The sequence below is a fragment of the Natator depressus genome, chromosome 9 (assembly GCF_965152275.1).
Source record: "Natator depressus isolate rNatDep1 chromosome 9, rNatDep2.hap1, whole genome shotgun sequence".
In the NCBI taxonomy this organism is placed as follows: domain Eukaryota; kingdom Metazoa; phylum Chordata; order Testudines; family Cheloniidae; genus Natator; species Natator depressus.
Genome location: NC_134242.1, coordinates 88,189,140 through 88,250,519, shown reverse-complemented (window position 1 = coordinate 88,250,519; position 61,380 = coordinate 88,189,140). Strand labels below are relative to the sequence as shown.

The window sequence follows — 61,380 nt, the reverse complement described above, 5'->3', positions numbered from 1 at the left end:
CACGTGTTAGATGGTATTTTACTTGAATAGGGTCCACCTCTGCTGGGATTTGCAGAAGAATTTTACACTGCACTCTGCAATTATTTGCCTGACATTAGTAACAGAGTCACACAGACAGAGTCAAACAACCATCACTTTTTTGCAATTCTATTTTTCTCCCGTGCGTTCCCCACACTGCAGTGACCCTTTGCATTGTTTATCATCTAGAGAAGAATAGGCAATTCTTACATAAATTCCTTCCTGATTAAAAGCCAGTTAATCAGATCCTCCAGTTCACATCAAATAACCTTCAGTGGTAGCAACTGAAAGTGGTACAGTCAGGCCTGCAACCAGTGGAGTAGTTTTGTCCGCAAAGTTTGGGGAGGAATAAAGATCTTCTCCCAGTACCATGGGGCCCCACCCCCATCAGACTCCCAGCAGTCCCTTCTCATCCAACACACACTTAGGACCTAATCTGAAACCTGCTGAGGCCCAGGGAAAGACTCCCACTGACTCCAGTGGGCTTTAAATCACACCCTTACTTTGACCTCCTCCAGGCTCCCTGGAAGTCTGTAGCCAGATCCCCTCCTGTGCACCTCTAGGCTTTGCTAGAAGTAGATTTGGCTGGTGCTTTTAGTCTCTCCTTCCCCACAAACCCCTCCATTATTCCCCTCATTCTGTCCTCTTCCTCAACTCAAAAATCTGCTCATGTTCCCTTTCTCCCCAAATCCTCTCACTGCCCTTCTTCCGCCCTACCCATCCTCCAGCTCTGGCACTCGCCCCTCTCCCTATTCATCCCCCAGCCTCTCCTCTATCATCCTCCCTTCCCACCCATACCCCTCTCTCCTGCCCCAGAAGTCCCTCCCTCTCCAAAGCCCCCTCTTTCTTTTCTCCCAGATCACTTCCTTCCCTCTCACTCTGATCTCACCACAATTCCTTCACTCTCCTCTTTCTCTCACAATCTCTCCTCCTTGTCTCCCAAACCTCCTCCTTCTCCTGTTTTTTTCTGCCCAATCCCTCCATCTCTCTTCCCTCCTGCCCCATACTGCTGTGCTGTTACTCACTTCTCACCACACCCTCGTCCCCTCTTTCTTTTTCCTTCCTCCAAATCTTCAGCTTCTTTCCTGCCTGAAATGCCTCCCTTCTCTCTTTCCTCCCTCCAAAGTCTCCTGCGTCTTTCCTCTCCCCAAACAACCCCTCCCAAATTCTCAGCCTCTCCTCCTCCTCCTTTGCCCTACATGCCCTGGGGTAAGGCAAACCCATAAACCCGCAGAAGAGTTTAAAGAGACGCGAAACTGGAATCCTAAAAGATGAAACATGAAGTTCGCCCCAAGTAACAACTGGCACAAAACCAAACGAGACAAGATTTCAAAATCATCCCAGGCCTGACATGATTTACCCAGCATGCTACATCTCACACTAGCAATCCTCATCACAGACTAGAATCACAGATCAAGAAAGAGGTTTTTATCGGTGCTGCAGCTCATGAGAAACATGGGGGGGAGAGGAAAGGAACTGAGTGGGGTTAGCAAATTTGTAAATTTCAATGAGACTGCTTGCCACATTGCCACAAGGGAGGCGGGAGGGTGATGTAAATCAGATTTTTTAGGCTTGGGGGTTAGAAAGGCACATGTTAGGAGTTTAGCCAGGATCTCAGCAGTGTGGCTAGGGGTGTTTTGGCAGGTTCCTCACATTCTGATTGCCTTTTGTTGAGATGTTTGTTTTTATTACTTTTATAAACAATCCCTGATGTACCCACAATGTCCAATCCTGGGAATTCTGCTGTTTAAGATGCAGTCTCCCAGCTCCCTCGCCAGCCAAGAAAACAGCCCTGTCTGTGCTTGCACAAAGCTCAACAGGCTTTAGAGGTGAACTTACAGTACAATTTGGCAAGGAAAACCATTTTAGAGCTTCACAAGTAAGATTGGATGCACAAAGCTTTGCTTGTCCTCTGCGTGTGAACTGGCAATGGGAGGTGAGCCATTCATCTTTAAGGCAAAGGCCCCAATCCTGCATGGAACACAGATCCCTGCCACCTGTATCTCCATGGAGTCTCATTGCAGCAAATGAGAATCCACTTAGGTTCAGAAGCATGCAGTTCTCAGTACAGTCAGGACCACAGTTAATGGTTTGAGCCCAGCCCAGGTCAATAATGTCTGAAAGCTGTTACCCTCTGAAAATTATTTTAAGAAACTCAGTTCAGGTGTTACTGGGCAGATGCCTGGATCAGAAACCATTCGCCCAATTACCCCTTTGTTGGCTGTCTCAGCAGAGTCGGCTGGGATGGACTTGGCATGCAGACTGAGCAGCCCTTACGCTCTAAAAGATGGCCCTTTCAGGACACTGATGCACTGGGTGCACAGATCCCATCCGTACATAGCTAACAGCTCCATGCACGTATGTGAAAACTGGTTAACGGTGTGCATCAGCACGTTCAAATCCCTAATTCATACATGCAGACGGGCAGGGGCAGAACTGGGGGAAAAGAGTAGTGGGTCTCTTCCAAGCCCCACCCACAAACCAAGCCCTACCCAACTGAGATGCCACTCATGGTAGATTGTGCAGATCTTCATATTATGAGCATCCATCTCCTTTCTTGCAGCTCTGAGTGTCACTAGCTGATCATCCTCGCTCTCCTTTCTTGCATGTTTTGGTCAGCAGTAAAATAGACATTGCCATTAAAATTACCATCAAGCGTCAGAGTCAACAACCCATTGATTTGAATGGGGCTGTTCACGCGTCCAAGAGCTATTGTTTCAGGCTGGTAGCAAACTCAGGCAGATATCCCTGCTTGGTTTGCTTCTTGCCAATTTTCTTCGCTATCATGAGGGTGAGGTACTTGATTTGCTCAGAATTCGGAGCACAGAATAGCAGCCACCAAAAAAACAGCTCGGGCTCATTCAGCTGAGCTTTTAGCTACATCCTAACAGCATGCCGTTTGTGCAGCCAAGACGTTAAACAGGTCTCCCATTTCGCAGGGGTTTGGAACTGTGGTTGGCCCATTACAAAACAATCACTGTTTCGCTATAGCTGACTGAAAAAGGATAAAACAAGAAATGATGCTTTGGAGGCTAAGTGCAGCCTTCTCCTGTGCTAAATCTCTGAGAGGATGGTCGAATGGCTAAGGCACAAGACTGGGAGTTGGAAGATCCATTCATATACGTTAAGGCCAGAAGGGATCAAGATGATGATCTAATCTGCCCTCCTGCATAACACTAGACACAGAACCGCACCCAGTAATTGCTGCATCAAGCCTGTACCTTCTGGTTGAGGTAGACTAGGGGTAAAGTTTTCAAAAGTCCTTAGGGTACACTGCAGAAAAAGACCCACGGCTGCGAGTCCAAGAGCCCAGGTCAACTAATTTGGGCTTACGTTACAAGGCTAAAAATAGCAGCGCAGACATTCCCACTCGGGCTGGAGCATGGGCTCTGAAACCTGGGGGTGGGTCTCAGAGCCTGTGCTCCAGACCAAGCCCGAATGGCTACACTGCTAGTCCAGAAGCGTGAGCCCCATGAGCCCTATTCAGTTGACCCAGGCTCTGAGACTTGCTGTCATGGGTCATTTTTTACCAAGCAGACATACCCTTCGTGACTTCAGCGCCTAAGGGCTAGTCTACATTACAGAGGCTTTGCAGGTACAGCTATACTGATAGAGCTATATTCCAGTTCAGGTATACTGGCAAAGACCCAAGTGGAGACGGAACTGATTCCGGCAAAAGGAGTATAGGTCAACTACAAGCCACGCCTACCAGGGAGGTGTTGCCGGCATAGCTGTGTCAGCTGGGGGTGATTTTTTCACACTCCGAACCGACATAGCTACACCAGCAAAATTTTGTAGTGTAAACCTGGCCAAGACCCATTTTCAAAAGTGACTTAAGCACTTAGGAGCCTAAGGCCCGGTTCACACTACAGACTTCTGCCAGCAGAGCTACGTTGGTCGGGGTCTGAAGAGGTGTGATCCCTGACCAACACATTCGCACCGGCAGAGACCCCTCATGTCGATGCAGTTCTATCGGCAAACCTGTACTTTGGCTCAGGGCGCCGGGAAGATGCTGGCAAAAGTAGGTTTGCCAGTATAAACGGCACCCACACGAGGAGCGCTTTGGCAGTACAGTATATGGTCTACCTACCCTGGGAAAGCACTCTTCGTGTAGACCTGACCAACGTCCCATTGACTTTCAATGAGACTTAGGCTCCTAGGCGACTTGCAAATATTATTTAGGCTCCTAAGTCACTTAGTCACTTTTGGGACTTTTATCCCCTAATTGCTAGAAAGAGATCCAGTCTTGATTTAAAAACTGCAAGTAATGAAGTATGCACCACATCCCTATCTGAGTTGTGCTGATGGCTAATTACACTCACTATTAAAAAGCTTATTTCTAATGGATCTTGTTCTATCTCTGCTAGATTATAAAGAACCCCATACTAGCAAAAATCTTCTCTCCGTTAGGAACTGTGAACAAGTCACCTCTTTCCCGTCTCCTGGATAAGCTAATTAGATAGAATTTAAGTCTCTCATTCTGAATTTTACCACTGACTCATTGTGCCATCAAGTCCTTTAACCTCTCTGTATCTCAGATGGCATCTGTGAAACAGGGATAATAACGCCTCCCCAAGAGGCTTGTAATTGCTTGTAAAACACTTTGACTTCTTGGAGGAAAGGCGGGTGTAAGTGCAAAGCATGTACTTATTTTGGAGACAAAGTGTATTTCAACCAGTGTAAAGAAATTAATCCCATTGCTGTTTCAGAAAACACATTAAGTGGATCTGTTCCTAATGCTCAGCTTCTCCTGAGTGAAGAGAGAAAGCTGGTGCTCGAAAAGTTACAAAATGCTGCTCTCAGATGCAAAGGTCAGAGTCTGCCAATGAACATTAACACACGCCAACCTTCTGGTGAGGGGAACTGTTCCACTCAGATGAACTGGATCAAAGTCTCAGCACAGTCACCCACCCGTAACCGCAGGGAGGATGGCTCGGCCCCACCCACACTGATACTAGCGAAGGGCCAGGCTGGATGTAACAGAATGGACACAGGGACAACAGGGAATGCAGGGTCAGAAATGGGTAAAACAAGGGCCCCTTGTGCCTCATACATGGTGAGTTTTTGTGCTTCTCCTAAACAGCCAATGTAAGAGCAGGGCTGGCCCCAGGGTTTGTGGGTCCCAGTGCAAAGTAACACATGGGAGGGAGGCCCCATCCTGCCCCTCATCACAGCCCCTGCCCCTGCTGACTTATCTGACACTGCCCCCTTGCTCCCCCCCACAGCCCAGCTCCATTACCCGCCCCCTCCCACACACACACATTTAGACTGGGAAAGCCAGGAGGGGGAGCCAAAGGGCAACTTTCCAAGCACAGAATGGAGGAGGCGGTTGGGAAATTCACTCTCTGTAGGGAAGCTGGGGCCAGAGATGGAGGATTGGGGATGGTGCTTTAGCAGGCAGACTGGATGTCCAGGGAAGTAGAAGGGACCTGTGTGTCTGCACAGGACATATAGGGCTACGGCCACCGCCAGGGGCCTGATTCAGCAATAATCTCTTGGGAAAATCCCTCCCTGAGGGCCATAGGAGTTCAGACTCTAGGCTCCTGGTGACTAGCAGAAGCCCTGCTTGGTTTGTGCACAGCAGCGGGGAACTCAGTATTTCAGAAGCATTGAGGATTTTGCAGGATCCTTCCCAAGGTTCACGGAATTCACTGAGAACGCACACTGAACCAGAAAGCCTTGTGCTTGACTTTTGGGACCCGTTTCCAGAGGTGCTGAGCACCCCCAGGTGCTATTAACTTCAGTGGGTGCTCACTGTGGCTGGAAACCAGCCCCCAGGAGTTTGAGCTGCAGGCTACTCAGCAATTGCCAGTGGTTATCTATAACTTTATTTCTCGCCGGAGAAGGATGCCCAGAAAGTATTTAAGGGAAGCCCGAGGCACTTGTTCAAGTGGAGGGCCTGGACCTGCCATTGCCATAGTGTTTTGGACCAGAAAGACCCTGCCTTCCTTTCTCAGAACAGCCACTCGTCTCCTGCAACCCCAAGAGGATGTTGCATTCCCTCCTAGCTGTCTGTCTGCACCCAGGAGATGTTTATTTAACCCTGAGCTGGGCTCTCTTCTCTCGGATGCATTGAAAATATGTAATGTTTCAGCTGCGAGTATTGGCTGGGTTTTGCTGAAACAGCAGCCTGAGAATGGAAAATGAACAGGAGCAATTGGCATGAAAGTCACCCAGCATCACCAGGGAGGGGCTGTATTTGTCTCTGTGCAGACATCAGACAAAATATTTTCTTCCTCTTCCTCCTTCTGTCCATCCCACATCAGAGCGAGATTATTTAATGCAGAATGATAAAGGAAAATAACCAGATCCACGCGCACATGTCATTGGCAAAACACCTCCCCAGAGACAATTACAAAAGCAGATCAGAACAAAAGGCTTTGTCACATCAGCTTCTCAGAACTTTGAAACAACACCCTGCTTCCCGGCCTCTGATAAGGGTCAGAACCTGAGACCGCAGAGTGTCCCTCCTCTCCTACATACCACACTGAGACATTTATGCAGGCCGGTTGGTGCCCCAAGAATGAGATCAAATTATTATTATTTATTGTTAGTTATACTGTAGTAGCAGCTAGAAACCCCAATCATGGACCATGACCCCACTATGCAAGGCGCCGTACAAACACAGAACAGACAGTCCCAGCCCCAGAATGCTTCCACTCTAAACAGTGACCCTTATCTGAGCTTGCACAGATACAGGCCAGAACAATAATTACATTTTTCAGACACAAGGTTTGCTTCTTCTCCCACTTACACCAGTGTAAGTCTGGATCAACTCTACTGATGGCAAAGGGCCAGATCCTCAACTGGTGTAAATCAAGGTGGCACCACCGAAGGCAGTGTAGCCACAGCCCTAGACACCAGCTGAAGGCCTGAGCCAAACCAGTGTAGAATGGACATAAGAGATTGTGAGCCAGGCCCTCAAACATGTTGAAAATTCACCCACAGCCAGAGCAGGCCATATTCAGCAGCATGTAAGCAAATGCAACTCTCTTGAAGTTGATGATTACACCAGGGCAGAACATGGCCCAGAGGCTTTCTGTGGTAGCGAGCTTCAGAGGCTATCAGCTGGGCAACATCATTTTCCCCTTCAGCAATTTTTATATGTACCACCTCCCTGTTCTCAGATCAAGGGATGGGCTGTTCAGAGCAGACTGATAGCTGTTTGCTGCGCCCGCCGGAAGGCTGAAAACCAAGCCATGCAAAGCCTGACTCTGAAGCACAGAGCAGCCCCATTGCTGCCTGTGAGGAGTCAGGCTGGGCTGGAGAGTGTTGGAGGTTCTAGCTGTAATGAAAAGCCAAAGAATATATCCAGAAGAGGGGAAAGTGTCTCATTAATAAGAGATGGAGATGAACTGGTTCCCCACATGCCCACACCCCTGAATTCCTTTGTGTTCAAAACCCCTGCCCTGGATCCGAATTCTGTAGATGGCCCTTCCTTATCTAAGGGACCGAACCAAAACCCCAGAGCCAAAGAGCTCCAACCTCTCAGTTCTAAAGCCAGGTCCCCTTCCAAACACTGCATTCTGAGCCCATGTACTCTGCTACCAGGTGGCACCTGGAATCCGTGTTCCTTCACCGCTGGATGCTCATTGCCAAGGCCTTGGGCAATACTTGTAGTTTCCTCATGCCCACAGAAAGTGCTAGAAATAAGTCAGAATGTTTTCCCCTTCCCCAGTGTCCTGGGATCCCATTGGCTTGAGTGGGATTGCATGGCCCATAGAGTCTCGACATAGATAACATTCTAGAGAGCAGTGACAGGCTGGATCGGTCAGTGGATTTGCCTCAAAGGCTTCACCTAAAGCCCTGGGTAAGAAATAGTTCCCCTGACATGAAACGAGTTGGGGCTTTCTCCCGCAGAGACATGCAGCCGGCACAGGAAGAAACGTGCCACTATTGCTAAGAGTCAACTGGATAGAGATCATCGAGAATTAGGGTGATCAGATAGCAAGTGTGAAAAATCGGGACAGGGAGTGGGGGGTCATAGGCACCTATATAAGACAAAGACCCAAATATTGGGACTGTCCCTATAAAATTGAGACATCTGGTCACCCTATCGAGAATTCACAGAGCCAGGTTGGGAGTGCCCCTGGCTCAGCTACTCTGGGGGCTGATCACTGTCCCAAACCCTGGGAAAGCAGGTGGCTAATTGGGGAAGGGTGGAGCCATGGCTCCTCTCATCTACACCAGCCTGCGGAGCAGGGCCAGCACACTGCAGGGAGCATTAGACACCAACTGGGTGCAAAATGGGCATCCTGGTGCATAGGAAGCCTTTTGGGGCAAAATCTCCTGAGAGCTGCCCCGTTAGGGCAAATTTTGATCTCTTATACCAGTGTAAACCTACCTGACAATGGAGTCACTCCACATTTACATCAGTGTGTACCCAAGAGCAGAATCCATCCCCAGGTGTGCCAGTTCACACACCCAGAACACCAAATAGTGCAAATTACAATCCTTTGCCACTGACACACACTCCCACCCCATTTTCCATCCCAGGTATCCCCAGGGGTAATATACAACACTGCTTAAACAACCAATGAATTTGGCCCAATGTGCACCATTCTTGGTTAGTGCTGATTCCCCTGGAAGTGATGATTTTCATGGCTGCAAACAGCCTCGTTCAGGTGGAGCAGCGTGCCATGCCCCGGGCCATCCCTAGTCATTTGGGTGCCCTACGCAGCCCCCCCATGGGGGGCTGCGTGGGGCCCCAAGCATCCCCCCCCACAGAGTCTGGAAGGCAGGAGCTGGGGGGGGGACTTTTGGGGGCCCAACAGGCCCAGAGTGGCCCGGGGGATTGGGAGGGGGCTGGGAGCAGCCCGATCCGCTTCCCTCGCCCCGGCCCCAGCCGTGTCGCTTGGGGGAGGGAGCTTGGGGGAAGGAATCTTCCTCCCCCCCCACCCCGGCAGCGGCGGAAGCGGAGCAGCCCGGCCCCAGCCCGCTCCACCCCGCCAGCTCCCAGCCGCGGCGCTCAGCTTCCCGCCGCCGGTGAGCGCGGGGGGCGTCCTTTCCCCAGCCTCCCCGCACTCACCGGCGGCGGGAAGCGGAGCGCCGCGGCTGGGAGCTGGCGGGGTGGAGCGGGCTGGGGCCGGGCTGCTCCGCTTCCCGCCGCTGCCAGTGAGTGTGGGGTCGCTGGGGGAAGAGCTGGAATGGGGGCAGGCCGGGGGCGAAGCAGGGGGGAAGGGTAAGAGGCCGGGCATCGGGAGTTGTCCGGAGCCCCACATCCCCCTACGGACGGCCCTGCCCCTTGCATTGGGCGCAGCCCCCGGGGGGGGGCCAGCCGAGGGATAGGGCTGGTCGCCGGGGCTGGTGCTGCCATGTATGCAGCACGCAGCTGCCTAGGGCACCATGACATTTGGGGCAATTTGATTCCCCAAATTCTGTGGTGCCCTAGGCAGCTGCACTTGCTGCGTATGCCTAAGGACAGCCCTGGTCATGCCCGTAATTCACGAAGCCGTGAAAGTAACATGCTCATCCATCGAGCCTGTGGGGGGGAAAACCTGAATTTGTGCTGGAAATGGGCCACCTTGATTATCATACACATTGTAAGGAGAGTGATCACTTTACATAAGCTATTAGGAGCAGGAGAGTGGGGTGGGGGAAAGAAAACCTTTTGTAGTGATAATCACCCATTTTTTCATGGTTTGTGTGTATAAAAACATCTTCTGTATTTTCCACAGTATGCATCCGATGAAGTGAGCTGTAGCTCACGAAAGCTTATGCTCAAATAAATTGGTTAGTCTCTAAGTTGCCACAAGTACTCCTTTTCTTTTTGCAAATACAGACTAACACGGCTGTTACTCTGAAACATGACATAATTAGAAACCCAGCGGGGCTGCCTGGCATTCTTGGCTGTTTCTTCCGATTTTCTGTAGCTGGTCAGGACTGACTCTTGAGTTATATATGTCTGGGAAACTGACACTGCAGAGTTCTAGCTGCAGCCCGTCTTGATTCAAAGTGATAAATATAGATTCCCCCAGCCCCTGAAGAGACTTTGCAAGCAGTCACCCAGGGTTCACCATGACTGACAAGCACACATTGACATATCTGTTCAGCCACTAAGTCACAGCCTTCCCATTTGTTCATCAAGCGATTCCTAGTCTCCAAAGACCCAGGGGACGGTGACTTGCTTCCTAAGTGGTTATCTTATTGGCGATTCCCGTGCAGTTGACTGTGTTGTAAGTGCAAATGGCTTTAGGTGGGAGAGAACCTTAAGTGTTGTCCAGGATCCTGTTGCATGCAAAAGAGAGTTATTTTTTGATCCCTTCTCTAACATCCAAGTCTTCTTTGCAAGGTCAAGAAAGCCACAGGTGCCAGCTGGCCCTGCTTGCGCCTGCTCACAAGAATAAGCGGAGGTCTCTCAATCGTTTACATTTAATTTAAGGGCTGAGCCAGCTTTCTGTGAGCCTTCCCCTTGTTGGTTAGTTGGAATAAGTGATGGGCGCGTGCTCACTGTACTGGGGTGGCACGTACTGTACGGATAGCTTGTACCGTTAACCCCAGACGTGGCTTTTTACGATACTAATTGTTCTATTTCTCTCCATTTTACACAAAGCCATGGAAATGAATGCCACCTCCGGAGGTGCAGAAGGCCAGCGTAAGATTTACCACCAGAAGCCGGTGAGTCTTTTGGGGACTGCAAACTGCCCTTTATAGAAATGAGGAAGTGGGGGTTGCAGAAGGGGGATCCCATTTCACGTCTGAGGGTGATAAATATAGTGACTTTGCCTTAGGGATTGCTCTTGCTCCTGTTCCCTAGTGCAGAGTGCGAGCACTCACCGTTGATCTATAATGACCTCCTGCAGGAAGGGGAGTGGGGGAGGCGAGCCACATGGGCAAATAGGACTGAAAAATGCAAACAAGCCAAGCTTTTCCTGCTGCAACTGGGATGGGGTTAGCCCTTTTCAGTGGAGAGCCAATGTGCCGGGATGGGGAGGAGAGAGAACAGACCAGGGAAACAAGTCAAGTGCTCCCAGAGTTTGGGGCACAAGAGATTCTCAGCCTGAGTGAACCAAAATGATTTCATTTAGGACAATGAGTGCTACCTCTGGCTTGGGTCCACTTCTGTTTGACCATCACTTCTTCCAACGCTGCTTCAAAAGTGGGGTTTTAAGGAGACACAGAAAGGCAGATTCTGAGCTGAGCTGCACCAGAGTCAATCTGGAGTAAGGGCCATTGAAATGAATGGGAAAACTCTTCTTAATGTCGATAGGACCAGGATATCACTCCAGCTCTACTAAGGTCCAGATGTACACTGGTGTCACTGAGTTGAGAATCTAGCCCTGAATGTCCCAGTTCTAATGCACCACAGATGTTTGTCTTATACAATTGCTCCCTGGCAGGAGCAATTAACAGGGAGTGGGGAGCCAGAATGCCCCAGCAGCTGGGAGTTGGATACATAAATGGGAATACCTGGACTGATCCACATAAGCCATATTCCATGCTGAATCTCTGTGGGTTCACACAGCAAAGTACTGGTCTTAACAGGATGGACTCATCTGAGATTCTCTTACATAAGGTAACCTAGACACACACGATATATCAAAATACAAACTGTCCTAAGAGAGACCAAAGGGGTTATGTAAGTGACTGGCAGCCTCTCTCAGGGCAACACGGTTTGGATGGATCAGTTGTCCTGATAGAGCTCCCTGGGCAAGTCTCTGTCTGCTGGGGTGTGTGGGGTGCTGTCAATTTAACCTAAGCATGTATCTAGTTCTCTGAGGGAATGCATTATGTCACTTCCGAGAAACAACAGGCCTGCAGCACTACGGTGAGATGGGAACCTGCATTCTGAGCTTCGGCCAAGCGGATTCTATCATAGCATGCTGGAAGAGAGCAGGATATCTTCTGGACACCATTGCACCGCCAGGGTCTGGGGATGCCATGGGGAAGTCTGGCCCCCAGCATACATGAAAGCAGCCCCAGGGGATGCCCTAATATATGCCCTGGTGAAACAATCCCTATAGGACCTGCTGGCCTTCCAGAATATTCAGAACACCCTCCTCCCTAGCCCAACACAGCCCTGGCATGCCCCTGCACCTATGCTATCCCAGGGGCATGCCCTATGCTACCCCACACCCTTGAGGTGTTTCCTGGTGGGAAAATCTGGCTGGTTTACAGCCCTTACATGCAAAAAGAAAAGGAGGACTTGTGGCACTTTAGAGACTAACAAATGTATTTGAGCATAAGCTTTCGTGAAGTGAGCTGTAGCTCACAAAAGCTTATGCTCAAATACATTTGTTAGTCTCTAAGGTGCCACAAGTCCTCCTTTTCTTTTTGTGGATACAGACTAACACGGCTGCTACTCTGAAACCAGCCCTTATATGCTGTCAGTGGTGAAAGGGGCCAGGACACAGCCCAGAATTAGGGCATCTGTGCTTAGACCATTAATACACTCTATTGTTCTAATTCTCTGCTGCAGTTCTGATCCCTTGGCTTTCTAGTTGGATCTGTATCAGCCTAGCTCTGGGGGAATTTAGATCAGCCTGGGGACTGTTCTAAACTCCACCAACAGGTAATCATCCCCAAGGGACCATCTGCCAGCTGGGGATTGGCAGCATGCAGTATGCTTTGGCCAGTTCCTCTCCCTGCCCTGATACACCACTGTACTGGGGCTGGCTGCCCAGTGACAGGCCTAGGAGCTGGTTATGCTGGGTCCATGTCCACTGGGGACTCCTCTAGATCTGGACAGCCCACAGTGGCAAGCTGTGACTGCTTTTCACGCCCTTTGCCTCACCTGCATATACAAATTGTGCAGATCGGGACAGAGAACCAGATACTGTAAAAATGGTGGCCATGGCTCCCCAGCAGAGGATGTTGATTTCATTCCCTGGGAGCTTGAGTCAACTGACCTGGGCTCTGAGACTTGGTGCCGTGGGGTTTTTATTGCAATGTAGATGTGCCCAAAGTGATAGACTCAAAGAGCTCAATTTAGCTTAACAAAGAGAAGATTATGGGGTGATTTGCAATCTGTAAATATCTACCTGAGGAACAAATGTTTAATAATGGGCTCTTCAATCTAGTGTAAGTGGGGGTATGGTCCCACTGTTGTGGGGAACATTCCTGGCTTATACACTACCCCAGTGGAATTGGCTAGCAAAAGAATCTGCGTTCTCACTCCCACTCCTTTCACCCAGAGACCTGCCTGACCTTCCCTTCCTCTCTCCTGTATAACCCCGACAAGGCTGGGCCCAGGATTTCAGGGGGGCTCGACCCCCACTCTGTTGTGGTCACTTAGGACAGGGGCTAGGGTGTCCCCACTCCGGGGTGCTATCTCCACTCTGGACGCTTCTCTGATCCACTGTTCATTGCATATAGTTCAAGGCAAATACAATTTATTAAAAGAGCAACCAATTAAAAAAAACAGGAAAAAATGGGACAGGTTAAAGGAAAACACATAACCCCGCTCTGTGGGCACGGGGAAACAGCTGTCTCCGGAATGCCAGAGCAGTTCACTGTCTGTTCCTCACACGGCCCAGGCCACCTTCCCAAGCCCTGGCTGTGCTGCAGGGATGCTGCGGGTCGGACACGTGCTCTAGCAGTGGCCACACACCTTCAGGCTCTAGGAGGCAGGACCCTTCTTCCCAGCATCAGCCCCCCTGTCAGGGTTATGATCCCCCCCCACCAAGTCTGACCTGCAGGGCCTCTTGCCTGGTTGCGTCTCCCTGCACTGGGCCTGCTGCCCAGGGTCTCCCTCGCTCTCCCCAGCTGCTCATGGCACCCGGCTCCGGACTGCTCCAGCCCCAGCTCCACCACTCTGCCTCAGCACTGCTGCTGCTGCTCTGCCTCCAGCTCCCTGGGCTGCTCCTCTGGCTCCTCTGGCCCTGGCCGGCGCAGCCCAGCTCCTCGGCTCGGCTCAGGCCCCTGCTCTCTCCTTGCTCGACCCCGCTCCGGCCCAGGCAGCTGCCACATGGAGGACTGGACCCCCTGGCCTCCTGACTCCCTCATTAACCTGCCTGCCCTGTCAATCAGGCTGAGCTGGCGCATTGGCCTCTCCCCATTCCCCCTGAGGACTGTCAATCTCAGGCTCCTGATTTCTCATTGGCCCTTTTCCTTTCTTTTGGTAGTGGGAGGTGGCCAACCAAAAAACCCCACTAAGTAAGGGGCCAACAGTCCCCTCTACTAGCATGCTAAGAAAAAGAAGTTGGAAGACTTTGTTTAACAGCATCACCTCATGATGCGTATCACAACCCAGGAAAGGATTTACTCACCTCCGAGGTGCATATGAGAGATGTAGGAATTGTGCGTCTTTTCATCGTGTTCACATGGGTTAGAAATGAAGACTCACTGTGAACAAAGGGGAGAATCAGGATGAGAGGCTAGTGTCCAGTGTGACCGCAGAGCCATATTTGCCCTGGGAAACTGAATACTGGGATCTAAATGATTATAAACCACTACAGCCAAAGAAATGCCTCTCCAAGACCCAGGCGTGATGATGGGGATAGGAAATGGAAATTTGAAACATCTCCAGATATTAAGTAGTCTTGCGTTTATTTTTGGCCAATGAGATACTCATTTTGTGGGGGGTGGGGTGGGGGGGGGATTGCGTTCTGTAACTATTCCAGAAAAACAAGGATGAAGAGAGAGCACAGCACTCTGAAGACGAGCGGGAAAAGTGCAAGGAAAAGATGGGGAAGAAAACTTTGGCAGATGTAATTCAAGAAATGAAAACTTTCTTGTGGAATTCAGAGAAGAAAGAATGTATGGGAAGAACAGCTCAGAGCTGGGGTAGGTTAAATGGCTGAATTTCTTTCTTTCTTTCTTTCTTTCTTTCTTTCTTTCTTTCTTTCTTTCTTTCTTTCTTTCTTTCTTTCTTTCTTTCTTTCTTTCTTCCTTGACTGTGAATTTCCCTGCTATGGCATAGCAGAGCACATGTAATCTAAATCCTGGACCCATACACATATATCTAACAGGTGGCTCAGTAAAGAACTGTAAAATGCTAGCCGTGAATGTGCCCGTAGAACATACAGCCATGGGGAAGCTACCCCTGTTTTTACTCCTGTGGTAGACATATTATGCTGACATTACGGCTGCACGTTTGCCATGGTGGTAAAAATGTCACAGATATTGTGATTTTCTGCTGGTCCGTGACTTTTCTGTGTGTCTGGGGTTTTAATAAAGCAGAATTTCCCAAATGGTGGGTCATGACCCACCCGCGGGTGGCAGGAAGGTTCTAAGTGAATTGCAGGCCCGGTGCAGAGGGGAGACCTCCAGTGGGAGGGGAGTTGGAGAGCAGGCCCACCCTGCTCCGATTCACCCCACAATGGCGGCTCCTATCCCATGGGACTGGGCCCAACTCTCCACTGGATGTTGTGGCCTGGTGCCCGGGGTTGCAGTGCCACTCAGGTTTGGCCTGGCTGCCCTTTGTCACCGTGGGTGCAGGGTGGCCAGGCAAAACGTGATTGAGAGACGCCGCAAGCCCTCCTCAGTGGGCTGGGATTTTTGCAGTGGCGGAGCAGAGGGTGCTGCTACAGATTGTCAGTGCCGCCCTGGCAGGGCAAGAAGGAGGAGGCAGCGGAAGAAGGATTTCTGTATATTATTGTTAAAGAGGCATAGCTGAATTTTCATACCCAGGACTTACAAACCAATTCCCCCTAGCTCAGCAGTTTTAGTAAATTTCCCATGACTGCTCCATGATTTTTGATTAAAAAATGCCGCGACAAATCTGCAGCCATAGTGACCGTACAGTGGGGTTAAGGTAAATCTAGGACTCATAACAGAGCGCACGTACTGCAGGAGATGTCTGAGGCTGAGTGATTTTATTTAGAGTGAACCAAAGATCTGCCCTGCAATACCCATGCATCCCCGGGGACGTCAATGCGTCTCCTTCTGAGCTTACACTGGTGTAAGTCAAGTGTAACGCTGTTGAAGTTAATAGAGTTACAGTGTTACACTGATCTAAAAGGCAGTGTAAATGAGATCCGAATCAGGTACGGATGAGTTACACTGGTGTAACTGAAGCAGGATTTGGCCCTGCACGTGCTCTGTGGCCTGAGCTTCTGTTTCAGCCCCATACTCCCTTCCTTTCATGTGGCAAATTGAGACCAACACAGTCAGTTTGGTGCAGCTTTAAGGCCAATCGCTGCTGTCAGTTAAACAGGTCCTGGGCAGCAGAGTTTGACCTTTGTATTTTAATAGCAATTTCCCATACTAGCATTAAAAACACAAAGAATTAGACAAGAAATAAATCTCCAGTGGCGTCGGTGAGTGGATAGGAAGGAATTTTTAATTCATTATTCACATCATGGATTCCCCTGGTAACTGGGAGAGCCATTGCACTGAATTAGGCAACCATGCATTTAGACCAGAGCTCCACTCTCTCTGGGGCTAGCCTCTCCAGATCAGCGCTGATGGGGGTGGGGATGTGTGTGTGTAACGTTTGTCGCACTTCCATGTAGCTTCATTCTGGCTTAAGAACACCGCCCCTTCTCCCCCCGGAGGGAGGCGGAGGGCTGCACACTTAGATGGCACGCACCCTGATCATGGTTGAACACCACTTGGGTTTGTAAGTGCACCACTGGCCAGTGACGGGTCTAACTGGCCATTTGCACATTCTGTTCACAGTGACAGAGCACGCAATTTAGGTGAAATAAGGGGACATGTAGGGCTTTTCTGATGAGCATGTCATTCTCATGAACGACTGGATCAGCTCCTTGTGCATCTTTGTGGCTTAGCGTGTAAAACGGTGTCCAGATGTCCCAGGGAAGGGTGACCCTGGATTAGAATAGATCAATATGCAGACTGTGGAGTCCTTCGGTAGGTGTATTAGTGCCATTGAGAGACCAGACAGGTATCTCTAGATTGGATGGACCTGATTCACCTCACATTTACAGGAGCATAAAAGAAGAGCAACTCCTTTGGCTTTGGTGGCATTATGCCGATGTTTAGCTGATGGAAGCCAGAGGAGACTCCCAAAGTCTCTACTCTCCCAAAGCCGCTTCCTGCCCTGGGCTCAAACCCAAGCAGAGTGAATCAGAATTACACACCAGGGCTCAGATTCTAGCAGCAAAGCCAGCCAGATGCAAAGTCAAGACCTGATCAACACTTTTCTGCCCATCCCTTTGGATGAGCGGAGGCTGTAGCTAAATAAATCAGTGACATCACTCACATGAGTGAGGGAAGCAGGGTCTGGCTCAAAAGCTAGGATTTTGTTTTGACAGCCTTTTCCATGGCCTTTAAAAATTATACTCTGGGCAAACCATGTGCAACTGGTTAAAAACAGGCAGTGGAAGGTGGTAGGCTGAGAACACCTGCCACTCATCCAGTCCCATAATTATTGCTGCTGCAGCTGCGTTCCCATGCTCAATCCTTAGAGCACTCAGATTGCGAGGGACGTTTGTGGTGCTGTTTTCCTATACTTAAACATGAGCATGAAAATGGTTGGGCCTGAATCTCAAGTTGTGAGCACTTTTGCACTGGAGTAAATCAGAGCAAGTAACTCTGACTTTACGCCAGCAGAATACGGCCAATCATGTTCTTCGTCAATTTCCAAAGTAGTAAAATGAACCCAGACAATGTGATGCCCGGCACTGCATTCAAGAAGCAAAGGACAGACATTTTGGCGGCACTGAGCATTTGGCAATGGTAATGAGCAGACAAGCCTTGCAACTTGTTTGCTCCTCCTGCCAAGTTTTCAGCATCTCCTGCAAAGTCCACAGTGAGTGGCTTCATCTAAGCCAAGAGACCTGTTGTGGGAAGTCAGCTGAAGCAAGAGAAAACAGAGAGTGATTTACAGAAGCTGCAAAAGCTACCCAGCCAGTGAGCGGAGTGCCAAAGAGTCTGTGGTTAGTCAATTATCGTTATTATAGTGTTGCTGTGGCCGTGTTGGTCCCAGGATATTAGAGAGACAAGGTGGGTGAGGTAATATCTTTTATGGGCCCACTTCTGTTGGTGAGAGAGACAAGCTTTCAAGTTTACAGAGAGCTCTGGGAAGTGTCACAGCTAAATACAATGTGGAACAGATTGTTTAGCATATGTAGTTAACACATCTTTTAAGGGACCAATCAAGGTGAAGGGGCCCGTTAATACCTCTCCAGTCATGGGGAGGGCAGGAGAGAAGCTGAGGGCGGGGGTTGGTGGGTTATAGATTGCTATAATAAGCTATAAATACAGTGTCTTTGTTCAGTTAATGATTTTTTGTCTAGCAAAGTTAGGAATTTAAACTCCCAGGCTCATCTTCTGAAGGTGTTGTGCAGGTTTCTTTGAGATCAGATAGAGTGATCGTGCTGAGAAAAGTGTTCAACCACAGGTGATAGGATGTTTTTGTCTTTTATCATTTTCCTGCATGAGTTCCTTCAAGAGTGGAGTGATTGTCCCACCTAGTTGCTATTGTGGCATTTAGTGCATTGGATGAGGTACACCACACGTTGTGGCTGAGAGGCATGTGTAGGACGCATGGCTCTTGAAAGGTGTATGTGTGTGTGTGGAGGGGGTGGTTGTTGATTATTGTAACAGTGGAGATATGTCTTCAGATTTTGCATCTGTTGTTCTGGCAGGGTCTGGTGTCGCTTTGCGTTGGTGTGTCCTGGTCTGTGGGGAGCTTGCTTCTGATGATGAACTTGGAGAGGCTGGGAGGGTTATTTGAAGGCCAGAAGAGGGGGTTCAGGAAAGATTTCTTTCAGGATGTGGTCCCCATCAAGTGTGGGTGGTAGTTGTTTAATGATACCTCATTTGGATTCTAGTGTGGGGTGGTAGGTGATCGCTAGGGGTGTGCGTTTGGAGGGGGTTTTATTTCCGTATTGAAGCAGGTTCTCTCAAGGTATTTGGGTGGCATTACAGTGTTGTCACATAATACATGTGTTGTTCTGGCCATGCATGGAACCTGGTTTTGTTGTTCCTGTGGCAGATATAAAATCAAGCAAAAATCTCTTCTGTGTTCCACATCCAGACTGTGGACTAACTGAAGCACAGGAGAAACGGTCTTCAAAGCATCTAGAGCTGATTTTACCCAGGTCCCATGTGTGCTGGGACAGGGCTTTATGGGTGGATTTAGCCAGTTCTGTGTAGATACCCAGCCGGGACAGATGCATTGACTGAAGCTGCAAGTTCTTACTGCGTCTCAGTGGGAATTAACTCAAAGCTCCAGTGAGTCTTGGAGCATCAAACACTCACTTTTTGAAAATTTTCAAAACAGTGATGCTGGCTTCTCCAGTCAAAACCTTTAATTAACAATGCTGGATTGCCTCCCCTTTCCGTCATGAATGCACTCGGGGGGTTGAATATATAATAAATGATCCAAATATCTTAAAAACAATGGTTCTAGAACCCAGCCATGCTTAAACTATTCTTGACATTTCCATATTTCTTTTCTCTACCAATACATTTATTTGGTCCTCAGCCTCCCGGTGCTGTACAACCTTTGGTAACACAAGTGTGCGCACCTACACCCACCCCATTCTCCTGCTCACATGAGCAGGCTGAATAGGTTTTCCCAGAGCTGGGCATTTGAGCGCCTAACAAGGCATCACACTTTTAAAATGAAGGTGCCTCATGATGAATGCTAAATGAGGAATCGGCCGAAGCTTTCATATCCTGCATGAACACCAGCTGAAAGGAAGGGAGTATTCCAGGGCCAGCACGGCTTCCCAGTGCGTACATGATGATGAAGGCGGATGAGCCGATCTTCAAAGAGTCTGTTTTTTTTAAATAAGCATTCGTCATTCCTGAACAGCAGGCAGCACTGGATGCTTTGCTGGCTGTTGTGCGTTATGGCGAGGATTTGCAAGAGCCCAGGCTAGTTCTGTGGTACTATTCTGCACAGTGTTTGCCAAAGTAAAACTGAATAATAATAAATAATAATAATAATAAAAACCTAGCAGCGCTATGATCCAAATGGGCCAAGTCGGCGTGGGAATTGCATGATGGCTGCATGATCAGACGCGCCAGGCAGGGTTAGGACAGCAAGATAAATTGGGAGCGTAGGCCTAAAACCATCCCCTCCTGTGGAAGAGCCTGTGGGGGGAGGGGAGGGAGAGGGCGGGCAGCTGCTTGGCTTCAGCTCTGACGCACTCCACTGATGTCAGTGCAGTCACCTGGGTCGTGCAGCCAGGTAACTGGGAGGAGAATCAGGCTCACAGGAGTACACCATTGACGGTGGTGGAGTGACTGGATACGCCCCGTGTAACCAAGAGCAGAATCTGGCCTGTGGTGTTCCTTGGCACTGCCCCCTTTGGAGAGGAGGTCATGAGAAGGTGCCATGGCTCCCTACCAGCATGGCTGTGCTGAGAGCTTGTGGGGGACATCTTGAGGTACCTGGTGACTCACTGGGCCCCCTCCTGCCTGATGATACAGCTCCCATCAGCCCCTCTCTCAGCAGCCATGAAGTAGGTACCACACAGACGTCTGTCCCTCGCTCCCACCCCCAGCCCCTGCAGCTTCCTGGCCCACCCACCCAGGATTTCTGTGATTTTACTCCTCTCCAGCGCAGAGGGACCTTGACCGGTGGCTGCTGAACAGCTGTGTCCTCTCCAGGGGGTTAGTTCTTTGTCTCTGCAGCACTCCCAGAAAGAAAACCAGGAATTCTGTTCAGGTCTCCCCATGGCTGGAGCCTGCTCTCTGTCCCAGAACCCAGAGCTAAAGCACAGCTTCCTCCACGAGGGCCCTGGATTCCACAGAAGTTCCCCCAACCTCAGCTCCCCTGTAGCCCCCCCCACCTCGGCTCCCCTGTAGGCCCCTCACTGAGCTCCCCACCTCAGCTCCCCTGTAGCCCCCCTACCGAGCTTCCCTGTAGCCCCCCGAGCTCCCCTGTAGCCCCCCTGCACTGTAGCCTCACTGCTGAGCTCCTGTTCAGTCCTCTGTTGAATTTGCCTTTTCACTTAGTTCCCATCACTAACAATTCCACCAAACATAAACACCTAGAGAATGCAGAGGTGAAAGTGCACATCTGTGTTCTCACGGCTTGTTCTGCAAGCAGAATCACGGCTCCCCTGGGAAATGGTTGTGTTATGGTTTCACTTTATTTTCTGAACCACTGGTTTTTATTCATGGGCTTTATTCTCCTGAGACAACCCCAACCGTCAGTCTGGTCCTGGAAAAAAAAACAAACCAACTGTTCTCTGGACACTGGGCTTGTGAAATAGCTAAGTGTAAAGTGTATTTCGGAGCAGTTGCATTTCAAGTCAATGTTATTTGCATTGTTCCCTGGCCATTCGGTTCCTGATGTCGAACAGCTGATGGTGGGATTTGTGGGGATGGGTAGGGAGGCAATTTTCCTATCTGTGGAGTTTTCCTAAGGAAATCAAAAATGTGTTAGAGGCTGGCTATTCATTGCCTCTTCTTGTCTATGACGTCAGCGTTGCTATTCAGAGAGGGTCTGAAGCTGCTGTGGGTGGGATCTGGGTTCAGTTTGATCCAGTTTAGGAATGTGGATACATAGATCCTGTTTAGACCCATCTCTGACTGTGATGGGCCAGGCCATGAATTAGATGGATATAGCTCAGAATCCGAACTTTCCCTGCACCCGGAAGCATTCAGATCCATGGTTTGTGTGGGCCAGTTGCAGATAGTGGCTGGCTGGGAAGTACAGTCTGATCCAAACTTTCCCAAAGTTTGAGGGTGTTTGGATTGGGGAAAGTCACTTCTCTAATTAAAGACCCCCGTCAGAGTTAGCAAATACCAGATGTGAAGAAGGGTGATTGGGCCTGCTCTTTGTGAGGGTGGAAATGCTAGCAACTGCGCTAACAGAGACATGTCCTCTGTGTCTTGCAGGCTTGATCTTATTCTTTTACCTCATTTTGTACACGTTTCTGGCTGGGATGTTCTCCTTTTGTATGTACGGGTTGCTGCTTGCTCTGAGCCCCTACACGCCTACGTACAGGGACAGAGTCTCGCCGCCAGGTAAGCCCTTCCCCTCAGCCATTCCCTGACTTCCCTCTGAGCCCCATGCTGGCCTACGACTGTAGGAACGGTCTCGGAAGTCACCTACACGGAAGTTCTGTCTTTGCGGCTCCTGGAAGTGCATTAGTTAGGTAGCTGCCGTTCCATTTCCTCAGCGGAGAAATCTAATGTGAGATTCCGCAGACCAGATTAAAACCACCCATTTCTTGTCATGCCTGGAGCAGCCTTTTCAAAGGTAAGGAGCACCGAGAAGAGCCTGCCGGAGTGATATGTGTTAACGTGGAAGGATGCAGCCAAAGAGACAGCGGTTGTTTCCCTGAGAACTTGCGGAATGTTAATTTTCCACAGTGGGCCAGATTCTTGGCTGGTGTAAAGCAAGGCAGTGGCGCTGCATGCATTTGCACCAGCTGAAGATCTGGCCCAGTGTGTTTCAATGGCCAGAGTCCTGGCCTCTCCTGGTAGAAGCTGAGGATTCACATCCATTTCTAGGAGCTCAATAAAATGATTAGTAATTTACATTGTAAGTTCTGGAGGCAGGAAGTGTACTTACACTTATTGTATGTTTGCACAATGTCAAGCCCACAGTCAGCAACCAGTAACTATGATTATTATAATCAATTATGATACAGAATATATATGCTGTTATAATGGAGTCATGCATTATACTAGAGGTCTTCAAGTCAAATGATCTCTCAAGAAGATGCAATCCTCTTAAATACCCTAACATGAAGTATCCATTCTAATTTACTCTCAAGACGTAAAAATAAACCTAACGTTCACATGACAAGCGATTAGAATGATCATTCAGTTTAACTGATGCCTCTTTAAACTGAAGTCTTAAAGGTGAAACCAAAGCAAAAAAAAATGTTTTGGCCTTTTTACATCTTTTTTTCTTTTTTGATGAAATGTAAGCACTGTTTAAATCATTTTTTAAAATATATTTTTCCTGCTTGTCTGTTTCCATCTGAAACACCAGGTGTCCTCACTTTCCCCTTGCCTTGCTAAGATCTAATGGTGACCACGAACAGGCATGTCCCAAAAGGCCTGATTCTCCTCTCACGTTTGCTGTGGTAAATCAGAAGGCACCCCCTTGAGTCAATGGAGTTACACTGGTGTAAAACTAATGAGAGGAAAATCAGCCCCTTCGTCTTAAACCCTCCCCATAAAATGAGGTGGAAGCTTAAATTCGTTTGCTAACTAACAAGGCAGCACCCTAATTGTTTATATACTTCTACCGCACCTAATACAATAGGACAGAACCTGGTTGTGGCCCTGCGATGGGATTCACTCATCACTGCAGCGCCTCCTGGTGGCTGTCCCGGGGATTAGCTCTTCTAGCCAGTGCGCCCTGTTCTGGTGGTATCTCACTGCCATCACTTCTGCTCCAGGGCCCACATCACTCCCAGGACCTCAGCATCCTCTTCATGATACAGCCCTCCAGCCATGTCACAATCTGTTCTCCCCCTTCTGGGGGAACTGCAGTCCACTGTCCAGCCACTTCCCTCAGTGGCAACTGGAGCCAATTGTCTGGCCACTTCCTCAGTGGCGAGGGGTGGGGGGGACCTGGGCTTGCCCACTACGCCAAGTCCCAGCCCAGGGACCCAGTAGACGGCCTCCACTTGCTGTGTCCCCTCCGACTCCTTAGTTAATTTCCCTGGACCTCTTCACCCTTGCCCAGGGCCTCAGCCTGCGAATCCCTGCAGCTGACCAGGAGCTGTCTTTAGCTCCCCCTGGACGCTGCTAGCAGCACTGCTCTGTCCAGTCTGCTAGTTTTCTTCTGCAAGGCAGCCAGTCTTCCCTCCTCAAGCGCCAGGGAGCAACTTCTTATATGGACCTGCCTGGCCCTGATTGGCTGCTCCTTGCAGCCTCTCTAGGGCCCTCTCTAATTGGCTGCCTCCTGCACAGCCTACATAGGGCTCTGTTAACCCCTTATGAGCCAGTGTTGGGCACATGCCCCATCACAGGCCCTTAGGTGCTACCACAATATAAATGCTAAATAAATAAGGCTCCATGTTTGTCACAGATTCTGTGACTTTCTGTGACCTCCGTGACTTCTGCAGCGGCCAGTGCAGCTGGCCAGGGGGCTGCTGAGCAGCTCAGGCAGCCCCTGGGCCAGGCACACCGCCTGCTGCTGGAGCAGTTTCGGGCCCCCCCCCCACCTAGCAGCAGGAGTTTGGGTGTGTGGGGGTCTCAGGACTGGAGCTTGGGGTGCAGGGCGGTGCTTACCTGGGGGGCGCTCCCCGGAAGGGCGACAGCAGCTCCCCTCCCTCAGCTCCTAGCTCCACCCACTGCCTCCACCCACAGACACCGCCCCCGCAGCTCCCAGCCAATGGGAGCTGGAGAACTGGGGCTTGGGGTGGAGCGGAGGCAGCACGTGGAGCTAGGAGCTGGGGTTGCTGCTTCCCAGGAGCCAGGTAGGGACAGGGAGCCTGCCCCAGCCCCCCCAACCTCTCCCCAAGCACCCATGGTGCCCCCTTGGGCCGCATCTCCCCTGCCCCCGAGCACCCGTGGTGACCCCCCAGGACCTGTGGTGCTGCCCCCCATTTAGTCAGGGGCATATAGTAAAAGTCATGGACCGGTCACGGACCATGAATTTTTGTTTACTGCCCGTGACCTGTCCGTGACTTTCACTAAAAATACCCATGACTAAAACGTAGTCTTATAAGTAAATAATAAAATAATGCAATGTTAAATAATAAATATTGATCTGAATTACCCAGATTAACCCCTTGGACATACATACTTGAGCCAACAGAATCTCCATGACTGGTTAATACAACAAGGGTCTTTTTTATTTACCAGGAGTAATGATTAGACCATACTTACATGGATTTAACATTGCCTTCAATGTCTCCGAACCCAGCACATGGATGCCTTATGTGAACAGCATGCATGACTTCCTACAAGGTAAACTGGTTGGAGCTTTAAAGAAAGCACAGTCTTTATATAACTTTGTTCTAGTAGCTTTTATGTTACCTTTTATAACAGTAAAAAGCCCTCCAGACACTGGGCAACATGAATGAGGTGGTGCCCAACCCACACATCACGTAACCTAAACTGGTGTCGATCGCTCAGTGACATTTGCAAAAGAGCTGATGTCATAAAGGCTCTAGGAGATGACAATGAGCATGTCCAAGTCAGGAAATGCCGGGGGGGGGGGGGGGGAGGGGAAATGCCCCTTTCTAATGATTTCTCCTGCAACATCCTGCAATGCACTTCGGCAGCTTCCTCGGAGTGAAATGAACCTGGCCGTTCACTCCTCTTACTCCCGGCTTTTTCTTTCACTTCCAAGTTTTCAGTGTTGCTTTTCACTCCTGCCATGGCATCCTGCTAACAATGCGCAGGCCTCGTCTCCCTGCAGATGGCCCCCCCATCAACAAAACAAACTGCAAGAAAACAAACTACGCGGGACCCCCAGAAGGATGGGAGAATAGGACAGGGAAAGGCTTGCCAGCATCACAAGCCTGCAGTTAGGAAGAGCTTGACTGCTCCTTAGTAGACTGCAGAGCAGTAAGTCCAGCCCCTTTGCTTTCAGTTGCCATTGCAATAAATATGAATGTAGTCTGAAGAAAAGGTGAAGCACAAACTAAGCCATAAAAACCCATGTTCCTACTTCTGTCTGTGAGGTTTCCATACTTGGAAATACACTGCTGAACTGAGTATTAAACCTTGTCTTTTGGGAAGGGATTTTCCAGCTCTCTCTGGTGCCTTTGACAATCGCAGCCTTGATATTTGGATAGATCGTGACAGTGCGAAAAGCATTAACCAGCAGCTCTTGGTTCACCTTAGCTTATGATGACAACATTCAAGAGGAAAAGAACATTGAGTGCCCAGCAGGCCAGTACTTTGTTCAAGACGGAGCGGAAAGCGAGGAGAAGAAAGCCTGCCAGTTCAAGCGATCGCAACTGCAGAACTGTTCTGGGATTGAGGATCCCACGTTTGGCTACTCTAAAGGCCAGCCATGCATCTTGCTGAAGATGAACCGGGTACCAAAAGATCCATTAATTTTAATTCCCTCTTTGGGCAGTACTATAAATTAATTATTACGCTGGGTTTGAAACTAGGCCAATTCTCTGAGCCAGTAAAATCAGCTCTAAAATCAGTTCCCCATATCAGGTGGAAAAACAGCAGCTCCATTCCCAGGCGGGTACATTCTGTCAAAGAAAATTTGCAAAGCCCCTTGTACCTTGATTTGGTCAAGAAATAGGCAACAGGAAAGTAATTCTTTGCCGGGATTTCTTTCTGGGTATTAAGTTATTTTCTGAGGTCATGACCCACACGATGCTCTCTTTATAATTGTGCATTTTTAAAGAACAGTGTATAATCGGAAATCTGCAAATACAATAGAATCAAAGGGTATGTTGCTGGCAAAATAAATGTCAAGATAATTCATCAGCTGCTTGGAAAAGCTTTTGAAGAACTAAGGGTTGGCCTTTTGATTGTGATCAGTGTAGTAATTGTCAATACGTATGCTTCTATTTGTCTATTAAGCAGGGGTCAAGCAGCCATTTGAGGAAACAGCAAAAATTGGTTGCCTAGTAGACCTGGCTCTTTTTTTAAAGGGTGAACATCATACTGGAAAACTTTCAGAAATTTTTAAAGTGATGTCTTTTGGGGGTGGAGGCCCTTCATGCAGATTTCATTGTATAGCCTCAACTTGAAGGGGCAGAGAGTCTATTGGTCTTCTCCATTCCTGAGTTCTGGGGGGCTCAGACCCATAAGGAGGACAAGTAGGCATGTGCACCCCCTTTGGGGTGAATGACATAATGTGCTGATGGCAGAAAATGCCTCCAAGATAACTTGCATTCATATGCAATATGATCAGATACATAAGCTTAAGATGGAGAGAGAGAAACCTCTGGAGTGGGCAGGTGATATTGGTTGGATATCACAGGCCAGGCTTCGCATCTCATAGAAGCATGAATGACTTTTCTTTTCGTAGATCATAGGATATCGACCTGGCTATGGGACACCGGTGAGCGTGAACTGTGCCATTCAGGTAATTCTTTCACGAATGTCCAGTGTTATTTGCAGAAAGGGCTTTACCCCCTCCCCCCCGCAGTCCCGCTTGGTGATGAATTGCAATGGAGTTACACCTGGGATGACTTTGGCCCAAAACATTTCACCAGCCCCAGCGTTAAGAACATTGTGAGGGCTGCAGGTTTGTAAAGTTCTGTGAAGGTGGACAGTGCTAAGTATTATCCTGCATCTCTCCATTTGGGGCCTGATCCTGTGTGAGCTGCCAAACATCTCGTGGGGAATGCTGAGCCCTTCCAGCTTCCAGTGATGCCACTAACAGAGGGTGCTCAGCTCCGCCCTGCCTAGGAGCAGGTCCGTAGACAGAGAGGGACTGAGACTGCCCCCTCTCTGTCCGTGACCCAGCACTCAGGGCCTGGGTAAGACTACCACTGGCTTCAGTGGGAGTTAGACCAGGCCCTTAGCTAGTAATGATGAGGCAGTGAAGCATGGAGACTGATTTATAGGAGGCAAACATGACCTTTGTCCTGCTCGTTATGGCGCACTCGTTCTCTGATCATTCCAGCAGCAGCTGGTTCTATTAGTAAACGTGCTCTGTATAAATAGGTGACAAAATACCTAGTCCTTTTGAGCTGGGGCTCTCCAGAGGTGCCCGCCAAAGCCCCATTGTGTTGTTGATCTGAGGGGAGCTGTACGGTACTGCCCTCATACTACACACCTGCCTATTTGTAATCACAGAAAGGCGATGAAAGTGCTCTTAAATCAGTGGACTTCTATCCAGGCAACGGAACATTTGATCTCATGTACTATCCCTACTATGGCAAGCTCACTCACGTAAGTAGAAACTTGGCGGCTAATGCTCTATTGGCTTCCCTTTAATCTCTCCTCCGAGAAAGAGTGGGGCGGGAGTGGTTGTTTGTAAAATGCGCCTATTTGGAAAGCACAACCCAGTAGGGAGGCACTGTGAACAAGTAGTCAGTGGGGTGGGGGCTGGCAATTAGGACTCCTGTGTTGTATTTCTGGCTCTGACACTGACTCGCTGTGTGATCACCGTGTGTGCCTCATTTTCCCCATCTGTAAAATGGGCATGATATTCAATGATATTCAGTCATATTCAATGTGCTGACAGCAGTAGTACCATAGGTTGACATTTTCCAAAGTGGCCACTGATTTGGGATGGCTTGGCATGAGGGTTCCCAATTTGGAATGTGTATGGGCCTGTTCCTTAGTGGTGACCAACATGTTCAAGTTGGGCAGACAAAAATTGAGCTACCCCAAATCAGTGACCACTTTTGAAAAGGTTGGCCCTAGTTTTTAATGGGCCTATTTACATCTGGAGTACCGTGTCCCATTCTGGACACCACATTTCAGGAAAGATGTGAACAAATTGAGAAAGTCCAGAGCAACAAAAATGATTAAAGGTCTAGGAAACATGACCTATGAGGGAAGATTGAAAGAACTGGGTTTGTTTAGTCTGGAGAAGCGAAGACTGAGAGGGACATGATAACAGTTTTCAAGTACATAAAAGGTGGTTACAAGGAGGGAGCTGAAAAATTGTTCTCCTTAACCTCTGAGGATAGGACAAGAAGCAATGGACTTAAATTGCAGCAAGGGAGGTTTAGGTTGGACATTAGCAAAGGCTTCCTGTTAGGATGGTTAAGCACTGGAACAAATTGCTGAGGGAGGTTGTGGAATCTCCATCATTGGAGGCTTTTAAGAATAGGTTAGACAAACACCTGATAGGAATGGGCTAATTATTACTTAATCCTGGCTTGAGTGCAGGGGACTGGACTAGATGACTTAGTGAGGTCCCTTCCAGTCCTACACGTCTATGATTCTATTTGCAGGATTGGGCGCAGGGCGGTTTAGGTGAGCAGAACGCATTCAAAATAAGAGTTCAGACAGAGAGAGGTGGGGTCAACAAAATTCCCATTGTGAAAACAGATGGGAATGTAGGTGAGGGCAAATAACAGCTCCCTTGTGAAACGTGAGCTGCATGCCCCGACCTTGGTTTCCCAGGAGCATGTATATTGGGCACACTGATCACAAGGAGCATGACTATTTTTCTTTATTATTATTGCAGACAAAGGAGCAACAATTTAAAGTGGCAGAAAGTAGTTTATAACCTTGTTAGTCTTCCCTACTTATCACGGCTTCTGGCTTGAATAGTAACAAATTGACCCGTGAGGAATATTGTATTAGAGAACTCAAATGTGTCCCCATCCTTTTCAAACATACTGGATCAGATCCTCAGCCTGGTGCAAATCAGCTTCCCTGGTCCTCGTGGAGTCCATAGGGCTAAGCCAATTGGCACCACTGCAGGATCAGGCCCATTTTTCTGAACAGTATTCCACTGGCTGTGGCACAGAGTATTTGATGTTTTTCCTACCTTCTCAGCAGTTGTTCTTATCTAGTATCTCTCCTTTTCAGGTCAACTACACCTCCCCACTGGTTGCTCTGCACTTCACAGATGTGAAGAAGAATGATTTTGTCCCCATTCAGTGCAGACTGAATGGGGAAGGAATTGTGAATGATGTGACTAACGATCGTTTCCTAGGCCGAATCACCTTTACACTCAGCATCAGAATGTAGCCCACGCAAACATTCTCCAGGCACTTCGTTTAACTCTCTTTATGGCAATCAGGCGCTTTTTCCACTCCTCCTTTTAAACATAACGTCAGAATATAGCACCTCTTCTGTTAGGGAAACACAAATTGTTTCCGATGTAACTGAGACATTTCTTTACTGGATTTTTTTTATATATATAGCTGGAGACAACCGCCATGTAATATAGACCGAGGAGCTACATTTTTAAAATGTAAAGGCCTAACAAATCTTATTGGCAGTATAGATCCAGTCTTGTAACTACACGTAGAGGGCCCTGGTAAAATATTTCAATATTGACTTTAAATACTTAAAGGACATTTTAATACTATTTTCATAGGGTCACTTCAGGAATGTTCCTTTTGACCTTATATTTCACTTATCATATTTTAAAGTACATTTCCCAGGTAGAAACTACATTAAACAGTAGTGTAGGGCACTCCCACGATCTTTGGGGTTACATGTGTAAAACCAATAAAAATCAAGTAAAATGGCCCATCTCAAAATCCCTTAAGCCCAGGAGCCCTGGCACTGTGGGGGCCACTGTGCCTGGGGACATCAGCCCAACTCAGCACAGCAGCATTCGCACTGGTAGCTTCAACCATGTCTTGATATGTGTAAGATACTGGCTGCAACTGGAAAGAGGACGCCATAATACGGAAGAATTGTCATTTATGAATCTTTAGGACGGTTCCCTCCACCACTGAGCTGGGAGGATAAACACCCCCCGTCCCTTAATGCACTCCTTCCCCTCTCTCCGCACGCCCTTTGAGTCCACCAGACTGAAAGGAGCGTTTCTCTCCTAGCTCCCCAGCATGTCACACTGGCAGGAAGAGACTGCTGGGAAACAAGGGTCTCCCTCCAACCAGCCCAGAGCTGGGAATTGAAGCTGATTCTCTGTATGGCCATGCAGAGTGCAGCTCACTGCCCCCAAACTTTTCAAATCCTTCACCCCTCAGTGTCCAAAAGATCACAGTGATAATGTCCTTAAAAGCTAGAGTTGTGGGAGAACATGTAGCCAATTATCTTTATCAGTGAAATTAACAGTGCGATCTCATTCTTAATGTACCGTGTGAGATTTTTGTCCTTTCTGGTGACTGGCCAATTGGTTAACCAGGCACTATCACTTCAGCATTCAGAACTCTCACAATAGTTTTGTTTCACCCACAGCTGTTTAGATCAACCTCACGGAACTTGAAATTGAAATGTTTCTTTCGCTGTGCTCGCCTCCACTGATTTACCATTGCAAGAGAACTAGGCTGTGCAGCTTGTTTAGGCGGGATTGCTTGGGAGTACAAGACTGTCAGTGTTGCTTCGTTACTTGAGGATTGATCAAGAGTATGGGGCTATGACCTTTGGTTTGTTAGTGCAGAGCTTATCATGAGTACTGTGCCCTGCTACTGGTATTTTTAAAAGGAAGTTCTGCCCTATACAATTACTGTAACAACGATGGGCGGGGGAGGGGGGTGTTTCCAATTCATTCACTGATTTCTGTTTGCAACCCTGTTAACCTTAAGTGGGCTAACAGCCTTCATCCCTTAGTTCTCACCCTGTTTTATTAATCGGGGCTCTCTCTCTTCTGGTAAATCTGTGGCATACATGACGGAGGAATTTACCATTGGGGTTCTCTCCCCCTCAGCATCCGAGGCTATGTACTGATGTATTACAGTGTGACATACAGATCTGGCTCCTCTCCCCCTTCTGTTTCAACATGATGAGAAAGAGAGATTTTGGCTCAGGTAATATGGGACTGTACAGGCAGCAGTGCGCAATGTTTCCCTCGATGCCTGTGATGCTCTAGAAACTGAATCCAAGTCTGTTAGAGCTCTTGCAGAAGCTGGGGAAATTCTTAGCTGAGAGTTTCCAAGTTTGAGAAACACGTGGTCACTTTCTTTTTGAGACAGAGTGTCTTAAAAGAACCTTTGTGACATTACACCCCACACAGAGGATTGCATCACTTACCCCAGATGTCCTCACAGGAAGATTTCACATGGATTTGAAACCTTCACTGCAGTTGAAGAGGGCTGAATGAGCTCTTCCTGGGATGCACGAGTGCTGCTCCTGGAGACGAGCTGGGAATCATTTTGCAAGCCAGCACAACTGTTCCTACAGGCTACATGGAAGTCACTGGGTTCCTAGATTGGCCAGAAGAGTCGCTGCAACATGGGGTACTTCCTCTGCTCCATCTCCTGCACAGAAGCCTAAGGACTGGGTGTGGGACTGGGCTTCTTACTTGGCTACTACCAGGTTGTGTATGCTCTATGCATTTGAGGAAATATTTCTTGGTTCATTACGATCTCCTTCTCACACCAGCAATTGGAGCTTGATTATTGCCAGTGTCTGGTGCTATGACAATTTACCCATCTGTCCTTTTTCAACCCTTAGTCTTAATATGAAGACTCTATGGCCATCCACATGTCAGTGCGGTTGGAGAACGCACCCTGGGAACAGGGCACAGCCTTCACTACGGCCACCTGTACAGTGCAGGCCACCCTTGTTACAGCCATACAACGTACTGTGGAGAGTGAGTTTGCACTGTCTCCATTTCACTGGCCCATTTAGAAGTGATTTTTTAAAAAAACATTAGTACAATCTATGGTATGTGTGGTGAATGGGATCACTCAGCCCATTTCCTTAGGTCCAGATTTTACAGGCTTGAGAGAGTACCTGGAGCAGGCTTGTTCACTCCAGTTACTGAGTTTTGAGCTTTAGAACTGGGCCCTTACCACTTATTGTGTGTTAAAAAAAAAAAAAAGAGTCTCTTGTGGGAGGGGAGGGGGATTTAATCACAATGGGACAAAATCACCCCAGGTGTAATTTCATTAGTTTTCCAGGCAGAAGACAGACCATTGTGTGATAGTAACTTTGACCAAAGTTTTCAAACCTGGGCGTTTAAACATTTAAATCCACATTCAGACATTTAAATATGATCATCCACAACTCCTAAGACATCAACTGGATTTATGGATGCTTAACACCTCTGAAAATCAAGGAACTTAGGTGCCTAAATATTTATCCATATAGATATCTAGCTTTAGTACTTACAGGTGAAAAATGGTGGCCTCTCTGCCATCTTCTAAATATGCAGAATTACTTCAATCAATCAATCAATCAATCACTTACATTTAGTGAGGCTTCTGTCAATAACACCCAGAAATTTAGGGTAGTTCACAGGTCAGAACAAGACTTTTCAAGGCAAGGGTATTAGAAACTTCCCCCAGTATCTGAAGATCAAGCTGTGTTCGCTGTACATCCCAGGCTTTCATGAGTAATAAAGATACAGCAATCAGAATTTTATTGGCAATTATGTTGACGTGTGAACACTTTTTATAACTGCTGCACGTTTCGTTGGTAAGCTAAAAAGACTGGACTCGGAAGAAGTATAGGGCCCACTCCTGCCAAGTGCTGAGCCCTGCTGATTAACTTCAATAGGAGTTGAAGGGCTCAGAAGTTTAAAGTGCCAGGGCCATAGACAGCACATACCCAGAAGTCTCTTTCATTCATGACCACAGGCTAAAGACCTTTTCTTTATATCAAAAATCTAACTGCATGCTGTCTATAGTATCTACTGTTTACCATTATGAAAAAAGCATTTAAATATTGTTACCATCGCTCCTGCTCAGAGTTTTAATAACTTTCCCTCCTCCTAAATTTGGTTATCCACAGACTGTGGAACATGCAACCAATGGCAGCACAAATGCCACCCGCCTGGCCTCTGCCACAGTCCTTACCTGAAAGGAGCATGGAGTGAAGGAGAGCAAGAGGGGATTGAGTTTTCACAGCCATTGAAACTCAAGCCACACCAGCCCCTTAGGTAAAGTGTTCAAAAGTCGCATTCATCTCTATCAAGAGTATTAACACTGAGCAAAACTAGACAAACATCATAGTTAACTTTGTTTAATATATATACTCTGTCTTCATCAGCACATTTGTAGTCTTTTGCAAATTCAGAGAACCATGTTTATATCACTCTTCATTCTACAACAACTTATAAAGTGCTTGCTTGATTTTGACTTCTCATGAAGTCCAAAATAGCACTTAATTTTTATTTTTTTGCTGCACTTTATTATTAAAGTCACCCAGCTAGATTAAAAGGATGCTATGTGTGAAGAATAGCACAGCAGGAATAGAACCCACCTCATAGCATGGTGGAGGTGACATGCTTTGAGGGGCATGTGTGTTAGGCCCAGAGCAGCCCATTTAGCACTCCCCCACTCATGGAAAGCAAGAGTTAAAAATGGGAGAGAAAAACCCAACCCACTGGGCTTAAATTAAGTCCCCATCGTGAAAGGATCACATCTGTAGAGGGCCCTATTTTTGTCCCATTAGAAGACGCAGTTACAGCTTAGGTTTGATCCTGCAGTCAGAACAGGACCAAAGCAATTTTTGTGATAGAAGTCTAAACAGCATTTCTTTAAAATGAAAGTTAGTATTGTACAATCTTCCATGCCCAATGTCACTCAAATGTAAGTCTATTTGAACACCTCTTGTAGACCATGCCCATGTGTGCTTTTACTAAACTTTGTTTTTTAAAAGGCAGCTATGCTTCTAAAGAAAGCCACACTGAGCGTGAATTGTTACATGCTCTAATTTACATTCGGCACCCCCCGTGCCATATCCTCCTATATCGTATTGACTGAACATCGCAGCTTACTTCATGAGTTTTCTCTTTATGACACTAGGCTCATCCACACATGGCTGAACACACATTCTGTGAGCCAGTAATTGAAAAACAAAAGACTACTTCTCATCTGATTTGACTTAATTAGCCCAGTTACCCTCATCCACCTCCAAGACCCAAACAATCTGTAAAATGAAGGCCCAAATCATGATCTCACTCGTCTGTAAATGAGGTGGAGGTGCTCTGCAGCAGTATGCCCCCGCAGTGGCTCAGGAACATCCTAAACGCATGCTGCAGAAGAGTACTGAACACATTCCCACATTGCCTACTGCCAGCTACTAACAGCCATGCAAAGATGATGCCAGCACCTCAGCTAGTCACATGGCCTAGCATAAAAGAGAGCACAATAATAGTAGGACTAGCTTCTGCAGGTCTGCATCAAAGGGGTCCATGGCAGAAGATGCTCCTGTCCCAATGTACCCATTCAGGAGTGGCAGAATTTAATCCCAAATAACTAGCTTCCATTCTGCTAAGGCCCAGACATGGAACATAGGCCTTCAAAGTTTACGACAATATTAATGACAGGGGAGGGAGTTTGACTGGATCCAGCATACCATCCCATTCTTTGGTGGGGTCACTTTCTTTTACTGTGGTTTTCTATAACCTTATCCTTTACAATCAGCATTTTGCATACTGACTACTTTGGAAAATAGAATAAGAGCACACCTCTGTGGAGTTAATGACAGGTTTAAAGTTAGGCCATTTCCTTCAATTGAAATACAAGCTGAGAGGTCTAGATTACACAGACAGAATGAAAACTTAGACCCAGTGAACTCAAAGTTTTCCCAAACATAGGCTCAATTAAAGAACCTTTTGGTTAGCAAACAGAAGATGCTTATCACTGTCCTCTTTGAATAAAAGCCACATAGGATACCTACAACTAGTAGCAGTCTTCCTTAAAAGCTTTGTCTGTTCACTAAGGTCAGGTTCTTCTCTTCTTAGGTAAGTTGTTACACTAGGTCTCACCCACTCCCCTCTTACAAAGATAATCCTTTCCATGCTGATATTAAGTACACTAGTTACGAAGAGAAGGAACTTCTGGGTGATGTACTGTAGGATCAAGAACCACCTTTGAATGCAACAGGAAAAAGCAGCTTTAAGCTAACCCCAGAGAACAAGCAGCTACATGAAAAACAGAAACAAGGCAGCAGTGGTAAGTTTGCTTCTAATTGAATGCTAGGAAGGATTTTGCATTTCTGTCCAATAGCACACACAATCCTTCACTGCACAGCATTCAATCCTCTAGCAGTGTTTTTTTAACTTCAGCATTATCTGAAATAAATTGAGTAGCTGCATATAAAATAAAAACTCGCTCGCCAGCTGTGATATTATGCAAAAGAATTGAGATTAAAAATGCTGCAAGTAAGATGCATTCCTATCTTAGGCCTTTTCAGTCAAATAATCAAATTGTGCAGGGGACAGTTATTGGTCCTCATCTTAAGTGTTTCCTGGAGCAGTTTTACTTTACTCCAAAGTCTTACAGTAGCTTCAGGTGAGTCTAAATTTGTTCTCACAATCATATGCACAAATACATTATCCTTTGTTTTTTAATATATCTAGTCAAAAGAAAACCATAAACTAGTAACTTCCGTAAAGGGAAAAAAGCAGCAGAGGCAGCATGAAAAGATTATACAGATTGATAGCCAGTACGACTTTTCCTTCTTCCAATGACATAAGAGATAAAGACAAGAATGATAAGGAAGCCAAGCGCCACACCCACTACGATGGGGATAAGAAAGTTCAGGTCAGAATCTGCAAAGCATTCTTCAGCTGTAGAAAAGAAAAGAGTGAGGGAGAAGAAATTAGTAGGGAAACCATGCATTAGAAACCAATCAAGCAGGGAGCAAATAGACACTTTGCAATTTTATTTTAAACCCCATCCACTTTTTTTTTTTTAAACCTGCCCTCTCTCTCTAGATCTGATCCTGATAGGTACAGAACACCCAGAACTTATCTCTTCAATAGGAGCCGCATGTGTTAAACATCTCTCTGGATCAGGACGTTACAGTCTCACTTATTCACCACCCACCACCCCAGACAGCTTAGCATAATTCAATTGCTCTTTGTTTCTCTTCTAGACAATTTAGCTAATAGTCACTGGGTTGCCTCTAGCCAGAGGGTGCATTTCAAGTGTTTATGGGGAAAAAAAAAAAAAAAAAAAAAAATCACATTTGGCCACATATATGGCTCTCATAGGGTAAAGACCTCTTTTCAGATCTTCACATTAGCATTCACTTTCAATGTTCTGCTCTCTCCCCATCTGTGGCTCTCCACTGATGTCACCCATAACCCAGGACAAGTATTAACTTTGAGATGACACACTATCTGATCACCACCATATGGATTTAGGAGAATTTACCTGGATTAAAGCACCAGAATGACAAAATGTATTACACACACACACCACCCCCCCCCCCAACTGATTTCTCATCCACTCAGACACCACTGTGCATTTTCAGAAATGGATGGGGAAGAAGGAGAGCATAAATAGATAATATGGAAAGCAGCACTGTAGAAAAGGCTGTAAAAGACAACTAAAAATATATCAGGACAGCTGAAAACACCGAAACACACACCATTGGTGCATATAGCTTTATTTTTTGATCCATTCAGTACAAAGAGGTCATGGAGGTATTGCTTTCAGAGAAAAATTACGTAGTTCTTATTACAATCAACACAGCATTGTAAAAAAACATTCACTATAATGCCACAAAATGGGTTTGCACACAATTTTGAAGTATATGTTATTTAATTTCTCTCTGGTACAAATGCTAAATTCAGAGTCAGTAGGGCCTTTTTCAGAGCATGGGACTCCGACGCCAATTATAAGCGTCAGGCAAGTTATGTAACAACTCTGCCTCACTTTCCCTGTGTGTAAAGTAGGGAGAAATACTTACCCCACTGGACTATTGGAAGGAAAAAGTGGTTTGACTTTGCTTTGAAAAACATAAATCTCTAGAGCAGCACTAAGTAATTACATGTCCAATGCCCCAAGCTAATGACCACCCCCAAGAGGCAGTATGAGTTAAAGAACTTTTATAAATGTTAAAGTAGTTCACCCCAATCCAGGTGGTGTGATTTTGAAGTGGAGGGCTTTGTTAAAGCTTGGGGAGATTCCTGAAGAATGGATTTTGCTTGCTTTTATGCTTGAATAGAAGATGTCTTGTACAGACGTAGCACTCTAAAAAGGTAGCAGCTACTAACTACTTTAAGACGCTGCCCAGTAATATGAGTCCAATTGAATTAGCTTTTGTTTGGAGCAGTGGTTCTCAACCCACGGCCTGCAGGCCCCTTGCAGCCCAATCAGCACACAACTGCGGCCCATGTGTCATCCTCAGGGCCATACAGGTAGTATTGTGCCTGTGTGGCCCACAATACAGAGAGGTGTATACGTGACCCACGATGCTAAACAGATTGAGAACTACTGCTTTAGAAGAGTTACTGTGCCAAATTTAGCTCAGATATATTAACCTAGTAACCAGTTGCCACTTATCCATTAGGACAAAGCCTGGGTTTATAACTTTATATTTTTTTCCCCTTTTAATCCAATCAAAATACAAAACACAAAGTCTAGCGCCTGTAGCAGTGTTCGTTCCAATTCAGAAGCTGCTACTGTGCAGTTCAGCAATGCAACGGAGGAAGGACAACTGGCCACTTGCTACTTTGAATCAGTTTTGGTTGGTAAGATGACTTGAACATTAAACAGTGCATAGGAATACTAAAGTCATTAATACTAAAATAAGCTAATTCAATACTGATGAAAGGTGCCAAGTAGCCACCAGAAGAATTTTTAAGTTTACATTAGCAGGGCAGGGAGAGCACAGTAGTTTGAGCTACTTTTAGCATCTCCTTAATTCTGTCAGAGGGAGGTCCCTTTCAGATCAAAGAAAAATGGTTGGGGAACCTAACTTTTCCACACTTGGTGGCTACCAAGTTTGCAAGTTGAAATATAGACAGTTGTACACTAACTGATTCTACTACTTATCACGGCAAGTCTGTTGTTCCGGGGGGGGGGGGGGGGGGGAGAGAGAGAAAATATTCTCATGGAGGAATTTGGAAGCTATGCAGACTGACCATGTGAGTTCACATTAAGGCTGTACAGAGTTAGGTTCCAGTCCAACCCATCTTCCCTTTTCTCTTGAATATCAGCTTTTGACATCGGAAACAGCCATGAGCTCCATTAATTAGTAGTTCAAACTACTATAGTATCCTTAGAAGTATTTTTGTTCTGTAGACCAGCTGTACAGAACAGATGACCCAGAGAAAGTACAGAACATGCAAGTTATACTGGCATACTCAAAAAAAGTTATATCCAGAGAACTGCACATACAGAGCATCTTTAAGTTGCAAAAGTCAGCTTTAACCTTTCTAGTAGGGTCATTCAGACAACAGCTTTAATATTTGACAAACTGTATATAAGGCACTATCACTAGTAGTAAAAATAAATTGCAATGTATGATTATATACATTAATACTTGAAGACATTCACAGCAAACTTAGTACTGGTTAAGTGCCATTCACAGCGCTTAGGAACAAAACTTTATTCACATACAGGCACTGTGTACCTATAGATCATAGAATTACTGAATTAGTGTTTTTGACAGCATCACATCCACATCCAGAAGATGGAAACAAGTTTTAGTCTGATCAAGGACTAGCCTAAATCACTCAAGGTGAGTTGTCAAGTTCAGCTGTAGTCCTAATTAAATATTAAACTGTTTCTTAAACCAATGTCATTTTCAAGAAACCATTCGTGAAAACCATTCAGATGTAAGAGGAGACAATTTTCCCCCGCACCCGCTTAAAAAACAAACAAACAAAAAAAAACAACACAACTTTCCCCTATTTAAAATTGCTGATATCCAGCATTACGCTGTTTCTTGTGGCTTACAAAATAAGCCATAAGCACTAGAGCAACTAATCCTCCCAAAGCTGCTCCCACTGTTATGGGCACAATGAAGTTGTCCACATCTGGGCTGCAGTCTTCAGCTAGATGGAAAGAGGGCAAGTTTCAAAAGAAAGCCAGTTAAATTGAAATATTAAACACTGCAACCCCTCCATGATGGTGTACATCGCTTTCCAGCCAGTATTAGAGCTCTCCTTCAACCCCACCCTGTTTATAAATAATGACTGCAATGCTGCCCCTCCCCTATTTTAAGACTAACATGAAATATTTCTGGAATTGATTTTGTATATGATGAAATTAGGTAATATATTATTCCAACCCCCCTCCAATCTTGGATTTTTTACTGCTGGTCAGAATTTCCCCTGTAAGTCTTATTAGGGCAGACGTTTCCCAGTTAAGTAGTAAGAAAGCAGGGATGTTGAAAACTGTTACTTTGCATTGGAGTGGAGTTCATAAAATCTCTAATGAAGAGAAGTAGGTTATTCACATCTTCGCCTGAAGAGTAAAATGCTTTGGAACAACAAAAGTTAAGGACTACAACTACAGTCACCTAAGTTTTATCATTACAAGATACAAGTTTAGTAATTTGCGATTTTGACCACCATGGTCTCATCCTGGAAGATATTTTTCAGAGGATCTTAAGGGAATTAGGTGCTTAAGCTCCATTTAAGATTAGACTTTGGTTCGTCCAAGAGACACTCAGCCTAACTTTCTAGGTAGTTTTGAAGTTGTGTAAAGCTTCACTGAGCTCAGATTGAGTTTTTAAGATACATACAGTAACACTGTAGATAGTCAAAAACGTTTTTGACTTCAATCACAGTATGGGCTTTTGAGGGAGTAGCTGTGTGTTAGTCTGTATCAGCAAAAAGAATGAGGAGTACTTATGGCATCTTAGAGACAAACAAATTTATTTGAGCATAAGCTTTTGTGGGCTAAGACCCACTTCATCAGATGCATGCAGTGGAAGATCATATCTCACAAAAATGAGTACTGCCATACCAACTAACAAGACTAATCAATTAACCACCTTAATTGATTTGTCTCCTTAGAGTTGGTATGGCAACACCCATTTTTTCATGTTCTAATATACACACACCCCCCTACCTATCTTCCTACTGTATTTTCCACTGCATGCACCTGATGAAGGGGGTTTTAGCCCACAGAAGCTTATGCCCAAATACATTTGTTAGTTTAAGGTGCCACAGGTACTCCTTGTTTTTAGCAGGGGCTTTGATTCTAATGAAGCCTGAAAGGAAAGGCAGTGAGATTTTACTCACTGATTTGCCTCCTGGCTGTTGGCTTGGGGTCAAAGAGCATCTGTGATTTTACTCATCCTCCTCCTTAGTCAAACTATCACCAGTACAATTGTGTACACCAGATGTGTGGTTCCTCTGCAAAAATCAGACTAGTATATCAGTACTGGGGTAGGCAAATGAAGATGTGTTCTAGTATTTACTCTTGAAACAGGAGACATATGCTACAGCATTATTATTCATGTGTGGTGTGACATCTTAGCTAATGCACTGAATCTGTAAGGAGACAAGACTGGTTCTATGGTGCAGAGTACATCTGCATACCCAGCATTTTTCCCATGAGTTAGACATATAGCTGTTTTGTCAAAAAGCTTTTATGGATACTTAGGACAAGCAGCACAGGTAATCAATTCTGAAACAAGCAATAGAGAAAGCACATTTACATCAAGTATTGTATTTTGATTAATTACAGAAACACTAAGAAAAAAGTCTCCCCTATTCAGAATGAATTTTATGCCTGCTCTATGGATTTCTGAAGGACAGATTTATGCAATATGAGCATTGCATGCCACTACTTCTAGACCACCTGGAGTATCCAACAGTGAGGCAACTGCTAGGTACTTTTATTGCACTTTGTAAATTACTGTATATATTCATTCATTAGCCTGTTCATTTATAAGCCGACCCCCCAAGATGGATAGGTAAAAATAGTAAAAACTTTATGACCCTTTCATAAGCCGACCCTATATTTCAGAGGCTGGCAAACTTTGGCTCCCAGCCCATCAGGGTAAGCAGCTGGTGGGCTGGGATGTTTTGTTTACCTGGAACATATGCAGGCATGGAACCCCTCAACTCCCTGTGGCTGTGGTTCACGTTCCCAGCCAATGGGAACAGCAAACCGCAGCCACAGGGAGCTGAGGGGCTCCATGCCTGCAGATGCTCCAGGTAAAAATGTATTAGATATTCAATTCAATGATTTCAGAGAGTTTAAAATCAAATTTTTGTGCAGACCCATTTATAAGCCAACCCCACTCCTTGATGCATCTCTTTACCAAAAATATTTGGCTTATAAACGAATATATGTGGTACATCGATCTTACTGGAGGCTGGAGTCTGAACTAGCAGAATCAGCAACAGATAGCATTTTTCCTGAAGCTTTCCAGGAAAGCTTATCCCCCCTCCTATGAGCAGGATTTAGATAGATCCTACCATACAGGAAGAGCCTTACCAAGCAAGCAAAGTTTTCAGAGAAAAGTCCTGACAGCTTCTCCACTTCTGCTGGATGGATGAAGTGATCCCCAGGTAAATTTAGGCTTGATAAAGAGAAGCCACTCCCAAACAGAAGAATTTGTAAGAGACACTGAACTATTTGCTGCATTAGTTATAACCAAGACTAATACTTTAGTCAGTTTAAGTTTGACTGGTGAAATTAGATTTTAAGTCTACTTGGTTTGGGAGGTGTTTTACTGTTCACTACAAGTTTAAAGTGGGATAGCCAAGCTTCTAACAGAAGTGATTTAATCTCTAGACTAGTGGTTTTATTTAAAAAAAAAGACTACAGCCTATAAGCAGATAGTCCCTCCTCATGTGTTACAGAAAGATGCAGAGAGAACTAAGCAAGAGGAGAGAATATTAAGGAAAGTGGTCCTACAATTTTAACAATTAGGATGGAGAATCTGATCTAAAATAAGAATCATTTTAGTCAAGTAGTCTATTTTTCTTAAGTTATTACTACAGTTCAAGAAATCATTGTTTTAATTAAAAAAGTTACCAAGGTTCTTTAAGAAATAGAAGAATCTTTATTGTTTAAAGCAATATGTAGAGTAAACTGACAAGCAAGTCCCTATGGAGAAATACAATACAAAGAACTAGTGGTTTAAACAGTTTAAGCAGGTGCATGAAACTTAGATGTTTCCATGAGCCAGTTACCAGCACACCAGATCTAGTATTTTCAGAGCCAATTTCTTGGACAAATCCAGTGGTTTTCCTTAAGTAACATTTCTACACCTTCAAAGAGAAGGAGAGAGTTTAGTCTGAAATTCAGGAATAGAGTTTGCATATAGAAACCTGGGAGATCGAAGACATTAGATGGACAAAGAAAATAGCTGCAGTAAATGCTAATTAAAAAGTACATAACTGGCACATGTAAACACCAACAATCACTGGAGTTCTACAAAAAAGACTTTCTATGAGAACTGTTGTATTAAAATATCTTTAATCGCAATTTATGTTTTTGGAGATATTCTCAGATTAAGAATTTAAGTTTGAAGCTAGTTCCTCCCATTTACATTTCTAGTTTGGGGTTTTGTTTTTTGTTTTTTTTTAATAAAAAGATGTTTTGATATTAGACTAAGGCCTGAATTTTGCTTGCAACAAGCATTAGTAAGAGTTATCCAACCATTCTTGCTCTTTTATTCAGAGTCCTAAATATACATTAGTCACTATGAACTCCAACCATGTTACTGGGAACCAAATCAGTATTACTGATTGTTTTTAGAGAGCATAACCAAACATGCTACAAGCAGCTCTGTATACCCATAAACAAACATTACCATGACAATTCCAAGCCAAATTTTAAGAAAAATAATGAACCAGCTTTCCCTGTTAAACTCAGTTGTCCTATGTTCATTAATATGACCAATCCATGTTTATTATAAACACGAAACTCATTCCTTTTAGGAAAGGTCACCTTTTTTATGCAGCGCACCATGAATTACACCTCACTGATTAGGAGACCAGAGAAACTTAAAGATATACAGCGAGGGTTAGTCTCTCCATAGCTTCAATTTAAGGACCAGTCCAATTGCATTACAGTTCTGTTTGTTTTAAGTACAGGACCTACTCCAAACAGCAAGGAGAAAGGTGCAGTGGGTCAGCCTCAGAGACTTATGCTTTACTTTTGCATTCTTCACAGCATTAGTAACTCCTACACACAAATGCACAATATTACATCTCTGCACAGCACACAATGAAGCACAAAGCACATGAATCAGCAGATGAGATGCCATCATGGGACAGTTACAATGCAAGTTTTGATTAGCAAAGAACGATTTTAATATGGAGATTTAAAAACAGCTGACGTTGTGACAATTGATTTTGGATCATTAAACTGAGAGCTTCTTTAACAGACACTCAAAGGAAGTGAGCAAGACAGACTTTCTGTGCAAGGTATGATACAAAGTTAAGTGCCCTTTAAATTCTAGAAATACTTAAGGTTCTTATTCCCTTTTTAAGGCTGGTGCCAGCAGGAATACTGTAGTACTTTAGTAGAACTGTGTCTGTTTTGGTATCTTAGGGGATGCCAGGTTGTAACAGGCACTAGGTTTCTGGTCACTTGTACACAAACAGTTTTCTAAAGCATTTAGAAATTGGGTTTTAACTCCCATATACACCAATTGAAGTTTAAGTTAACCCATTCATTTAGATATGTAAACAAGAGGAATGGCTCCTGAAGCTACCAAAATAAGAGGGAGCTATTGCAGCTCTTGCTTGAATTAAGTGGGTTACTACTGTCACTTTAGCATAAACTTGCTTGAAAAAACCATTAGTATGGCATTTAGTACTATGAGCCAGAAAAGAGATACTAGGCACTCTGAAGTCCCTGGCAAGTATTCCAGGTTTAATATACAGTTAAAGGCAGCCAGGTTACCCTGCAATTGTGACAGTAACTAAGGAATGCAGGTGAGACAAGTACAAGTTTAATGCAATTTTACAAGTTGCCCAATGCATCATATTAGTGCCCTAATTTAGACTGTTCCCTTTTCAGACTGTTCCCTGCTTAGCTTAATATTTGTAAAATGCAGACATGAATCCCAAGTAATTGTTTGCAGATAATATCTTTACCTAATAATTTGTCAAAGGCGGCTTATTTGCTACTTGGAGTACAACTATGAAACCCCCATGTTTTTCTTAGTTCAGGAAGTAGAGTTACATTCCCATTGTTTTATCTGACAACACACCGAAAGAGAAAGCACCCACAGTCTCCAGCCCTAATTAGATGATGCAAATGTTTACTTGAAGTGGTTTGTTTGCATTTGGAAGCTTGCACTTGCTTCATTAAAGTGAAACTGGAACAGTGATCACAGTCAGATTTACAAGGTTTGATATCCAGCATAGGTTTTTCTTCTGCCAATTATGTAAGCGATCACTATAATGACAATCAAGCCCGCAAGAGCAGCACCAACAATAATTGGTATTAGAATGGTGTCATCATCCAGCGAACACTCCTGGGCTGTAGATGAGAAAAAGGTTGTGACAAGGAATAAATAAAGAGACAGCATGCTATTGTACCTCTCTTGGGAAACAAAGTATTTTCCTTAACATGAAAGCTCAAAGTTACAAGCAAGTATTTATTATACCTGTATAGTTTAGTGAGAAAACGGTACAGATCATAGGAAGTTTCCCTATGTGCTAGTTTATAATTAGCAGATTGGGGCATTTTTGCTGGATACAGTAGCTTTTTTACTAAAATGATAAGAAGTTTAAGAGGCATTAGAGAGGGAACTGTAGAGGATAAATTTTTATGTCAGCTAACCCAAACTTGTATTAGATGAATGAGTAATTGCAGTATCACAATTCTATTGGAGATTTAAATACAAAGCTAGAAAAAGCCAGATTAGTGTAAATCAGGCTAAAGTGTACACACAGATGTTTTAAAGGAGTACAAAAGCGGCATGCTTTCAGTTTTGAAAAGCCTACTGAAGCGGTCATAAGCTAACATGTGGATGATGAAGTGGCTGTAAGAGGGAATGCCAATTACAATCAGAACTCATTTAGTAGTATTTAAGGAGTTCAACGTTAACATAAGAACGCCCAACCTGGGTCAGACCAAAGGTCCATCTAGCCCAGTATCCTGTCTTCCGATAGTGGTCAATGCTGCCAGCTGCCCCAGAGGGAAAACAGAACAGAACCGAACCGGTAATCATGTGATCCATCCCCTGTTGCCCATTCCCAGCTTCTGGCAAACAGAGGCGAGGGACACCATCCCTGCCCAATAGCCATTGATGGCCCTAACCTCCAGGAACTTACCTAGTTTTTTTTTTTTTTAAACCCTATTATAGTCTTGGCCTTCACAACTTCCTCTGGCAAAGAGTTCCACAGGTTGACTACACGGTGTGAAGAAATACTTCCTTTTGTTTTAAACCAGATGCCTATTATTTCATTTGGTGACCCCCTAGTTCTTGTACTGTGGTATTTACTTTCTCCATAGCACTCACGATTTTAGAGAGCTCAGTCATATCCTCCCCACACCTTAGTCTTATTAATCCCTCCTCATACGGAAGCTGTTCCGTATCCCTATCATTTTTGCTGCCCTTTCCTGAACCTTTTCCCAATACCAATATATATTACTATGATGAGAAGTCTTTTCAGTATATACTTAAGCTAGATTTTTTAAATTTTCTTCTTTTAAAGGCACACTTCCACCTTCCATCCTAACTTACATATTTTATCAGTCTAGACATGGATCTAAACCCAGAAGTGGGCTGCAAGCACTACTGTAACATATACCTAGTTTTCAAGTACCATTTACAGAATTATGCAGAAGTGCATTTGGCCTTCCACAATAAGATGTAGAACTGTTTATACTGCATCTCTTCAGAATTACTGACAAGACAGATTAGGTCTTTCCATACCCCTGGCCAATGCAAGGTTGTCCTTTGCAGTAAGAACTTTCCTTCTTTTGGACCCCCATCACCTGAATCATCCTTTCCTCCCTCCAGTATGATGAGAAAAAGCTTGGGTTACATTCAGCAGAAATGCTCTTTTCCCAAGCTTCATCCCATTATTTCTTGCAGCAGTCTGGGCAGTCTCCTTCACTCCCAGCATTTGCAGATTTCAGTAAGTCAACAGTGGTTCTCTATGGCAATCTCCTCCTCCCCCCACAGCCATAAAGTCAATGTCTTTAGGCCCTTTTGTATAAGCCTAAGGGGCTGTTGCCAGTTCAGAGTGAATTTAAGAAGGGAGGTTTCTCCAAGGCAAAACACTGATAAAAGCAAGGTGTTCATATCAACCAGGATAGAAGGCTGGTGCCATTTCCCAAAGGGAAATTTTAGAGTCTCACTTTAGCTTAAGCAAAAATAAAGTACTGGCCAATGGATTAGTTACGCTAGTATCTATAAAGCTTTTATCCACTCCTATGTTTGAGTCTTGTTAGAGCACCCTACAAGTCTGCTTGATTTGGGTTTGTTCTCACCTTTAGAATACTTGTTGTCTTGTACTCTGAATGGCTGAATCCTTAGATTAAAAGTATGTATTTGAAGTTCTTCAGTCACCAAAACAGTCTGCTCTTTTTGGCACATGTAGGAACTGCCTAGGAAGGTGTCCCAGATGCTGAGGTTGTTGTTTCCAGCATCTAAAGGTTCTTAAAAAGAAGAAAATACTCTAATATGGACATTTGTTGATGAGTTTTCTATGGCCTAAAAAGTCTGTTTATCAAGAGTGCCAGGTTCAAAAGGTATACTACCAAGATCATAAGCCTATTCAGAGAAGGCTACCGAGTCCATTTCTCAGCATTATTTCCTCTGAAATGTGGTTATGTAGCAGTTTAGAGGAGAGTTACAAGTTTGTTGACTACAGGAAGTCTGCTTCAGTGCAGAAGAGGGGTGAATAATTAAAGCTGTCAAATCTTCTGAAAATGTAAGTCTATAGTCTACTCACACATGTCCTTGCAGTTCATTACTGCAACACAAAACCGCTTACATGTCTAAACTTTGTCTTCGACATCTTGTTAATTACAGAGATTGCCAACATAGTAGTAGGCCAGCATGATCCCCTTTTTTAAAGAACACATTTAAGAATTTTAAAAATTAAAAAAAACTTTGGTTTCTGAAATACTACAGAGTGAGAATTCTCAGTTATCTGGAAGAACTTGGAAAGATAAGTTTTCCCTCCATATAGGAGAATAGTTACCTTAGATATGTAAGACAAATGTCTAGAACAGTGGTTCTCAAACTTATTTCATCACACACCCCTTCTGTGTGTCTGTAGTCCTTTATGGCTGACCCCCCACCTCCAGGTACATATACTGGGCATCCAGCTCTGCACCAGCACAGAGGTAAGGGTGGCAAAGTGAAAAGTGATATTTGTGAATATCACTTTTTACAGCAGACTTTGTCCCCCATTGCCACCCTTACTTCTGTGCTGCTACTGCTGGACTGCTGTGAGGGGGCTCCATCTGTCTGTCCATCCCTCCCCTGCAGCCTACTTTATCCCCTATCCTGCCTCCTGGGTGTGCACAGCCCTTCTGCATGAGCCCCAGCTGCCACAGGCTGACAGCCAGAGTTTTGGGCCCCCCCCGCAGGGCCCACAGTTTGTGCTCTCTTGACAAATTCCTGTACCTCCTACTTCATAGCTTGAGAACTGCTGATCTGGAAGAATATGCTTAAGTCTTATAGGTTGCACCTCTTTGCAAAGAACTGCTCACTTAGGGTTCTCATATTAAAGATGGTTATCAATGCAGCTGTGTATCTCCTTTCCCCAATAACTGATTTTTAAGAATTTTACTGCACTTCAGGAAACTTCAGAGGTAGGCAAGGATACGTGCTATAGTCGTAACAAGGCCAAAATAGGATAAGGAAAGTAGCAAGTTACGGCACTCTCTAAAGCAAATACACAATTTGTTACTATAGCTAGTCACTGTAGATTTGACTATGAAGTATGAATTAGTATTGGTTTAAAAATTAGTTGACTAGTATTTACTAAATATAGATAGCATGCAGTCACTGAAGTGCTTTCTTTAAGCCAAATAGTATCTTACCAGAGCCATTTATAGAACTCATCAGGGTGATGTTCACTTCTTTCAGATAGAATCTTTGTGTGTTTGCACTTGTGTTTTTCTGTTTAAGAGAAAAAAATCCCATTGGTGTTAAAATTGAAGGGTTTATCCCACACACAAGTACATATATATTTAGAAGATTACCTCTGCAGTATGAACTTTTAAACTACAAGTGTGAAAGCATTTACTGTCAAAGACGACATACTAGGGCAGTCAGTTTAATAGAGAGCGTATTTACTGTACTGAGCATGTTACTGGAAAACAGACTCCTAGAGCACAATCCTCATTTTGCCACTAGGTAACCTTGGGAAGTCAATTAAGAGACTCAGTTGCTTCACCTGTAGAGTAAGATACCAGCCACCTATACAACTCTGTTAGAAACAATCAAGCTTTTAAGATACAGACATTATGTACAAAGTGTTTCGACATAAGAAATGAAGATTTAATTGGAAAGTTAGTGCTCAACTGTAATACGTTACTTACAACAGCAAAGGTGAAATCAATAAACCTGCTGTTGCTGTCATTCAATCGCAGAGTAGCAGATGTGTTGCCACAGCTACCAGTGACATAAGTTGTCTTTGGGTTGATGTTAACCAAAACAGGCTGAAATTAAAAACCAAAACACTTGTCAGTCAAGAGGCGTCTAGCTGTTCAAAAAAGGTATTCTGCTGCTGTTAGAAGGAAGGAACTTCCTATTTCCCCCTCAGTGTTTAATCCTACTCTCTACAAGAGAGAATCATAAACAAGGTGAGTCTTCATGCTAGGGTAGACTGAATCATGTTCAGCCCAGCTATTTAAGTGACACTTAAGGTTAGCAGTCCTGACAAGATGGGGGGGCAGGGGAGAGAAATCTTGCCCACTGACACTCTCCCCCATTCAGCTCTTTTATGAAGCTGAAGACAGATCCTTCCTTTATTTTGTGCATCAGATAATAGCACAACTTGAGCAATCAGATGCCTTAATTTGGGCTCCCTCTGCAACCAAGCAGAGCATCTGTAGGTTCCAGCCTTAAATGCCCTGGTCAGGTTACAATATCAAGATATTCCTCAGCAAGTTACTATTTTAAAAAGGTAGAGTTCTGGAGATAGATAGCATCCCTCAATTGATTTGATACATGTATACTAGAGGGGACATTCATAACACTAAAGGTAATGCCAAATATTGGTTAAGTTGTGAGGCTCTAGTCACATATCCATACTTATGCAAACAAGAAAATATTGCAGGACTCCTCCTCTTTGCTTTTAAGATATTAAAAACAGCACCTTCTCTTGGGAGACATTCAGTTGCAACCCCATTGTAGCCAGAAGACAGGTTTTATCGCCATCTTTAAGAGAATAGTTTCCAGTGAGTGGTTTCTCCACTGGTTTAGAAGTTGTAGTTGGCAGAGGTGATGAAGCAGTAGTGATAGGTGTAGTAGTTAAGTTGGCAACAGTGGTAGGTGCAACAGTAGATCTATCAGCTTCACATGTAGAATCTGAAAAAAGCAGCGTGTGACTTACTAGCTACTATATCAGCATGAAGATACATTTTTCATAACTTTAAGCAGTTGTCAGAGGTGGTTTGTTACAGATGGCTCTGCTGTCATGTTTTATGTGGAGGGAGTATTTTGGCCTTTTAAGTCTCCTACAGAGTTTCTTTAGTCAAATCTTTGATGTTTTAGCATTAAAGCATGCAGTAACAGTACAATATTTCAAACAGAACTGTCCTTCCATTAACAGTAATGGAAGAGATAAGCTAGTTTCATTCTGCACTGGCAAAGTTAGGAGCAGCATAGCAGGTAAAGAGGTCACCCTGCTGATCTATCAGATGAAGACAGTTGGCAGAGGAAGTTCTGGCAAGGCTACCAGCTCTAAAGAAAAGAAGCCTAACAAGCCTCTGAAGTGCAATATACTTGTTTTGTGTGGTCTTTAGTAAGACTACCTGCTAGTCACTGTTGTACTGGACATCTGAGGCTCAAAATGTTTGAGTCCTGGACTAAGAGGCAGTATGACTTCTGTTTACAGAGGTACCTTGAGATTCATGATCCAGTTGTAGTGGTACAATTAGTTAAGGGATGAGAGTATTTAAAAATCCCAAGTCAGCCAGCAAATACTCATTAGTCAAAATGCAGTTCCTAAAAATTATTACACAGATGCCAAGTGAGTATGCTCCACTGATCTAGTTTCAGAACAGCAGTTGATTCATGATATGAACGAGGACAAATGGAGCTTATACTCATGTTGGTTCTCAAGAGTTTAGGCAAGATAAGCATCAATTCACTATAAGAGTTCGTCATTCACTACTTTACAACATTAAAGTCACTCTGCACTGCAATCCTAAAATGAGAGTTTGGATACAGAACCATCATACACAATTTTAAGTGACTTACCATTTTTACTAACAGTGCCATTCTGAACGAAAGCCTGCAGAGTGACATCCCAGAAGAACTGAGACACATTTGCCACTTCAACAGAGTCAAGGTGATGGCATTTGTAGACAGTATTCAGTTGGACTGGAGGCAGGGTGTCCTTTACAACAACAGTAATTAGTCCTATAAGCAAGAATACAGATTAACCTTCACGTATTTTAGACAAGAAAAAAAAGTTTATAATACCAGGAACAGGATTCCTGTAAGTTTAGCCACCTTTAACACCTCTGGTACACATTTTTCCCCCTCACATATTCATTTTAAGTATTGTAGAGTGGTCCTTTAGCTTACAGAGTTAACTAAACAAGTCTCGGAAAAGAAACTGCTCCTCCAGCAGGATGCTTCCTTTTAAAATTCTTAAGGTACAGGAAAGGGGTCAAAAGTTAGTTCTTTGCTATTAGCTGTCCAAGATGCACACTCTCATATTTAGTCAAGGGTTGTGCATTGTAATGATTTGTATCATAGCACTAGTGTTCTTAGAGACTGAGCAATGCACATGAAAAATCAGCAAGCACTTAAATCATCCCCATCCATGTTGAGGGAGAGTCTAGTAGATTACTAGAAACTAGAATCTACAATACAGTCATAAAAACAGATAGGATGCTCTTATTGGTCTGCAACACTTGTAAGAAAAAGGGACTGGGGCAAAGGAATGAGTAGCTATAAAAACAATTAGAGAGATGGTATATTGCAGTAATCGTTGTAGTTTATCTTTAGTCATTTTTCAGCCACACAAGATAAAATCCCACATATTACCTTTTGTTTTAGCATCTTCAAAGACTGCATCACTGGTGTTGTAGGTAAATGAGATGATGTTTCCCTGATAAGTTTCATTAGTCTTAGTAAAGTTTATACTCCAAGAGTGACCTGCTCCAAACTGTACTGCTAGTAGTGGGGCATGTGTTTTATTGCCACAGGTGCTTCGGTCATGTGTTATATTGGTGGATTTAAGGTCTAAGGTTGCATTTTTCTAGAAGAGAAAGGTAGTTTAATTCAGACAGACATTCTCCTCATGCTGGAGTATTTCCTGGGAAGTTTCATAATCTTGAAGTGGAAGCTTCTGTAAAACAATTCCTAATGTAAATAAAGAAATAGGAACAGAGAACTGAACTCATAGAAGGGTTAAGAAAGTTACTCCATTCTACACACTGTTCTAGAGTTTACCACCATCTGAATTAGAAAAGTGTTGTGTTGGATTCAGTCATGAGACAATTGAGTTGAAAGATCTAGCCAAAGGTCTTAACTTGCCTGCAATGCCCCGCTAGCATTTAGATAGTACATTACAGCAGTAACTTGAAAGGTCACTCACACCAAGGAAAACTGATGTTTTGTGAAGTAATTCAGTATGGGTAGCATGGCCAGAACCACACTAAACAGTTATGGTTTTGAGTGAGAACCTGCTACAGGCTTGAGTAGAGCCATGCAGCATGACTAGGGCCCTACCAAATTCAGTGCCATGAAAAACATGCCATGAACCATGAAATCTGGTCTTGTGTGCTTTTACCCTAAACTATACCAATTTAGTATACAGATACTAAAGAGAGGACAAGTGTTTCTCAAATTGGGGGCCCTGATCCACAAGGGAGTTACAGGGGGCATCACAAGAGTTTAGGGGGGTTGTGGTATTGCGACTTCTGCACTGCCTTCAGAGCTGGGTGGTTGGAGAGCGGCAGCTGCTGACTGAGGGCCCAGCTCTGCAGGCAGCAGCACAGAAGTAAGGGTAGCAATACCATGCCATCCTTACTTGTGCGCTGCTGCTGGCACTGCTCTGCCTTCAGAGCTCAGCTCCCAACCAGCAGCTGCCACTCTCCAGCTACCCAGCTCTGAAGGCAGTGCAAGCAGCAGCACAGAAGTAAGGACAGCAATACTGCAACCCCACCTACAATAACCTTGTGACATTTCCCTGCCCACCAACAAAAACACACCACACACTCTTGGGTCAAGACCCCAACAATTACAACACTGACATTTCAGATTTAAATAGCTGAAATCATAAAATTGTAAAATTTTTAAAATCCTAGGACTGTGGAATTGACCAAAATGGACCATGAATTTGGTAGGGTACTAAGCATGACTGAGTAGTGTCATTCAGTTTTAGTAAGGGCTTGGGAATAAATGGTTAGCCTGATACTTAGTCTACTACTGGAGGAAAAACCTTTAAAACTTATGAGACAGGAAGTGGCTATGTTTTATACTTTACCCTTTTGGATTTCACTCCACTCTAATTGATCATGGCCTCCCTCCCTGAAACATTTAGTGGCTATTGCTTTTCTCTTCTTCCATTTCCTTTACAATATGGTTTGTCTTCCCCAAACTCAACTTTAAAAAAAAAGTGACACTCTCACTGTCACCTATTCCCCTCACACAGGGTTTTAGAAGTGTTCCAGATACACAGTCACTGTAACTAAACTAAGATGAAGCCAGTCCTGTCCCCTCCTAAGTGTCCAGGGGCCACTTCCAGGTGAAAAGCCAATCCTCCTTCTAAATCTGTTGGAAAAGGTATGCTGTTCCTGACCAGAAAGATAGCTTCTAGCTTCATGTATACCCAGACGTTGTAATGAATTATGACCACTACCCACTTAGCTGGAATGCAAAATGATCATTCATTCTTTGTTCCCTCACCAGAGCCTCCTGGCTAGTGTGACGGCTGTAATGTCTTGCTACTCTACCATTCCTCCTGCCTATCTTCTGGATCAGCCTGCTCCAGGTCTTTTCCCAAGCTCCTGAAGAATGAAACTTGTATCTTATTTTCACTCTTGTCCACATGCTCTGAATAGTAGCAGTGAAGACTTAAATTACATCAATTTTGTTCTGCTGGAAAAGTGTGATCCAGTGCATCTGTCGCTTAATCTACAGACCAAGGAAGACTCAATTTACACTTGGAAAGTGATGTCTGCAACAATAAGAACTAGAAGCTTTTAAAGAGTGGAAGATTAGAATATAGTGAGATTCAAAAGTTTCCTAATCACCCCCAAACAAGTAGGTTGAAGCCCTTGTTTTAGAGTTAAACATGATTCAGCAGAGAGTTTAAGATTACTAGATGAGTTATTTCAAACAAAAATATCTTAAGTTTTATTACCCAGTGTTAACTCAGAGGACCATCTAAGAAAGAGCAAGAAAGTCAAACTAACCTCTTGTCCAAGAGGAGTAAAGTGTTACTTAAAACGTAATATGCCAACACTAACATATTACATAAGTTAATTAAACAAACACTGACTGCCCCTTTAAAAAAGGGGAGACCAGCTATTTAAAAGAGGTAAGCTTGACTTATTGTTCAAACTTACCAGGACTAGCTACAAGGGTAATTGTTTTGAAGTTTCTCAAGACTGAGCAGATAAGTGAAATGGATAGTACATCCAATAGCAGAAGTTAACACTAAATTCAGTACTTACATATTCACTACTGTTTGTTTCATATTTTATCAAGAAGCTCATCATCCATTTTGCATATATGCATGTAGTATTGGAGTGATCTTTCACATCTACTTCCACTGCATGTGACTGGAAAAAACCTACAATACATACAGTAATTGTTTGCTTGTAAGAGGTTGATATTTCATTTTATTGTATATTTCACAAATTCATTCATCACATCACAAAATGTTTTAAACAAAGCAAGTTCTTTCAGGCTTTTTGCTAGAGACATGAAGAAAATTACGTTATTTTCCAATACTAGAATTAGAAACAGGATATAACTGCTGGATTTTGAAGTTAAAATTGCAGAAGAGTTCTGGAATTTTATCCAGTCCTGATAAATAAGGAATCTTTTGCACATCAGTTGTCTGATGTAGACAAATTTAGCTCAGGAGAATTTGTATTTTGCTTAAAGCAGCCAGAAAGCAAGAACAAGTTAAGAAAATTTGAGCACATTGAACTTTGTGCATGAGCTAAGCAGCTTGTCAAAGCTTAAGAGGTTATGTCAATAATTCATTTAATTAAGGTTTTAACCCTGAAGATATGTTTAGTACTTCAAGAGAGAATTCCCTGAACTAGTTAGTGAGGTAATAGTTGTAAGGAGTTATCATGGTCTATTTTATCAACAAATTATGACCAAAGATGACCTGAAAAGGAAGAGAGTTTGTACTCTTTTTAAAAATTGTATTTTGAGTTTCTGGACTTCAACTGAAGAGCCTGGATAGCAAATTTCCCCTTCTGATGCTTCATAAATGGTCAGTGCTACAGGTATTTAAAAGTCTAACAAATCTGACTGAGGTGGCACTTCCCTTACTTTCACTTTCTTGATATCTGCAATATTATGCTTCTACTAGCTGGCTACATTCTTCAGAAGAGAGGTTAGAAATGTAGGTCTTGCCCAATATAAAAAGTGAGGCATTCCAGGTAAAAAGAGCACAAGCCTTGTTTTAATAGCATAGGTCACCTTAAGTTTCCTTTGTACAAAACACCGAGGATTTTTTTTTCTTTCAGTTATTCTCAAAGGCATTTTGAGATGCAGTGTAAAAACCCACTAACATTGGGAACTGGTTCAGCTTGCAAGCTCCCTAGTTGCTGACAGGTAAGTCAGCTTTAATGATATTGGACTACAGATTGAATATAAAATCTTTTGAAAACAGTGGCAGAGGACTGTAGTCAACAAAATGCCAGGAAAAACCTGTCTGAATCATATCCTATCATTGCTGACAAGCCAGAACGGATTTATATACGTTCTATGGTATGAGTAGTACCAAAGACCAGGTTTGAGAAGCTTTATCAAAGGAACTTTGGAACATGGTAAATTGTACTGGTTATGTAGAAAGAATTTGTAGCAGTAGAGAAATTACACCACATTAGGGCGATAACACTGATCTGCATTTGGATCCAAGGTTATAGTACAGTGAGTGATTAAGATTCCAGTTTGGTTTATCCAAAAGCATAAGAGTGTTGAGAAATTTTAGTCTAAGCACTGCAATGAATAAGCCAGCCTGCCTATGCAGTGATGCATGGTTATTTGTTAGTCCCACTTCAGTGTTCAGAAAAGCCAGTCAAAACACTCTTCCTTCTTTCCTCCCTCCTCTCCCCCCCAAGAAAACAGAGTGTTAGTACTTAGGGATTTATTGTTTTGGCATACAACCACCTTTCCTCTCTCCCCCACGACTACCTTTAAAAACTTTGTATTGGACAAGGTTTCAAAACAATCCTCATTAGAGGAGAGCACTTAGGCAGTGAATGAGCTGTAATGACTTGCAAAATCTTGTCTTTTAAGGTTTCAGAGTAGTAGTCGTGTTAGTCTGTATTTGCAAAAAGAAAAGGAGTATTTGTGGCACCTTAGAGACTAACAAACTTATTTGAGCATAAGCTTTCGTGAGCTACAGCTCACTTCATAATGCATCCGATAAAGTGAGCTGTAGCTCACAAAAGCTTATGCTCAAATAAGTTTGTTAGTCTCTAAGGTGCCACAAGTACTCCTTTTCTTTTCCTTTCTTTTCTTGTCTTGTCAGTAAGTGTCCAAGCTTCCTTGCTAGACCTCATATGTACTAGTCAGCCCGCAGATATACTTACTCCCCCTTTTTCTTTAGGGAAAAGCCTGCTCCCACTACTAGACAAGTTTCTTTTTCGCCTACCCATAATGTTGCCTCCCTTCACTATGCTCCTGCCTGCGCCCCCCCCATATGCTACCAGATGGCTGCAGTCAGCTAAACTCAAAGCTATTACAGAGCCTCTGCATTTAACCATTACCAGAACTTGTTCAAGTTTCCAGTCTCTACCAATACAGTTTGCTGAAACTCATTTGTACCCGGTCACAGAAAGTTCCACTTTGATGTGGTTTTCTACCATCACACATTCAGCAAGAGGGATGCTTAGTGTTGCTAGATGAAAGTGTCACCACTATTTCCCGCTCTATGTAAGAAAGCAAGAAGTTTTGACAGCACAATCTTATCGCAAGATGTTAGTAAAAAACTGGTCACATGGAAATCAGGCCAAGAGGTACAAAGATAAGAATGGCAGTTATACACAATTCCATAATCTTCATGTTGTCACCATCATAGTTTACATCATGGCTTTTTTATTCAAGTCCACAGCATGATTTGTTAAAAAGAAAATCTTTATCATGAACATTTTTATGAGCCACAGAGCACAACACATGCTAGCACTGTAATTACTATCTTCATATTGTCTTGAAAAACAGCATGGATTGGGCCAGAGACTCATAGCAAGGACTCAGTTCTATTTCGTGCTGCTGACTTGCTCCGGTAAGTTTCTTTGCCTCTATGCCTCATTCCCATTTTACAGATAAAGAAAGCCACTTATGAACCTTCATAAAAGGCTAAGATGTTTTGATAAAGGTGCAACTGAAGTGCAAAATTATCCTTTTGCCTTGCAGCTGGACTATTCCAATAAGGAAGAGCAGAATGGAAGCAGAATTTAGAGCAACATCCTCTACTTATTGGAAAGATCAGTCTTTTTAGAGGTTATTTAGTGATTCTGAAGGATACCTAATGTAGGGTGGTTCCTACTCAAAAGCATAAGTTGGATACCTAATACTCAAGCCAATGTTCTCTTTACCACCCACCACAACCTACAGAAATAAATTTGAAAGTAGTTGCTTTGCCAGAAATTGTGTTCTGATGTGGCGGTGGATGCAGCAGAAACTAGGGTTACCATATGTCCGGGGCTTCCGGACATAGCCTCTTTTTTAAGCCTGCTTTCTCTGTCTGGGGTTTTCAAACAACATGGGGGGGGCAGAAAAGGAGAGGAGGAGGATGGGTTTACAGAGCAGAACAAGCTGCATCCCAGAAAGAGTGCTGATTGGTCCATTCCCCTGCAAGCCACAACTGCTGGATCCCACCCATCCAGTCCTGGGGGAGCGGTCCCCAAAGAGCTTCAGCTGCCCTGCCACCATGACAGGGAGTAACACTGTCCCCCACCTCAAGTTAGTATCCCCCAGCTTCCGCCCCCGTGTCCTCTTTTTGGGAACCTGAAATATGGTAACCCTAGCAGTAGCAAGTGGAGGAACTTTACACTACAAAGCTTTTGCTGGAATAGCTATGTCAGTAAGGGGTGTGATGAGGTGTGATTTGTGACTGACAGCTGTTCCAGCAAAAGTTGGTAGTATAGATTAGGCCCCTGATCCAAAAGAGCAAAGCTACTTTGAGAAAGGGGCTTCACATGCTGAGCTGTCTGGTGGAGACCAGGAATCACTCTCACTTTGGTTTAAAAAGAACGAGGAGTACTTGTGGCACCTTAGAGACTAACAAATTTATTTATATCTTCCTATTGTATTTTACACTGCATGCATGTGATGAAGTGGGCTTTAGCCCATGGAAGCTTATGCCTAAATAAATGTGTTAGTCTCCAAGGTGCCACAAGTACTCCTCGTTCTTTTTACTGATACGGACTAACACTGCTACCACTCTGAAACTTTGGATTAAGTCACCCAATGTGAAAGGATAGTGCACCAAAAGCACTACATGAAAAAAGAAAAATCACATTCATCATAAAATCATAGAATATCAGGGTTGGAAGGGACCTTAGGAGGTCATCTAGTCCAACCCCCTGCTCAAAGCAGGGCCAATCCCCAAATCCCTAAATAGTCCCCTCAAGGATTGAGCTCACAACCCTGGGTTTAGCAAGCCAATTCTCAAACCACTGAGCTATTCACATCTAGTAATGTGTGGGGAAAGATGCCACTTAACTTTAACAAACTGAGTACTACTCCAGCAAAGCCTGTACAGTTTTGATTTCTGCTTGGCAACTTATTTGGACCTGCAAAACTGTAGACACAGGTTTGGCTACAAGTAAGAACATGTTTTACAGGAGGAGGCTCTTGTCCAAGGATGGTTACAGTTTTAGAGTGCTCTTCTGGAATACCTACTACTTTAAGTAGTTAACAAGATTAATGCCATTAGTCCAGAAAGCCAACAAAATGCATATTTTGTTAATCCAAATACATTTTGAGATATAATACAAGACAAAAAGACAGGTACTTCTCCCATCTCTTTCCATGCTATTCTCCTATCCCTGTGGGAAGGACAAAGCCAGCAATCACAATATCTTCATTATAGTCATGAAGATTAACCTGATAGCACAATTCAGCAAAAATATCAATACACTGTGCGTAGAAACAGCATTGACAACAAGTTCTGAATGCAACCAGCCAGAAGAGATCAAATTCATGGTCATTTTCATTTTTCATAGGATAGCACATCTGGAAGATACAGAGCTGGAATTGATAGGCCCATGACTGTGCTCCCTGCATCAAGGTACGCACTTCTATCTAAAGCAGTAGCAAAAAAACAAAAAAATTAGCTTAAGTTTGTGGTGTGGGAAAAACCAGACCTTATATTATGGAGTCAAAACTGAAATGCCACATTAAACAAAGAAAGAGAAGCAGTTAGGTAGACTAGGGAATATTAAAGAAGCATTTCACAGACACGATGGAGCTTTGTCTACACTGGACTTCCCTCAGTAAAATGTTAGCGGTTCAGGGGTGTGAAAAACAGCCCAGCCCCACCCACAACAAAAGTTTTACCGACAAGCGCCGGTGTGAAGTGCGCTTTGTCGGCAGGAGCGCTCTTGCCCTCAGAGGTACTGCATCTCGTTGGGGAGGTGGGGGGGATTTTTTGTTGCCTGCCTCTCTCCTGCCGACAAAGAACGGCTACCCTGCGCACCTTTTAGCGGCACAGCTGTCGCCAAAAGGGGCATCGTGTAGACACAGCCCTCTCCACCCACGGCCCCTTGCACCGGGGCCTTTACTCCTGGGGCCGCCTGCACCGGATTAAGTAAGCACCTGGGCGTCGTGCACTTGCGTGCAACCTCAGCAATGCAACTCCTGGCCGCAGGGCACACACACACACACACCACCCCTCCCCACGCAGACATTGCCCAGTGCACACCCCTGCCCCCCCAGAGCTCCCAAATAACACACTCCCTCTACCCCTCCAAAATCCACCTGACACCCCGCACAGAGCGTGTCCCTCCCGTAGAGAGCCCTGAGCCACCAAATCCCCCTCTCCAGGCCCCCCCCACAAATGAGCCACATCCCCAGGGCGCTGCCCACACACAGCACCCCCTTCCCCTCACAGCACCCCCCCACACACACAGCACCCCCTTCCCCTCACAGCACCCCCCCCCCCACACACACACACAGCACCCCCTTCCCCTCACGGGACCCGCCCCCCCCCCCCCCACACACACAGCGCCCCCTTCCCCTCACGGCACCCGCCCCCCCCCCCCCACACACACACAGCGCCCCCTTCCCCTCACGGCACCCGCCCCCTTCCCCTCACGGCACCCGCCCCCCACACACACACACAGCGCCCCCTTCCCCTCACAGCACCCCCACACACACACACACACACACACACAGCGCCCCCTTCCCCTCACGGCACCCGCCCCCCCCCCCCCACACACACACAGCGCCCCCTTCCCCTCACGGCACCCGCCCCCCCCCCCCCCACACACACAGCGCCCCCTTCCCCTCACGGCACCCACCCCCCCCCACACACACACACAGCGCCCCCTTCCCCTCACGGCACCCGCCTCCCCCCACACACACACAGCGCCCCCTTCCCCTCACGGCACCCGCCTCCCCCCCCACACACACAGCGCCCCCTTCCCCTCACGGCACCCGCCTCCCCACACACACACACAGCGCCCCCTTCCCCTCACGGCACCCGCCTCCCCCCACACACACACAGCGCCCCCTTCCCCTCACGGCACCCGCCTCCCCCCACACACACACAGCGCCCCCTTCCCCTCACGGCACCCGCCTCCCCCCACACACACACAGCGCCCCCTTCCCCTCACGGCACCCGCCCCCCCCACACACACACACAGCGCCCCCTTCCCCTCACGGCACCCGCCCCCCCCCCACACACACAGCGCCCCCTTCCCCTCACGGCACCCGCCCCCCCCCCACACACACAGCGCCCCCTTCCCCTCACGGCACCCGCCCCCCCCCCACACACACAGCGCCCCCTTCCCCTCACGGCACCCGCCCCCCCCCCACACACACAGCGCCCCCTTCCCCTCACGGCACCCGCCCCCCCCACACACACACAGCGCCCCCTTCCCCTCACGGCACCCGCCCCCCCCCACACACAGCGCCCCCTTCCCCTCACGGCACCCGCCCCCCCCCCACACACAGCGCCCCCTTCCCCTCACGGCACCCGCCCCCCCCCACACACAGCGCCCCCTTCCCCTCACGGCACCCGCCCCCCCACACCCACACACACACACAGCGCCCCCTTCCCCTCACGGCACCCGCCCCCCCCACACACACACAGAGTGCCCCCTTCCCCTCACGGCACCCCCCCACCGAATACCGCAGCCCCCTGGGCACTCCCCGCCCCCAGGACATGGCCCCACTCGCCCCCCCCGGGCTGAGGAGCCAACCCCCGCCTATCCCAGGCCCGGCACCTCCCGGGCGCGCCGCCGCGGCCCTTCGCAGGGAGGCGCCGCCGCGCGGAGACCGCCAAGCCAGGCACTCACGGGGGCTGCCGAGCACGAGGAGCAGGAGGCAGCAGCCGGGCAGGCTGAGGGGCCGCGGCCAGGGGCAGCGCGTCGCCATGTTCACCAGCGCAAGGGCTCTGCGGGACGAACGGACGGGCGCAGTGAGAACGCAAGGCTGGTCATATGAGGGGGAGGCGCCCTCGGCGGGCAGCCAATCACAGAGCCGGCCTCACCCCGCCGCCAATTTTACGGGTCACAGGCATAGTCCACCTCATAAATGACGCGGGCGGGCAGGTCTGGCAAACCAGGGATGCAACATACGACTGGGGTTTAGCTCCCTCTTTCGTCCCATCTCAGAGTAAGAAAAAGGGGATGCATGTTATCTCTATAGGGCAAGGGTGCATCAGGCTGAAATAACTGTCATCCCTCAAAAATCATTCCCCACTAGAGGAGTAACGTAATATAATGTGTTCTAATTAATGGGGCTGGTAGCACCACCTACTAAGGTTGCCTAACACTTCCCATTCTAAGACCCTGTTTT

The 61,380-nt window shown here is 45.5% G+C and overlaps 2 protein-coding genes across 8 annotated transcripts; one reads left to right on the top strand and one right to left on the bottom strand.

Moving 5' to 3' along the window:
- The first annotated feature begins 5,012 nt into the window (after positions 1–5,012).
- Positions 5,013–33,042, top strand: ATP1B4 (ATPase Na+/K+ transporting family member beta 4). Of its 5 annotated transcripts, none has more exons than XM_074962551.1 (9): positions 5,013–5,074; positions 10,571–10,635; positions 14,580–14,742; positions 21,721–21,849; positions 24,652–24,756; positions 25,639–25,835; positions 26,792–26,848; positions 27,565–27,660; positions 29,257–33,041. In XM_074962551.1, exons 2-9 carry the CDS (start codon positions 10,573–10,575, stop codon positions 29,416–29,418), a joined length of 972 nt encoding a protein of 323 aa, XP_074818652.1. In that variant the 5' UTR covers positions 5,013–5,074; positions 10,571–10,572; the 3' UTR covers positions 29,419–33,041. The 5 variants fall into 5 exon arrangements, with proteins under 5 accessions (XP_074818652.1, XP_074818651.1, XP_074818650.1 ...); XM_074962550.1 differs by lacking the exon at positions 5,013–5,074 and adding an exon at positions 9,067–9,132; XM_074962549.1 differs by lacking the exon at positions 5,013–5,074 and adding an exon at positions 10,117–10,193.
- On the bottom strand, positions 32,722–61,035 carry LAMP2 (lysosomal associated membrane protein 2). Of its 3 annotated transcripts, none has more exons than XM_074962543.1 (9): positions 60,879–61,035; positions 53,844–53,962; positions 51,208–51,421; positions 50,413–50,574; positions 49,307–49,518; positions 48,528–48,647; positions 48,027–48,105; positions 46,464–46,631; positions 32,722–35,881 (listed from the first exon to the last, which is right to left on the bottom strand). In XM_074962543.1, the coding sequence occupies exons 1-9, from the start codon at positions 60,955–60,957 to the stop codon at positions 35,739–35,741; spliced, it is 1,296 nt and encodes a 431-aa protein (XP_074818644.1). In that variant the 5' UTR covers positions 60,958–61,035; the 3' UTR covers positions 32,722–35,738. The 3 variants fall into 3 exon arrangements, with proteins under 3 accessions (XP_074818644.1, XP_074818643.1, XP_074818645.1); XM_074962542.1 differs by lacking the exon at positions 32,722–35,881 and adding an exon at positions 38,130–39,100; XM_074962544.1 differs by lacking the exon at positions 32,722–35,881 and adding an exon at positions 39,201–44,501.
- Between the last annotated feature and the right edge of the window lie 345 nt (positions 61,036–61,380).

Coding starts and splice junctions, on each gene's coding strand:
- LAMP2 (XM_074962543.1), bottom strand. CDS start 60,957: ATGGCGACGCGCTGCCCCTGGCCGCGGCCCCTCAGCCTGCCCGGCTGC. Junction 51,422..53,843: donor AAACAAACAGTAGTGAATAT/GTAAGTACTGAA, acceptor TTTCTCTTCTAG/AAAAATGCAACCTTAGACCT. Junction 49,519..50,412: donor TGGCACTGTTAGTAAAAATG/GTAAGTCACTTA, acceptor TGCTTTTTTCAG/ATTCTACATGTGAAGCTGAT.
- ATP1B4 (XM_074962547.1), top strand. CDS start 11,387: ATGCCCCAGCAGCTGGGAGTTGGATACATAAATGGGAATACCTGGACT. Junction 14,743..21,720: donor AAGAACAGCTCAGAGCTGGG/GTAGGTTAAATG, acceptor TGTGTCTTGCAG/GCTTGATCTTATTCTTTTAC. Junction 27,661..29,256: donor ACTATGGCAAGCTCACTCAC/GTAAGTAGAAAC, acceptor TCTCCTTTTCAG/GTCAACTACACCTCCCCACT.